This window comes from Dermacentor silvarum, chromosome 8 (genome assembly GCF_013339745.2).
Source record: "Dermacentor silvarum isolate Dsil-2018 chromosome 8, BIME_Dsil_1.4, whole genome shotgun sequence".
Taxonomy (NCBI): Eukaryota; Metazoa; Arthropoda; class Arachnida; order Ixodida; family Ixodidae; genus Dermacentor; species Dermacentor silvarum.
In genome coordinates this window covers 166293534-166365622 of record NC_051161.1, presented here as the reverse complement: position 1 = coordinate 166365622, position 72089 = coordinate 166293534, and the positions used below count along the sequence as shown (strand labels likewise).

General features: G+C 46.7%; 1 protein-coding gene and 1 pseudogene across 1 annotated transcript; both read left to right on the top strand.

Moving 5' to 3' along the window:
- Positions 1-29927: 29927 nt before the first annotated feature.
- Positions 29928-40972, top strand: LOC125947767 (uncharacterized; annotated as a pseudogene).
- A 23397-nt stretch (positions 40973-64369) lies between these two features.
- Positions 64370-66806, top strand: LOC119462559 (uncharacterized). The gene is made up of 6 exons (XM_049673040.1): positions 64370-64914; positions 64992-65155; positions 65495-65624; positions 65834-65980; positions 66070-66377; positions 66443-66806. The coding sequence occupies exons 1-6, from the start codon at positions 64762-64764 to the stop codon at positions 66804-66806; spliced, it is 1266 nt and encodes a 421-aa protein (XP_049528997.1). The 5' UTR covers positions 64370-64761.
- The last annotated feature ends 5283 nt before the right edge of the window (positions 66807-72089 follow it).

Here is a 72089-nt window from a genome sequence, read left to right as displayed (position 1 = left end):
GTAAGGGCCGACACGGAATGATTCCCCAAGATATTTCTTTCTCTAACATTGACTCAATTAACCAGAACTGTTTCAGTACTTGCATGCACATGTAGCTGTATTATGAAACATGGTTTTAAGGCGGAAATATAAACATGACGCAGCGAGATAACCCGCCGTGGTATCTTAGTGCATGGCCGTGGTGTTAAGCACGAGGTCGCGGGAAGGAATCCCGACCACGGCGGCCGCATTTCGGTGGGGGCGAAATGCGAAAACACCCGTCTACTTAGATTTAGGTGCACGTTAAAGAACTCGAGATGGTCCAAATTATTCCTGAGCCCCCCACTACGCGTGTCTCATAATAAAATCGTTGTTCTGGCACGTTAAACTCCAGAATTCATTTTAATTTAATTTAATTTAACAGCGAGATACATAATACTCGTAACCAACTAGCCCGCATTGGTTCGTTGAAAGCAGATAGAGCTAATGCGCAGCCGTAATATGTCGGCGATATGGCCATTCCCCTATCTAGTTGACAAAAAAGCGAGAACGTCTAACTACGTACCACTTCAAATAAACCTCGAGTTTCGACCGAGAAATGCCGTTGACAGCGCGCAAAGCTTTCAAACGTTGCACTTCATTTTCTAATTACGCTATAGCTGCGCCGTTACCGACGATATCGGTTGCAGCGACGATCACAGAGCAGCATTTACCAGACCGCTATATAGCCATCGCCTCAGCACCCGATTTTCTAATGTAATGCGCTAATGTAATCTAATACGCTTGATAAATTTTCGGATAAAGGTAATTTTTTCATCTGTCTGACTGAGCCGCAGGCAGAGCAGTCAGTGACGATGCGCCCAAGCAGCGGTAAATGTCGTAGATCTAAACCTGTCAGAAACAAAAAAGGCTGCCGAAACGAAAACCAAAGTTCGTTTATGAATATAAGCATATACTTACCGTTCTTGGCACGTCATCGTCGCGCCCAGAGTGAACTGAAACCTAGAAATCAGCTGGTACGACATTGTTGGTAAACAAAGCGTGCACGAAAGCCTCGCACGACTGACAGTTGAAACCGCGCAGAAAAACACGTGCGCCGAGCATGGCGCCGATGCCGCCGCGTCGTCCGTCGAACCGGAAGCTAGCAGACGACGCGCCCCACAATTCGCTGCGATTGCTCGTTTTACGGGTCAGCTATTATGAATTAGGGCCCACGACACCACCACTGTGATCCTGATGTTTGTACAGGACCTGTTGCTGATTTTCCTGGGCCGGCCATGGTCCGTTTCTTCGATGCGGCCGGTCCCGACGACACACATGCGTGAATGGCACAACGATACAAGCTCCGACTGGCTCGGCGCATGTTCGTCAGCGGACTGCGGACTATCATTAATGCCATTTTTGGCCAATTCGTGTCTCCTCGATGCTCCGCCACTTCTGGACGCCGTAGTTTTTTCCGTCTGGCAACGTGGGACCGAGTCAGCTGAGCGGGTAGTACAAAAGTACGCGCATTCCGACGCCACCCTGGGCCACGGCACCGCCACTGTGGTCCTACGCTCACCGCTGATGTTTGTACAGGTTAGCTACTATGATGCTTATTCCTATCGTGACGATGATGTCTGTCTTTTAGCGGTGTCGTGGCCACCTCATGTTTTGAAAAGTGTTCGCGCTTCTGTATTGTATCTGATGTGCCTGCTTGTTCTGGGAGGCGATGTCGAGCTTAACCCGGGACCCATGACCAAGGCTCAAGAGGAAAAGCTAGACCTTGTGGCTGGCTCTATCTTGCGTGTTGAAGCTAGCAATTCAGTACTTCAAGAATCTGTTAACAAGGTGCTTCAAATTCACTTAGAGTTAAAGAATGATTTAGAAAAACTGGCAAAGCGTGTCCTTGATAGAGCACTGCACGGGCCGATTTTTGCGGCCCGGGCCCGGCCCGGGCCCGTTTTCACATTGGGCGGCCCGCCCGAGCCCGATCAAAACTTTTATGGTGAGACCCGGGCCCGGCCCGGGCCCGGAAATAATCTACGTTACCCGCCCGGCCCGGCCCGCCACCCCTTTACCTTAAGCCCGAGCCCGGCCCGAGCCCGACTCGAACCCGGCCCGAACCCGGCCCGAGACCGAAAAATACATGTTTTTCAGAGTTGAGAAGCCCGAGAATAACTCGCAGAAAGCCCGAGCCCGGCCCGGGCCCGCGTCAAAAAACCCGAGCCCGGCCAGGGCCCGGGTCAAAAAGCACACGCCGTGCCCGAGCCCGGCCCGAACCCGTGAAAAAACTCCTCTACCCGGCCCGGCCCGGCCCACGGGCCGGGCCGGGCCCGGGCTTTCGGGTAAGCCCGAGCCCGTGCAGTGCTCTAGTCCTTGATCTAGAGCAGAAATTTGCTGCAGCCCCATGTGCTCAGTTCATCGCGTGCAGTGGCAACGGTCTCGTAGGTGTACAAGGAAAAATTGACGACCTGGAAAATCGCTCTAGGCGGTCTAACGTTCTGTTTTATGGCACAACAGATTCGGCGGAGTCTGAAACTTGGGAAGAGTAAGAACGACTTATAAATAATTTTTGTACCGAAAAACTTGGGCTTACCGTGACGTCAATCTCAAGAGCACATCGTGTGGGCCTCTTTTCGTCTGAGAAGACGCGGCCTATCATAGCCAAATTCTTCAATGAGAAGTAGGTTGAACTGGTTGTGAGCGGCGGCTGTAGGTAGAAAAACGCTAATTTGAGCATCTCGGGAGATTACTCGGAAGCAGTTCGTGAAAAGCGAAGGAAGCTTCTCCAGTTCTCGCGAATTATGAAGAAAGGCGGGGATCGAGTACGTCTTGTTTTCGACCAACTATATTTGAACAATGACGTTTACGAGTGGAACACCAATAAAGGCCAGGCTGTTCTTTTTTTCCCGGCGCAGGGATGAATGATATTCCTCTTTCGTTTCCCTGTGCTCAGGTTAATCTACCAGCTCGCCCGAAAAACTGCATTGTAGCACTTATAATAAATTCCCCTTTTTTATACACCAACGCTAGAAGTGTTGTCGATCATGGCATTGCACTCTCAGCGCTCATCGATTCATTCCAGGCTCCTTTAGGGTTACTTACTAAGACCTGGCTTAACGACACCATTCACGATAACATCTTTACGAGTGAGTACATTTTCAGGTTTTTTTCGCTGTCATATACAACAGCCTAGAGGGGCGGCGTGCTTATCGCGATAAAGGAAGAATTCATTGACGCACATATCATTATCGATTCGTTTCTTGAATGTACTTGAATTTCCTTGAAGGGTACTGCATTTAGTGTGACCATTGGCGTTTTTTACCGTCCACCCGACGTGGCTGGCGCGTTTTCCGATGAGAGAGAGATAAAACTTTATTTTGTCCATGATGGGGTCTGGGGGCGGCGGGGGTTGGGAGACTAACCCCCAGGCCTCCCCTTCCTCAGACGGCGGCCAGCCCTTGTTTTCTGGCGGCGTCTTCGGCCATCCGGACGGCCCAGAGCTGCTCTTCTGGGTCCAAGCTGAGCAGCAAAGTCTCCCACTGCTCGGCCGTAGTTATGATGTGTGTAGTGTTAGTGCGGTGAGTGTTGGTGGGTGTAGCTTTCGGGCATGCCCAGATGATGTGATCGAGGTGAGCGCGGGCCTCGCAGGCTTTGTAGAGTGGGGAGTATGCATCGGGGTAAATTCGGTGGTATAGCACGGGGTTTGGGAAAGTTCGCGTCTGAAGTAGTCGCCAAGTGGTGGATTGTGATTTATTCAGTGTTTTGTGTGCTGGTGGGTAGCGTAATCGCTCTCTGCAGTAGTGGAGGAGGATTTCTCTGAATGTGACCATGCGGTCGCGCGCGTGTCCGCGGTGCAGAACTAAGGGCTCATCAGGACAGGAAGACGCAGGAGACGGATGATGCGCCTGGTGTGCGAGAGCTCGGGCGGCATCGTGGGCGGCTTCGTTTCCAGCCAGACCCGAATGACCAGGGGCCCAGATGATCTGTACGCGGCGTTGCCTTGAGGCGGGAGTGTCGGAGAGTATTTTCTGTGCTTGGGGTGCTATGAGTCCTCTTGTGTAGTTGCGAATGGCCGTTTTTGAATCGCTGATGATGTAGTGTGCATTGGTAGAGGCATAAGCCAAGGCGATGGCAGTTTCCTCTCCTTCTTCGGGTTGAGTGGTGAGTATTGATATGGCCGCGGCGAGGCGGTACTGCGGGCCCGCGACTACGGCGACCGCCATGGCGTTCTGGTGGGGGTATTCCGCGGTGTCCACGTAGGCTACATCTGCGGCGTGGTCGTAGCGCTTTTGTAGATGTTTAGCTCTGTCTGCACGTCGCTCCTGATTGTGTTCTGGGTGCATATTACGAGGTATGGGCGATATAACTAACTGAGCGCGAATGTTTGGAGGGACTGGTACTTTTGGTTCGAATTGGGTGGTGTAGGTTATGCCTAGGGTGCGCAGAATGTGTCTGCCCGTGGTGGAGTTGGCGAGTCGTTCATATTGGCTTATACGCTGAGCTTCAATAAGCTCGTCTATGGTATTGTGAAGGCAGAGGGCATCCAGTTTCTCGTTAGATGTGGAAATTGGAAGCTGTAGGGCTTGCTTATAGGCCCTCTTAATCATGGTGTTGAGTTTGAGCTTGTCAGTCGCATTGAGGTGAAGGTACGGGGCGACGTAGGTGATCTTGCTAAGGGCGTAGGTGGTTACCAGACGAATGACGCTGTTTTCTTTCATGCCGTGATGTCGATGAGTATTATCGCATGCTGAGCGAAGTGTTCGCGCTTTTTCAGAGGTCGGTAATTATCATATTTGGCGATTTCAATTTTCCAAATATCAATTGGTCGTCACTCTCCGTATCGGCAACGGATGCGGCCCCCACATTCTTTTCTGAGCACTTGTCTTGACTTTTCATTAACCGAACTTATAAATTAGTCAGCCAACACGATCCACTGAAACTTCTGTCAATATACTAGACCTAGTTTTAACTAACAATCCTGATATATTTTCAGACATAACTCACGAAGAAGGCATCGCAGACCATGATGTTATAACTGGATGCATTAACGTTTGCGTGAGCAAAAGAACAATTACCAAAAAGAAAATAAGATTTTACGGTAAAGCCAATTTCGACGCAATTAACAATGAATTAACAACATTTTCAGAGATATTTCTGCATGATTTTCATTCACGCTCCATTGAACAGAACTGGGCCCTCTTTAAAGCCAACTTCAGTTATCTCACTGACACGTTCATTCCTATGTTATCCATTTCCTGCAAAAACAGTTCTCCTTGGTTTACCAACAAACTTCGGCGGCTTAATAACAAAAAGAAGAGACTGTACAGGCAGACAAAACTGACTGGTCTCGTGAGTGCCCATGATAAACACAAATCGTGCGATAAGGCTTATAAGGCATTGCTAAAATCTACTCGCCATAACTTTTTTTCTCATGATTTACCATCCATGCTAAAAAATAATACTCGTTGCATTTGGCGTGTTGTGAATCCTGTAACTCGCGCTGACATCAGTCTTACTGATTCTCATGGAGTTCCTATCCCCGATTCAGAGTGTGCTCAACTTCTTTATGATGCGTTTGTAACAATTTTCACTCATGAAAACGTTAACTCATTGCCAACTTTAAAGGCATTAGTAGGAATCACAATGCACGAGGTAGTCATCAATGAGTCTGGTGGGATTGCTCTACTAAGCAATCTTAAAACGTCATCTAGCGCCGACCATCTAGGCTTCAATAATAAATTTTTAAAGAATACATCACATAGTAGTTGTTCTATGTGAACCCCTCTATTTTCCCTGTCACTATCAACTGGCTGTATTCCTAATGACTGGCGCATTGCTAAAATAATACCCATTTTCAAATCAGGTGATCGTGCTTGTCCGCTCAATTTTCGTCCCATCTCCTTAACCAGTACTATTTGTAAATTACTCGAACATACTCGTATAATACACACTCAAGTCATCAACTTCCTTGAAGACCATTACATTATTTTCAAGTATCAGCATGGTTTTCGCAAGGGCTACTCGTGCGATACCCAACTAGCCGGTTTTATTAACGACATACACGCACTGATAGACGCTGGGTTTCAAGTTGACGCAATATTTTTAGATTTTTCCAAGGCATTTGATCGTGTTCCACACCATAGGTTGTTACTTAGACTTTCACAGCTTAACATTCATCCTACTATAATTGCATGGATCACCGATTTTCTCTCATCTAGAATTCAGTTTACATCAGTAACAACTCTAACTCATATTATGCTGATGTTACGTCTGGAGTTCCTTAAAGCAGCATACTTGGACCTTTACTCTTTCTAATCTACATTAATAATTTACCCAGTTACCCAAAATCAGACTATTTGCAGATGATTGTGTACTTTATCGATGTGTAACAAGTAACACTGATAATTACTTACTACAAACTGACCTGGAGGCAATAAGTGCATGGTGTTCTAATTGGTTAATGCCATTAAATATTTCCAAAACTTAACTCTTGTCTTTCACCAATAGGCCACGAATTCCAACCACCTACTTCCTTGATAACAACGCTGTGGAACTAACCACAACTTACAAGTACCTTGGCATCAATCTTCAGTCAAGCTTATCATGGAATAATCATATTAATCTTATCCTTGCCTCTTCAAACCGTACTCTCGGTCTTATTAAACATAACTTTAAAAAAGCCCCATTGCATGTTAAACAGACTAGCGTACACAACATTAATCCGTCGTAAACTAGAATACGCGTCTGCCATTTGGGATCCCGGACAAACTTATATCATCAGTAACATCGGAGCCTTGCAAAACCATGCTGCGCGATTCATTTTTTCAGATTATTCACGTCACACCAGCGTCACTTCGTTAAAGAATAAAGATGAGTTGGACACCTTAGCACTTCGCCGTAAAATTTCTCGCCTATCACTTTTCCATAAGCTTCATCACCATCCATCACTTCATGATGATTTCTTTCAGTCACCATCAGTTATCTTTCCACGTCGTGACCATCCATACAAAGTCAAACGCATTAACTGCCAGTCATTACATTATGTATATTCGTTCTTACCGCGCACAATAACTGAGTGGAACGCCTTACCATCAGACATTGCCATGGAACCTGACTTGACTAAGTTTCAAGATTTAATTCGCTCACTACTTGTCAACTATTCTTATTATTATTATCTTGGGTCTTTTGCAGTGTTTTCGATGTTTGTTTCTGTGTTGCTTTTCATTGCAGTTGCCTTATGTTCTCCTAATATGTACTAATGTTTTCTCTGAAATAATTGTGACTTATTTTGTATATTACCTGTTTCACTCTATATATTACTTCTGTTATATTGTCTTGTTTTTAATATGATGTATAATCTATGACCAGTGCCTGTGACCCCCTCCCCCCACATGTAATACCCTCATAATGCCTTTGGGGGTATTTGGGGGTATTTTGAATAAAATACATATCCCCTCCCCGGGCCGGCGCGGTGCGCACGGCACGCTGAACCCTCCAGTGGCTCGCTGCAGCCGCATTAGCATCAACGCGCGTGCTTGTTTATTCGGCCTTTTGAAGCGTTGTATGGGAATTTATCCCTTGTGAAACTGTCATGACGAAAGTGCGCTTCCGATAGAGCGTCATGACATTTTTTTGAGGATGCTTCGATAAATACAAGCGGAAGCGCTCCCCAAAAAATGAGTGCCAAGCAGAGGCTGAGCGGCTTGCCTCTGTCGCCACTTCGGCTGTCTGTAACGCGGAGGTGTATCGAGCGCATATAATGTAAGCAGCGTAGAATATACACGAGAATTTGTTTCATAATCGTGGTCCTTAAAAAGCTCAAACAGGATAACCAAGAAGACATGTCAGTTTGTTTAAAGTGAATTTTCCGGAAGTAGTGGGCCAAAAGCCTTTGTACCAATGCCACTGTGCAAAATACATGCTCTGTTTGCGATTATCTCGGGGCCCCCGCGTCCCGCACGATAACATGGACTCCCGCGCACACGGGTCTCGAGGGCAACGAAGCAGCTGACGCCGCTGCCCGCGCACTTATTCTCCGGTACACCGTGCTCTCCGCGCATCGCCCTCGCCTGCCCTCGATGCGGACTCCGAATCCAGCTTTTACCTTTAAGGAAATCACCCAACATTACCAATTCGGCCACGCAATCTTTCCTCAGCCCTGTAAGGGCCTCACGAAGGCGGAGGAGCGTTTACTCCTTCGCCTCTATATACTAAAACACTGCTGTGCCCGGCAGTCCTAAAACATTTCGACCCTGCTTGCACAGGGGAGTGTCCACACCGTGGGGAAAAGTCTTCGGACATTTTCCACATGGTGTGGGCAAGCCAATCCACCCCGCACCTTCCCCCTATACCCAAACCTATCCGGGAGGACTGGGAGGCGGCCCTGCTCGGCTACTCCGACCTGGCGAGCCAGAAGGCCCTGGTCGTGCGTGCCCAAGCCGCGGCTATAGCCAATGGGTTCCTGTAATGAGGAGCCCACCTAGTATTTATAAGGAACGTCCTTTAAGGATCGGTCCACACCCTCCTTTTCAATACTTCGGCCAATAAAGTTTTTCAGTCAGTCAGTCAGTGTTTGCGAAAGAGCCAATATAGAACTTAAAGCACGCGCCTGTATTCCGTCACGATGAAACGATGAGAAATTTAAAAAAAGAAAAGAAAACGTTTGCTCAACGGAAACTTCTAAGATAAGGCACTTGATAATTAACTGACAGAATTAAAGATGTAATGTTTATAAAGCGCGTGGCTTGTACTTTATGAGCATCCGCGAATAATAGACGCCCGATACGTAACTTCGCTTCCTATTTATTTAACGACTGCTGCTAAGATATCATTGAACGGTTGTTAATTAACTTTTTACTTTTGCTTAACCAACTCACGTTCATAAGCCTATATGCAGGAAAGAGGATAATTGTTTGGTTTAATTCAACAAAATAATTCTTCTTCGCACTTTTTTCACGAAGAAAATCGCTACCAGTGTTTCATAACTGACGGAACTGAACTACAGAACGATCTAGGCGGCGCCGAAGATCGCGTACCGGACCGGTAGGAGGTTCGAAAAAAAGTGCCACGTTAACTACGGCATATATGGCAAATAAGTTGTAATATTCTCCGTATTTCAGCGCTCTATGTGTTTATTTCTTCGTTAATCACTGTTCCATATTATGGTCTCATTTCGAACAACCGTATTTCGCCATCCATTGTGTTTCATTATACAGTTACGGAACGCGGACGAATGCTATAATTATTAAGTATAATATTAATGAAGATTGCCTTACGTTTTTTTTGAGCATTTCTTGCGAACTTCGCACCTCATTGCCGGGAAGTTTCTTTTCTTTGGCGCCGGCCGATCCGAGAACACATAAGGGACTGCGTTGGGCTTCACTTTTTTCTTTCCATAGGCTTGCAATGCTTTCAGCTAAAACTGATCGTTGTTAAATAGAGCTTAAACACGGCAGTGATCTCTGAGTATACGCATCGTAAGAAGAAAATTTCTTTCATTTGAATTTGTTTGCACTCTTGGTAAGGAAGACCGCACAAGCGTGCACATTTTTATTACACACGTAACTAAAAGGAAACGCCACTTATCTATTTATATATTGGGGATCATGCCTTCGCAAGTGTACGTAAACAAAAATAAACAAAAATGCTCGCCGTATTGAAAGTTTGTAAAGATAAACTTTTTGCAATAGAAGCAAAAGAGTTCCTTGGCTTCACAAGTATCAGGCACAAGGATCACATACACACGCGTGCTCGCGCACACACACACAATAACAAAATAGGAGTTACAGGCATTACCTTATAAATTACATACATTTCAAAACTAAAGCACACGCGAAAGCACAAAAAAAGCTTTGTCACGGCACGAAGAGTCAACAAAAAATTTCAGCGACACAGTTATAGGTGCTCCTTATTGTCCGGTCATGCAAAGAGCATGAAAATTTCCGTGCAACTTCACCCACAAATATAAGGAAAGCTGTAAGATTCACCTCGCAGAGAACGTCGTGCTTAGAAGGCGCGAAATCCTTTCTCCCGATGTTATGGAGCCACTGCTTCCGGTGCACGACTTTCCGTTCTCCTCGGGGGAAAGAAAATAATGCTAGACATTTCTCTGACCTGCGGCTGCATTGAAACGCGCAGCAGCAAGGCATTTCCACCCAGAACGAAGCTAAGATTTCTACGGAAAGACGGAAAACCCTAGGAATTAAACGTTCGGAGCGGCAGGGCGACCACCGCTTGGAAGGCGCATGGCGGGCGCGAGGAACTAAAAGCGCGCAAAAGCAAGTTTCGCGCCGTTTTTGTGACGTCAGAGTCACCTGACGGGGTAGTATTGCGCGCCGCAGCCATTCAGCGTGGCGGAAGCGCAAGCTCCGCGATAGAGGGGGAGAAAAAGTGGAGGTTGACGGCTCCGGCGAGGGCGTTGCGGCGTAGATCAAAGAGCGCTGTCGTTTCTGCAAGAAACCTAAAACCATTGACCATTTTTTATTAACCTGCCGCCGATTCGCAATCCAGAGAAAGGAATACTTGGAAATTCCGTTCCGAAAATTAGGCATCGCTATAAACACTGGAAATATTCTATCCTCTGGGGCAGGTACATTGGATTTTAGCCACAGGAACGTATGCAGGGCCGCATGCGAATACCTTGGTGACACAAGGAGAATACCTAGTTAATCTACTGATATATTGCTTACTATTTTATAAAATTACGATTTACGTTAATTTACTGATTTATTATTTATTAATTTAGAAAATTCCAATTCAACTGCTTGAAATTTATTACCTTCTACCTTGCTCTCCTTTCAAAAAGCGCAAGATTCCCTAAAAGATGAAATAAAAAACGGCTCTAACATCAGTTACTTTCATTGAATGATTTCAGCTCACAATACTTTTCCCCTAAAGCCCCCCGTCGCACCTGTTTAACCGCTGGCTTCTTTGCCAATACCCCGTGGTGGGTATGCGCCATGGTATAGGAAGCAAGCAAGCAAAGGGCGCCGCTACTTTCCAACATCAAGGGGCTTTACGTCCCCGTGACGTCAGAGGAGGGACTCGCCTTTGTCGTCTGTTACGCTCCGGTTAGAATAGCTTCATTTTCACGCGTTCGCTCGCGCTCAGTCTGTGTGCTCGCGTAGCACGGCGCTCTCCAATGAAAATCTGTACTTATTTCTAGTGTTAGTATTATTATTACTATTGCCAGCGTTATGACGACAAAAAAAGTTGTATATTAAATGTATCTTCCACCCAATGTGGCTCTGGCGTTGCGCTGCTCAGCTCGAGGTCTCTAGTTCGACCTCTTCCGTGGCGGTCCAATTTAAATGGGGGCGAATTGCAAGCACGCTCTTGTCTACTTGGATCATACTACCGCACGTTAAGGAACCCCGGGTAGTTAAAGTTAAACCGGAGTCCTACACTACGTCTCTGATAATCATATGGTAGTTTTGGCACGTCTCAGAACCTATTCTTTGCGTATGTTTTTATTTTTCATATGACCCCATCTCTGGCGGGCCGGGATACGATCTCGTCACTCAGTCATAAAACATCGCGTTGAGCCAGTTGCAAATGAAGCACGATCGCAGAGCTCATGTGCAAAATTTTGCGTTGACAAAGCGGCATTGTAGTTGAGTGCGAATTTGACATATCGCTCGTAATTCCAGTAACTTGGGGTTGCACATGTAAAACTTCTTCTGACAATAAAACTCTCGTTATTGTACTGAGAAGCGGTTTACCTCGAACATTAGTGGGGCACCCCGCGCTATCGTTCCCAATAGTCAAGCATGCTTAGCACTATTTTTTAAAATAAGTCTCATTATCACTTTTTAATGCGGAAAAAAATATGTTTGTTAAGGTTAGCATAGTACTATTTCTGTAACGCACTTTCCAACTACCGAAACCACTCGGAAAACATTATTTTATCAGCGTAATAATAATGTTGTTATGTTAAAAAAAACGCAGAAAAACTTGTAAACATTTGGCCTTTGTACGTCCCCCCCCCCCCCCCCTCCTCCCACTACATCTGTCGCCTTGTGCGTTTAGCACTCCAGCAACTTATTCGGTATAGTTCCCAGCTAACCTAAACGTATCCATTTTCCTGTTTTATTTTTGAATAGGTATGACCCGCTTACAGTTCAAAATATTAAAAAAAATGGGATCTAAGAAAACGTTGGCGTCTGTTTTTGTTGGGCAATAGCACTATCATCGTTGGACGAATCCAGCCCGGGGAATGTGCACGCTACCCACGGTAGCAGCAATGAAGCAAGGGTTACGCTGAGCCGACGAACTTGCAGTAGCGAGCTGTGTCACGGTCAAGTAAACCATTTTAATTAAAAATTATGCGAAGGTGAGTATTGCAGCACAAGATTACATATTTTTTTTGTCCGCCCTTTTAGCAGACGTTCCTGACCACATTTTGCTGCAATGCCGCTAAAGCAGTGCATGAATTAACATACCTCAGACACCACCTAGTTTCTTTAGAATGGCATCGAACTTCTTTCGTGATATGCTTAACGCGTTGGGCAGCAACAAAATCGGTCGGAACACGCAGCACGCGCTGAACAGACTAACACACTATTACAGCGCAGGCACCGTAGCTGAAGGCTGCAGTTCATTGTCAAAAAAGGGCCGACAAATCATTATGAATGCGCCACGAAAAGGGAACGGCAATGGCGAGAAGCCAACGCTGTACACGCACGTGTACGCGCTGACGACGCCTCGAGAAATGCACACTGAGCGTGGCGACGACTACTCGGTTCGAGTTCACAGGGAATAGTGTCCTGGAACATTCCGTACATACTGGAAGAAAAACCTGCAACCTCGCTCCGGACTCGAGCCGAGCTGCTCCGGACCCGTGGGCTTTTCGGGCTTGCGAAGCGCGCGGGAAGCGAGGGTCGTCTGCTACGCGCTGTAGTTTTTTGCGTTCATTTTCCACGCAAAGCACTTAAACTCTATTTAACTTCAACAGTGTGGTGTTGCAGGCAGCTTACCCATCTTTGAGCGTTTATTTGTGCTTGGGCAGCAAGATAATGCAAAAACTAACGTATCAAACTCATCAGCGCGGCCTAGCTCCGGTGCTAGAGTTCGGGAACGGTATTACGGTAACTGTGCGTGCGTAGAAACGCGCTAAATGAGCCCGCGCAAGGAAAGAACGTAAAAAAAGATGGGTACGCGGGCAATAGCACCATGCTTGCAAGAATAAGAGTAATGAAAAAAGTTAATAACTCGCGCAGTGAAGTGAAATACTTACGTGCGTGCAGTGACCGCTTCGCTCACCATTGCGCGCTTTTCGCTCACAGTCAGTAGTGGTTTACAGCTATATGCATATGTATTTATTCGAATATTTTTTAGCCACGACAATATTTATTTATGAACAGAGCAGAGTGAGAAGGTGTAAGGGAAGCAAGAGAAAGAGCAAAGACGGCCCTAACGCCGCAATATTGTTGGCTTATTTCGCTTCAGAGATTGCGTACACAAACAATTCTTGCTGTACGCTATCTCTTCAATACAAACTTCACGCATGATGTACCTTAAGGTTCACCGTGAGCGAAGCTTTTTTTCAAATTCAGACATTCGAAAGAAAAACCATTCGATAAAGCCAATATAGCTAAACAAATATTTTTTTCTACATTGAAATGAATAGATAGCTACTACTGGCCTAGCCATTTACTAATTTGTTATGTAAAAGTTATTACTGCAATAGCCTTGTTTTAATAATCCGTGAATCCTCTATGAAATTACCAACATGTAACTTCTCATTATATCGAGGGAGCGCGTGCTCCAACGAACGCTGACTGAGTGTGATTGCGCTCTGACAAAAACGCTTGTGGAAGCCGTTTTCTGGGACCAAACATGGAAGCTACGGACACGACCTGATTCGTCAACTTCCAAGGAACCAGGAGACACAAGACTTGTGAGTGTTCACCCAATATTTACTGTGAAATCGAACTCGAACTGTTCTGAACACAACGGGCAGGCAGCTGAGACGCCGGCACCGGCGGCGCACGTGCCGTGTGTCGCGATGTCGAGCGTGCGGGGCTCGAGCGACGCTGCAAATACAACGACGACGTTGAAAACATCATCGAAGGCGCCTGAGCCCAAAACGGACTCTGAGCGTGATGTAATGGATTATCAAGAAGAAGGGGATCCCAGTGCGGGCATTTTGGTGACCGCGGGTCCTTCGACTGCATCGAATGGCAGAGAACCGAACAAAACACAAGAAGACGGAGACTGGCAGACTGTATTAACACTTCGCCAAAGGAAAGAGCAAGCTAAACAGAAGAAGAATCAAACAAAGGGATCGGGTCAGGTCAGCGGAGAACTGCGAGCAGCGTATCAGACCGCAGGAACCAGTCCCTTCACTAAGAAGACACCAATCTACAAGAAGCTGCCGCCGCTACCCAAAGAAGATTTTAAAGTGATTGTCAGACCACACAAAGGACTCGCCATAAGGGATTTCACCAGCCCCCAACTAGCCGAAGCCGTTACCAAAGCGAGCGGAGGCCAGGTCAGTGGTGAAAAATTTCTCTTACGCCGAAAGCCAGGATCTAATATCTTTATAGTATCGACACCGGAACAAGAAATGGCGGAAAAGGTCCGAAAACTAACTTCGATCAGCCTTAACGGCAAGGTGCACGATATAAACGCTTATGTTGCAACCGGAGAAGGAACGCTCAAAGGTGTTATACATGGACTGCAACCAAAGACGGACCCCGTGGAGCTGAAAAACAACTTACGAATAAGAACTCAAGGAGTAGAAATCATCTACGCAAGAATGCTCGGGGAATCAAAGACAGCCGTTATTACATTTTATGGCAATATTCTTCCCAGGCAAGTGTATTATAAGGGGGGTGAGTTGACCTGCTTCCCTTACAAAAATACAATTCAAACATGTAAAATGTGTTGCCAAATAGGGCATAGGACCGACGTCTGCCCGAACCCCAGCCTTCCTGTATGCCACAGATGCGGGATACAAGAGCCCGACCCCAACCATGACTGTGCCCCAAAATGCGCATCATGCGGAGGAGATCATCTAACAGGAGCAAAAGAATGCGCTGAACGACTAAAACCAACGAAACCCATCCCAAACAAACAAAAACAAGGGCACTCAAAAACCTCGCGAAAACATAGATGGTTCGTGACGGATGACACCGAATCGGAGGACGACATGTGGCCAAGGCTACCAGGCAGAACATCACGAACAAGATCTCCATCGCCGGAGGGACACCAATCCAGATCAAGTTCCAGATCGAGATCAAGACAAAGACCTGACATAGACTATAAGAATCTACCCAAATCAAGATCCAACTCAAAATCAAGATCCAACTCAAGATCAAGACCAAGCATCAGTGCATCCGAACAAACTCTTTTCCCTTACCCAAACCACATTCCCAGGACCCAGAAGGCCGGTGCCGCAGGGAGACACACGCCCGGGCAGGGAGAGGAGGACAAGGGTACCAGGGTGAGTTGGGCGGAGGTGGCAAAACCGCAGGCTCCCATAACATCCAATATAGCATACCAAAGAGTGATAGCGGAAAACCGCGCACTCAAAGAGAGCTTGTCGGAGCTCAAAAAGGAGATCGCGTCTCTTAAACAACTATTAGACAAAACAGCAATCGCGAACTCTTCCACAACGGGTGGCGCGGAGAGTAACACAGCAGAGCCTAAAACAAATTCAACAGAGCAAATGTTGCAACAATTAGTTCAACAGCTGCAGGGAGTACAAAACTTCCAACAACAGATGTTTAATGAATTTCAAAATCTTAAAACTTACGTGGACGAATCCATCACCAATCTACGGCAAATTAAAAGGAAAAGAGCCGGGGATAACCCCGGGACTCCACAACCACGCAAAACGAAAAATGTAGTAGTCTCCGACTCCTCCGATAATGAATTATCGACCCCACATGGCCAATAGATCACGGGTATTGGAGGAAAACATCGAAATTTGGCACTGGAACTGCCGCACCTACCAAAAGAGGGCAGCAGCCCTACAACAATTCATTAATACATCGTTAACCCGGCCAGATATAATCTGTCTCCAAGAGGTAGGAAATAAGCCGGTAAAGCTACGGGATTACTATACATATCAGGACCCCAAGCATTCGAAAGTAGCGACGTGGGTGAGAAAGAACATCGCAACTAGTATTCATGAGCCCCTTGAAGGCTCAACTCATCACCAAATTATTGAAATTCACACGAAAAAGAGGGGGAAACCTAAATTTTTCATTGTTAATATATACAGCCCCCCCCCCCCCCAAAGAAAAAGGCACAGATTTTGAGAACATCATTGAATTAACAATTGGTAAAATGAATCACAAAGATAAATTAATTGTTGCCGGTGACTTCAATGCACCCCACTCGCACTGGGGATACGTAAGGGATTCGCCAAAGGGCACCAGGCTGGTGCAGGTCGCGGACAAGTTCGACCTAAAACTAGAAACGCTGCTGCTAGCGCCTACTAGACTGGGGAACAGTGTGAGTTTAGACACTTATCCCGATCTGACGTTTACCAAAAACATAGAGGCAGCGTCTTGGAAGAACCTAGATGAAACACTAGGCAGTGACCATTATATTGTCAGTCTATCAACCTCGTCACCAAAAATCCGTAGACAGCTTGGAACAGCCAACATAACCGATTGGGAAAAATTTAGAATGTATCGATTTGCAGAAGGGCAGATAGAAGATATCAACCAGTGGTCGGAAGAAGTGCGAACAGCACACTCGACTAACTCCAAGAGCATCACTCTGACGGTGGAACACCCCGCCGTAGACCCACATTTATTACACTTATGGGACTGCCGAAGAGGCCTCACAAAACGCTGGAAGCGTTAAAGGCTTAACAGAAAACTGAGAGCAAGAATAGAGGTAATTGCACAAGAAGCAAATGATTACGCAAAGAAACTAGAAACAGAAAATTGGCTGCAGCTCAGTGATTCCCTAAGGGGAAACCTCGCCACAAAGAAAACCTGGAACATACTTAGAAGTATGTTAGACCCAGCAGCAACAAAATCAGAATCGTCACGCGCCCTTGCAACCATAGTGGGAGAATTCCAGGGCACAGAAGGCGAACTCATAGCCAAACTGAAAGAAAGATACATAGGGGAACCAATTATTCAGTCATACTCAAAAGCATATGATGGGCCCCCGAACGAAATTTTGGACGCCCCCATAACGGAAGCAGAGCTCTTCGCAGCAACCCAGGCAGCTAAGAAAAATACAGCGCCTGGAAAGGATCGGTTAACTAATGCAATGTTACGGAACATAAATCATGAACAAATTAAGAAACTAACTGAATACTTTAACAGAGAGGTATGGCCAACCGGAAAAATTCCAGAGCAGTGGAAAGAGGCAGAAATAATTTTGATACCTAAACCCGGCAAGGCTCGTAACATACAAAACCTCAGGCCGATCTCACTCACGTCTTGCCTGGGAAAACTTTTTGAGCGAGTCATCCACACAAGACTTAGAAACTATATAGAAGACAATAACCTCTTGTCAAACTATATGTATGGCTTCAGGCCACACTTATCGACACAAGATGTATTCCTAAGACTGAAGGAAGAGGTACTGAGCAACATTCCAACAGGTAGTGAACATTTACTAGCGGCCCTAGACCTCAAAAGCGCATTCGATACCATCGCGCACAAATTAATATTGAAAGAACTTGAGAAAACTAGGTGCGGTAAAAAGACTTACAATTATATCAAATCTTTCTTGGGGAATAGAACTGCTACTATCGGCATAGGAGAAACCCGATCCGGCGCTTTCAATATGCCAAATAGGGGCACACCACAAGGTGCCATCCTCTCACCCCTACTGTTCAACTTGGGGATGAATAATCTAGCCCATAGGCTGGAAAAGTGTCCAAATCTGTATTTTGCCCTTTATGCGGATGACATTACTCTTTGGGCGACAAAAGGCTCAATCGGAACAAAAGAACAAGTTCTTCAAAACGCCATAAACATAGTGCACGATTTCGCCACTGAGAACGGAATGAAATGTGCTCCTGAAAAATCAGAATGCATTACGGTGCACGGAAAATATTACAACAAAACTGAAAAGGCTGAACTGAAGCTTGGAGACTCGACACTTAAAGAATCCCGAAAAGTGAGGATTTTAGGGCTGTGGATACAACACAATACTAGAGCAGACCATACCCTAAACACTCTAAAGAATTCAGTAAAACAAATCACACGAATGATAGGAAGAATTACGCGGAACGGGAGAGGACTAAGCGAATCAGACGCATTAAGACTAGTTCAAGCTTTTGCAATAAGCAGAATTACCTACAGCCTCCCGTATCACGAGCTTAACCGTAAAGAGACAGATCAGGCAGACATCCTAATACGCACGGCGTATAAGGCCGCCCTGGGTCTACCACTGGGGACATCCACGGAAAGACTCGAGGCTCTTGGTGTGTACAACACATTTGAAGAACTCAAAGCAATGGCAATGGTCACACAACGAGAACGCCTTAATATGTCACAGGCGGGCAGGAGGGTCCTAGAAGAGCTGGGATACCCGATCAACCCACAATACTGCAGCAGCGAACTAGTGGACATATCGAGGGAGATGCGAGAAAAACTAAACATCTCCCCCATCCCCAAAAAATGAACCCAAAATATCATTCAGGCAGGCGTAATGCCCGAGCCAAACAATTAGAAAAACGATTCGGCAATAACCCCGACACAATATACACAGACGCAGCACAGAACATTAAGGGACACGTTATCGTGGCTGCTTCGGGACCCTTCGGTATTCCAAGAACCATAACAACAGCTTCAGTCCGCACAGCCTGCACCAGCACAGCGGAGGCGGCTGCAGTGGCCCTGGCAATAAAGACACGGGAGGGAGAAGACAGGCCCGCCTACGTCCTTACGGACACTCAGGCGGCCTGCCGACTCTTCCTCCACGGAAGAATCCCTAGGATCGCCCTTAACATCTTGGGCGATCGACTAAGACAAGAACATCACATTGTATGGTGTCCGGGGCATGTTGGTGTCACTGGTAACACAGGGGCAGACGCTCTTGCTCGCGAGACTTCAATCCGAGCAAGGAAAGACACCCCAATCGGAAATAACAATCAAATACTAGCATGCGATGTCTTAGAACATCAACGTCGTTCTCGCCAAGAACTCGCCGCGCCAAACCCGCAATTAACAGTGGAGGAGGTTCGGCTATACAGAAAAATCCAGACAAACACCTACCCACATCTGGGGCGATGGCATGCCATCTGGCCAACCAGATATGCCAGTCAATGCCCCTGGTGTGGGGGGAGGCCATCCTTGCCCCATGTGACATGGGAGTGCCAATCACGACCCCAAAATTCAAATTCACCCCGTTTAGCACAAAATTCCTTTAGGGAGCCTTGGGCAGCCATCCTCGCCCGGACTGACCTGGAGACTCAATTGAGCCTCCTCGACCAGGCACGGCGTGTGGCGGTGGCCACTGGAGTCCTGGACTAAGGACCCACCCTCCGGCCCCCTTAACCCTATTTTTCCTAAATAAGGTTATTTCTCTCTCTCTCTCTCATTATATCATAGTTTACGTAAAAAATCACACGTTACGCAATAACTAACAAGAATTCATGGCGCGGGACGATGTTTGTGCTTGCATTATATTAGGTGGAAAATCGTCTTGAAAATTACTGTCTTTGATGCACTACAAATATCGCTATTGATTCTACATATACCTAAAATAGTTAACTTCAATAACAGCAAAAATGAAAAGTTTATGTTCTGGTGATTTATTACCTCTTTCATTACGTAGCTACAAAATCGTAGTTATCAGTAATTATATTTGCTGTTTACGAACCAGCGAGCATACGCAATAAATATTCCTAAAGTTACTTTCATGTTAAAATTCGCTTAGTGTTTGCGCTCTTGCAACACAAGAAGTCGAAAGACAAGTTGCACATCCGTAATGCATCATGTTCGTTTTCTGACGCTTGCTCGCAATTTTAAAATGACGCATACGTATACAATGTTGCACTGTTAGCGTTTTATTTATTTTGGTTTGTCTTGTTTTTTGCCGCGTATATTTCTCGCATATACCCTTTACACCCAATACCCTGACACGCCGTGCTATAGCTTAGTGGCTTTGGTAGGTTGTACTGCTAAGCTCGAGGACGCGGGTTCGATTCACGCCCACGGCGGCTTGCATTTCGATGGATGCGAAATGCATAAAACACCCGTGTACATAGATTTAGGTGCACGTTAAAGAACCCCAGGTGGTCGAAATTAACGGAGCCCTCCACTGTGGCGTCTCTCATAGCCATATTGTGATTTTTGGGTGCAAAACCCCAGAAATTATCACCCGCCGTGGTGGCTCCGTCAGCTAAGGCGTTGCGCTGCTGAGCACGAGATCGCGGGATCAAATCCCGGCCGCGGCGGCCGCATTTCGATGGAGGCGAAATGCAAAAACGCCCATGTGCTTGTGTTGTGTTGCACGTTAAAGAACCCCAGATGGTCAAAATTAGTCCGGAGCCCTCCACTACGGCGTGCCTCATAATCAGAAGTGGTTTTGGCACGTAAAACCACAGAAATAATAAGAATAAGAAATTATCATTACTGCTATTACCCTTTACCTATGCTCTCAGTTCTTCATGATATATGGGTAAGTTCAACACGTTGAGATCGAGATTGGCATTCAACACATTTTTGTCGTCACACCCACAGCATCAGAGGGATATCTGGCCGTCGTCATACGACCACACGTCATATTGTTATCGTTAATCGTGACGTGAGTGCAAGTACGTCAAGTTACTAATGCCGTGATCCATCAGTCATCTTAGTACACATTTGTGCCTTTCCACACTATACTTTGGTATATATATATATATATATATATATATATATATATATACCAAATGAATGAGCCACGAGAGTTACGCTCAAGTTACTAATGCCATGACCCATCAGTCATCTTAGTCACACTTTTGTGCCTTTCCACACTATACTTTGGTATATATACCAAGTGAACGAGCCGCGAGAGTTACGCGGTTTGTATTTATTTTTGGTACCGCGGCATCGGCCAACACTAACATTCCGCTTCCCAAGAGCCCAGTTAAGGATTTCGCCTTAATAAAAGAAACAACAGAGCGCGGGATGCAGTCTTGTAAAGCAAATCGTATGCATGAAATAAAAAAGGAAACGATAGGGTGTAAAAGCGTTAGCATGAGCTAGCCATATCTGCTACGTTGTCTTGGTTATTATCTTCTGCAGCACGTTCACGTTGCTCATTCCACGCACAACTAAATGAAGTAACCGCGCGGAATGCGTTACTCTAACAGCCGCGTAAGCGCGGACCAAGCGATCTAGAAGGAAATAGACAAAATATCCGTATTCACAGCCAGCAAACGCGTTCTGTGTGCGGTGAGTCACTGCGGTATTACCTTGCGGTGACGTGGTACTTAATATATCCCAAATAATCGCGATGTTGGCTAATAGCAACCAAAATATCAGGCTCGTAGCAGACGCCCGCCGCCTTGGCGCGGCTTTCGCAGCGGAGAAAGCCCATGGGTCTGGTACAGCAGCGCCGCGGCGCGGGAGTTCACACAAAAAGTTCCTCGCTCCTCCCGTGCATTCACGCGGCGCTTTGGACACTCCACCATATTCTAGGTCACTCTAGGCATGGAGGAAGGAAAAAAAACTAGGAGGGAGCGTCACGTGACAATCTTGAAGCCCAGTCATAAAAAATTTAGAGGAATGGGATGATGGGAAATAGGCCCTCACGTGATAGGCAAGCGGTAGATTTTACTCCGCTCGCTTCGGTGGCTTCGGTTTCGTCTGCTGCGGGGGTTTCGGAATATGCGCACATACTCGGCGTGGCAAACGCGCGCCGAGGTTAGTGAAGGAATTCGAGTGTGTGAAGCAGTTGAGTCTTGCCGCTTAATTAGCAGACAGGCGCCAAGGCTGTTGCGAACGAAGGCGTCGGTTAACCAGCATAGCACCCAACAACCCGGGAGGACCACCTCAAGGACGACTGGTTGCGTTTCGGTGTGGTTTCAGGGAAACGAGGGAACCTTTCGCCCTTCAAACGTGTGAAGGCAACTAAGCCGCCCTTCCGACGACGATTCGTTGCGTTTGACGACGTCTTCTGGGAAACAATGATATTTTTCGTCCCCGCAAAAATGTGCAGGCGATTAAGCGAGCGTACAGGGTCCGAAGCGACTGTCCCTACGGGAAAAAATGCGTCCCGTGTTGTGCCCAAGGATAGACTGGCGAGCCGGAGACTCCGAACATATTTAGGGCTGTGCCGGCCCGTAGTTAAGGTAGCGCAGTCGACACTGTTGCTCGAGATCTGCTCAAAGTCTTCGGTGTCTTAGCAGACCGGCGAGAACTCCCGTCAGCAGTAGGCGCACCTGCGTGATGAAGTGTTTTGTGCCAGGATGCCCTAATCGAACAGAAAATCGGCGCGATGACCTGTCCTTCCATAGGTAAGCACAATGAACGTTTCTTTTATTTATGAAAATGGAACTGCAATATTCGCGATCGTTAGTGACTACGTGCTCGTGTGAATTATAACTGACGAAATAGTGGTGCAATACTATTCAAGCCATTTTTTCCGAATTTGTCATAATTCCCACTAAGTGTTAAACATTTATTTCTCTTTAAAGTACTTTTATCAGCTAGCGTACACTCCTAAAAAGGTACGATGTGAAACTATTTATTGTCGAAGAATTACATTTCCTGCTATAAAAATTATTATTGACTGAACTTTGTATGTATTTCTTGTAGCTGAAAACAATCAAAATTGCAATAAAACTAATTAATTGAAGAAACCATGAAAGATTAGTCTTCACATAACATACCAAGTTTTGCAATAGTCGCCAAGAACAATGATTTTGTAGAGAATATTCTGCTCGTAGTAACTCGGCTTGTGAGTGCAAAGTTCAAACATCATGTTGCAAAGTTCAATCACTCCCCATGTTGAGGTTAATATCATTTTCTATTTTTTTTATCAGAAGATATGATGTTGGTTGACATATTTTAAACAACAGGTAAATGACAGTTGAGATGAAACAACACAACTTTACTTTAAATTACAGGAGTGAACATCATTTTCATTCATTTATTAGTAGTACCCTGAAGGCCTGGAGGCATTACACAGGGGGCATTGCATTACATTATGTATGTGTTACAGCTGTATCTTTGATATTTTTGTGTGAAACATGCACTGCAATGTTACTACAGCTCCATTTTCCCCGAGATTCAATTAGGTGTATGTGTATTTTACAAGCACACTTACATCAAAGATAGTTTTCTACACAAGGGGATGTGGTTTGTAGGGAAAGCATGCACAGATCATGGGAGGTCTTTTGCATGACTCTGCAAAGGTTGTGTAAATGCATTCCACAGAAGATGTTATTGTTGGACCTTAAAAATATCTGGTAGGTTATTCTTTAACTGCAGATGCTTGCAAAGGACGATGCCACAGCAATGAGTCAACCTTGAAGTGAAGCAGCTACATCCACGGGAACATAACAGCATCAAGTTGAGCCAGTAAGTTGATGCACAGCTGTATGCAGCCATAATGCATGTTTCCAGTTTGATAATACCTTTTTCATGACCGTGGTAGATGTCCCCCACCATTCCTGAAGTGAAATATGCTTTTCTTATATTCAGGCAGGTCTCTCTCAAGCCACAATGGATATGGACATCTCTGAGGGCTTGTCTGATTGATGTCCTAGCAGAAAGTACTGATACATCTGCTTGCGCGTCCTTGACTGATTCAGACATCGCTGATGAGCCTTCCGAAATTCAACATGTCCTGGCATGTTTGATTGTCGTAATGATCACAGAGCTTGCTTAAGACATTTTCTCACATGCGTGCCTTGGTGCATTCATGTTCTCATCTGCTTTGCAAAAATCTGGTGTTTCCCTGTAATATATATTTTGGATTTCACCTTTTAAGTAATTATTTAAGTTTCAAAAATGCATATGAGACTGTCATACAGCTTTTTGTAAGATGTTTTCGACAGATTTAAAAGACCTATTAGTAATCCTCAGAATGAAGAGGAAAATAGAATTGTTCAACCTATCATTGGCTACATTACAGCCCTTTTTTGACACAGGTGACAAGCATACTGCGTTCAAATTTCATTGTTAACACTGGCAAAAGCAAGTGCTAATGAATGAAAGCCATATATGCTACATCATAATCTCATTTTAGTCAATCTAGGATAAGTACAAGATAAGGAAAATAAAACAAACTGCAGCAAAGCAGTGTTATGTAAGATGAAAAGCCTTTTTTTCAGTAAAGTTGGAGTAAGGAAAACACACTCCTTCTCTGAATTATGCTTCAGCCGTGTCCTCTCATTACACACATAATTAACACCCTTGCTAGGCTCCGCCATTTACAACAGTAATAAAATTTATAACATGCCAACTGTGCTTGTAAGCTTTATCAACATTTTTTGGGACTGTAGATAAAAAATACAGTATATAGCCACAGCCACTGATCTCCCTAACAATGTCCTGCTTGCTGGTCATTATTGCGCTTAAATTTTAAATGAAGCCAATGGTGTCGCTATTAGTCCCGGGCTTTAGCTTCAACTGTGCATCTGGTGTTTCGCTTGCACGGTCAGAAATTTCAAGTGATGTTGCAGTAAGCAGTCCCTCCTCATTGCACTTGGTGTATTTTGTCCACTCTCCCAGTCCAAGGCCCTCCAGGACGCTCAAGGGTGAAGCTTCTGCAGCACTGCCTACACACAACCCAGTGACACCTCGAATAGCAAGGCATACTATGGTGAGGATAATACTCGACCACTACAATTTTTATATACTTGTTTCCTTAGGCAGCTGCAAGTAAAGTGGCATACATTTTCGTGGCAACTGTTTAATAGATCAAGCATAATAAATGTTACTCAGTGAACTGCACTTGGACACTAACATTAATGATCATGGCAACCATCTAATTAAATACTGAAACATTGATATTCGTCCACAGCAGTATGAGTTTCCTCAGGGTTTGCAATAAACACTAATTATTGGCCAATAATCCTTTTTCAATTTTTCTTTTCCATTCAAATGACGCGATAACTAGAAGACCAACAGGTTTTTCACAATTTTCTATGCTCTTTATATGTTTGATCGGTCACAATGAGCCGTGATATATGAGCTCAGTATATTTTGCCCACTCAAACTTAAAGGCTTCTGTAAAACATCTCTCATTAAACTATGCTACATTGGCCTCTTCTGTGTTAGTTGTTTTGTACTTCTACCTTTCCTGCCTGGGCCCAGATGGGCCTGCAGTATTTAGCAAATAAATAAACGAACAAAATTAAGTGGCACTAGCAAGCTCGTGTGGATGGCAGTTTTATGCCCCCACAGTTTTTAAGTTTATAAAAGTGTAAACGGAAACCGTCGTGAGCAATGTAATGACCTAAAACTAAGCATTATATTCTTCATAGCTTGCACAAGAGTGTATGCCACAACAATTAATTTGTTCGGCGTACGTGCTCTGTGTAATGTTGGTCGCTCACGCACCTGTTATAGCGCGTTATATTTTGCAGCCACAGCCAGCAGAAGACGCACCTGAAAAGGCCTTTCTGAGGCATGAAGTATGGCGTTACACAATTACAAACTGTGACCAAGAAGAAGATGAAGACTCTACGGCAATCCCATCAACAGCTTTTTCAAAAGGTTGCTCATCTCGAAAATTTCATAGAAGATTTATCTGACAATCGCATTCTAGGAAATGAGGATGTCGCCATATTTCAGAGTCTTGGTGGAGCAAAAAAACACTTGCTCATGCGTCAACTGTCACATAAGTCTGGTGCCAGCAATGTCACCCGCTTACTCGCTAGAGCTCAGGCCATTTGCACTGACTTTGCATTTTTATTCCCCTAGAGCATACAGATATGTACGAGCTGTTTTCAACACATGCCTCCCGCATCCAAAGACACTGTGTAAATGATATCTACCCATTGATAGGGGTGCTGACTTTTCAAAAGAGGCAATGACTGCATTGGCTATCAAGGTAAAGCACGGCTCTCCACATTATGCAATCTGGTTGTGGATGAGATGGCCATTCAGAGAAGTAGTGTGGGATGGGAAAAGCTTCCATGGATATGTTGACATGGGCATTGATGTCAATGATGACAGCTTTCCAGTTCCGAAAGATGCATTTGTTTTAATGCTTGTTGCAATCAATGGCAGATGGAAGCTGCCGATTGGCTACTTTCTAGTGCATGGCCTTGGTGGTGAGCAGAGGCGCAATTTGGTGCTGCAAGCTGCTAGCTTCACTCACGAAAAAGGTGCACACATTGTGAGTTTGACCTGCGATGGCGCTGCAGCGAATTTTTCATTGCTGCAGAGCCTTGGCTGCAAGATGGACTTGACTGAGCTGGATGCTTCTTTTCCACATCCAGTGACAAAAAAAGCTTTTATTTGCCATGTTGGATCCCTGTCACATGTTGAAGCTACTATGGCACACCCTGCTTGATAAAAAGGCTATTGTGATACGAATAAACAGTTCATATTGTTGAAACACATTGATGAGCTGCATGAAATCCAGTACACAGAGGGCCTACACTTGGCAAACAAACTTAGACAAGCACATATTACCTGGAAAAACCAGCCCATGAAAGTCTCATTGTTGGCTCAAACGTTTAGTCAATCGGTAGCAGATGCTCTAGCGACTGCAGAGCTCAAAAAAATTCAAAATTTTCAAATTCCTTGCCAACAGAAGAGTTTATCAGACATGTCCACAACGCATTTGACATTTTAAATTCAAGACATCCAAGGCAAGAAGACTAGAAAGGACCGCTGTGTCCTGACAATGTGGCTCCTGTCACTGCGCATGTCAAAGAACTTATGGCCTACTTTTGCTCGCTTAGGGAGTCTGCAGCTGGTAAACTAATGACAGGGCTTCATTCGCTTTGTGGTGTGCTTAGACAACCGTCTATATAACCACTTGGTTAAAGAAAATGACCTATTGGCATATCTTCCGTCTTCCAAGCTCAGTCAGGACCACCTTGAGTTACTTTTTTGCTGCAATAAAATCATTTGGGGGCTGCAATGACAACCCAACAGCAAAGCAGCTTGCAGCAGCATTGAAGCGTCTGATAGTTCGTAATGAGGTCAAGGACATTGATGCCGGAAATTGCTTTCTATTGGAACACATCGAAATTCTCCTTGTACGCTCCTCTGAAAAAACCATACTCCATCGTTGTAATTAACCTCACTGCAGCTCAGAGAAGCCCTGCAGCCAGTGAACCACTCACAGAAGCAATTTTACAGGATCATGGTTACTCTGCTGACCCAGGCAGGGTGTCTGAGCTTGAGTGCCTGCGGGTCGCAGTACTGGAAAAATTGCTACACAAGTTTTTTCTCGTGGGTGAATTATGTTCATGATGGCCCACACAATTAATTCCTTTAGCCATCAACTTCAGCTGTCCCACCAGGTTTTATGTTAAGGTATTTGTTTCTCGAGTTACTTTGTAAAGTGGAAATATTGTTCAAGAGCATTGTATGCAGATGTCAAACTTTTATAGATGGAAAATGTGATACCTTATTGTAAATTCTGCAAGTACATGTTTGTTGTCTTGCTGAATGCTGTAGCTTGAATCGCTTGCATGCAAATTCTGCTTAAACAATTGTTCTGTTCAGCCCAAGCTAAACAGTATGGACAATGACGGTAGGTTAGCTGGCCTACGTTTCACTAGAGCAAACTGTGTGATGACATGGACATGCTGTGAATGCTCTCAATAGATTACGTGTGAGCTAGGTATACGCTTGAGGATGACATTGTTTTTTTAATGTTTATCCTGTATGTCTTTTACCTGATCTTTGTGGAAATTTGCCACTGCCACCTGGAATACTGTTGGTGTTACTATTTAAATAATTTAATGTGATCACTCTGTTCATTTCCTTTACAATAGCCTTTTATGATGCCAGATTCACTGTAACCACAAAAACTTGGTGTATACCACTCAATGAGTGTTTTAAATACCGTAAAATATTCATTCATTTGAGGTTCACAACGTAATAGAGCCGTCGCGTCCTAATTTTGCGGTGTGCTGGCCCAGCTTCGACGGTGCTAACTTTATTGTAGGTATGTGATACAACATAAGCTTTGCTGTACATTTTACTTGCAGCAAAATGCATTGTATTTTAATGTTGACATACTTACTTTGTGGGTCTGACCTCGCATCAATTATTTCAAATTTGACTTTGTGAACTACCACTCTTTCTTAAATTTCTGCATATGTATTGCTTACTTTTCTGACAAGCACGATCACCGAAGCCTTTCGATATTTGTGAGGACAGCGCAGATATAAATATTATACAATTATAGCCCTGTATTGACGGCGTTGCATACAAGGCATTGTAAGCAAAACTGCAGCTACATTCAAAGACAGCTGATCCCATTGACCAGTTTTATTAAAGCTATCAATACTACGTGTGATATAGTTTACTTTGTATAACATTATTATACAAATGCCCTGTGGCATATAAGTATGCTAATACTGATACCGAAGAGCAGTGGCACAATAAGTTTTCCTACTTGCTGTTTATAATTTTTTTGTGTATTATCTTTGCAATGTACTTCATTTAAATTATAAATGTGGCTTCCTTCTGTATTTGTGTGAAATTTTCTGGCTTCTATAGGTGCGATAAACACTGAATAAAGAACGAAACAATTACTGTTGTCATAAAAATGTGCTTTCCATAGTACAAGTGCACCAGCAACACAATGAATCCGCAAGTGCAAATGAATACTGCCATTTTCCTCTTGCCGCTATGTATTCAGTTTTCATGCCGTTTCACACGAGCAGAGGAAGAAGGGTCCCCCTGGCAGTGTTTGATTCTAGGACATAATTATGCTGTGGGGCTATACTCGCATTCGGAAACAGCTGAATAAACTCTAGATAATGCACAAATTCCGTCCATTTGCTTTATTATATAACGAAAATGGATCCCCGAGGCGCCTCTCAACAGCGTCGTCGCACCACACAATCTTGCAAAATAGTACACGTAAATCTGAATAAACGGCGATCACTTCGGCGTTTAGAATGCAGGCTAATGCTATTTAGTTCTCTCAAAATGAAACACGCCCACCAGAGCCTTTTATTAGGCGAAAATGCGACAAAAAAGTGTCCTTCAAAATATCTGGTTTCTTCCTAGGTGCAAGACAGTGTGACAAAAATTATTTCTCAAAATAAAACACGCACACCAGCCTTTTATTAAGCGAAAATGCACAAAAAAAGTGTCCCTCAAAACATCGTTTCTTTCTAGGTGCAAGACAGCGGGACGAAAAAATAGCTAAATAATACGCACCACAGCTTAAGGTGCACAACGGCTGATTTGACGAAACTTGAGTACGTAGGAAAAATAGACCACACTCGGGCGTCTGGACGGGTTTCGAGCCGCGAGCGCTGGCAACTCCACTAACCGCGGTGGTAAGCGCAAGTGACGCCTTGAAAATTTTCTGTCTTCATGAGTCAGACGCCGCAGTCTTGCTCCACGTTTCAAGGCATCGCATTTGAAGCGAAGAACGACGCGCAGTAGCAGAAAACCGCCGCATGACCACCACTCGCATACGGGCCTCCAAGCCTGTGACGGCAGGCGCCACTAAAAGTTACCACGTACCAAACAATCACGAATGTTCCGGCAACCTTGTGGGCCTATTCCGCCCCAAAAGGCACCGCGCACGGGGCCCCTGAGAGAGGGAGGGGTGGCTTCAGAGGAGGTTGGCTTGCCGAGGCTAGTGGAATCACGTGACGCTCCCTCTTAGTATTTTTTACCTCCATGTTAATAGGGAACGTTCGCCTGCGTAGTACTGCGCGCGCGATCGCGAGAAATGCATCGACGACTGATGCATCGTCACTGGCACACCTCCTTGCCACTGCGCACGTTCTCTGCGCACACTTTCAGCGCCTATATAAAGCCTCGTTACCAATAAACGTTGTTCACTGTTGTACGCTCGTGTCTGCACGCTTCAGTGGCGACGAGGGCCGTCGCTCTGCGACCATGGCTGCGCACGCGGGACCACCAGCTTTTGATGAGGAGGCGGACAACTGGGAGGCTTACAAGCTGCGTTTGGAAGCATACTTCGAGGTTCACGACGTCACGGACGGGAAGAAGCGCAGGGCGATTTGATCACAGCTTTGAGCACGAGGACAGTGGATCTACTGGCTGCGCGCTGCGCGCCGGCAAAGATACAGGACCTGCAATACGACGAGGCCGTGAAGTTCCTCGGTGAGCGATTTGCTCCGACATGTGACGAAATCGCAGAATCGTACAAGTTCTTTACAAGGAATCAGCTTGCAGGAGAGTCGGCAAACGAATTCATAGTGGAGATACGAAAGATTGCAAGCAGGTGTAATTTTGGTGACGCCCTCGACAGGATGCTAAGAGACCGCATTGTCTGTGGGCTGCGCGACGCGTATGTGCGTCGGAAACTGTTGGCAAAAACGGAACTCACGCTGAGGGAGGCAGAAGAGGCAGCGCGTGCTGCAGAGATGGCGGCTGCAAACGTAGACGAGATGGCGAGCGCCCAAGATACTGGCAACGTGCACGCTATGCTTATGATGAAGAGCAAAGGCCAGCCAAGCAGATTTCCGTCACTGCGAGAAACTGCGAACAGGCAAGACCGGTGGCACGAAGGGGCGTGCACATGCTGCAGCACAAGCGGTGATACGGCGGGAAAATGCAAGTTCCGTCGTGCTAAATGTTTCAATTGTAAGAGGCAAGGGCACCTAGCTCGGGTGTGCCAGCAGCGCCAGTATCAGCAGCACAGAGTAGCCCACTGTGAAGGACAATGGTCAGACAATGACGACTATGAACAATTCCTGCTCAACTTGCAAGCGGCGTCTGTGAACATGGTTCAACCACTTTTTTGCACCCTGGAATGGAATGGCGTGGCTCTTCGAATGCAAGTAGACACAGGTTCTCCTGTAACGATCATCACATGGCCCACCTACACCAAGTACCGTCACCTCTGGCCTCTGCTCCAGAAGACTACCTTGCAACTGACCTGTTTCCTCGGACAACTCCCCCCCCCCCCCCGCCCCCGTGAAGGGCCAACTGAACGTCTCAGTAACATACGGCGGGACCACTCTGGAAGCTACCTTGGTAGTACTGGGATGCTCTGGGCCTGATTTGTGCGGACGGGATGTCATCAAGGCCTTCGAACAGCACGGGAAGCAGGTGCTCGCCGTCGGAATCAAGGCCGCCCCCGGTAAGCCGTCCTCTTCTAAGGACGCGTTACTGGTGCGGCAATTATTAGGCGAGTTTCAAGATTTATTCTCTGATGAGCTAGGTGTAATTAAAGGGCCACCCGTTGAGTTGCGCTTGCGCGAAGGGGCCGTACCTCGTTTTCTTAAGGCGCGTGCCGTGCCTTATGCAATGAGAGAAGCAGTTAGCCGAGAAATAGAACGTCTCGTTGAGACTGGAATTTTGACACCAGTTGCTTGCTCTGACTGGGCAACGCCCCTTGTGCCGGCGGTAAAGAAAAATGGGTCAATACAACTTTGCGGTGACTTTAAGGTCACAGCCAACGCTGCGTGCCACACGGAAAAATACCCTATGCCCAAAATTCAGGACATCTTTGCTAACTTAAGCGGAGGTGAAGTATTCTCCACGCTCGATCTAAAGGACGCTTACAGTAAGCTGCCCCTAGATGATAAAACAAGAAGGCTTCTAGTGGTTAAACGGGGCTATTCTGCTTCAACCGGCTTCCTTTCGGTGTGGCGTCCGCACCAGCCATTTTCCAGAGACGCATGGAAGCCATTCTTCAAGGAATACCAGGCGTTCAAGTTTACTTGGACGACGTTGTAGTGGTGGAGAAACAAGATAACTGCGATAAGTTGCGCGAAGTTTTCCAGAGGTTTCGTGACTACGGCGTGAAACTTCATCCAAGCAAATGCAAAATACGAGAGAAAGAAGTAGAGTTTCTTGGGCACCGGATATGCGCAGACGGACTTTTGCCTAAAGCGCAGAACATTGAAGCCGTATCGGGAATGCCAAGGCCGACGTGTGTGTCTGAGCTACGGTCATTCATCGGCTTTGTCACCTACTACAATGCATTCCTTGGAAACTTGGCAACGGTGCTTGCACCGCTCTATGAATTGTTAAAGAAAAACGCTCGTTGGCAGTGGGGAGCAAGGCAAGAAGCCTCGTTCGAAGCAACGAAACGCCTCATAAAAGACACCAAGTTCCTCACGCACTATGATCCAGGAAAGCCCCTCGTGTTAGAAACAGATGCGTCGTCTTACGGCATCGGCGCTGTGTTATACCACCGGGTCAACGGAGAGGCGAAGCAGTCGGGTTCCGCTCGCGCACTCTAACTGCCGCAGAGCGGAATTACGCACAAATTGAGCGTGAGGCGCTGGCAGTAGTCTTTGGCGTGACCAAATTTCGGGAATATCTACTGGGTAACACTTTCACGGTAATTACAGACCACAAGCCACTGCTGCGACTTTTCAGCCCAGAGAAGCCCGTACCTGCGCTGGAAGCTGCGCGAATTCAACGTTGGTCTTTACTGCTCAGCGGGTACACCTACAAGATCGAGTACAAGGCAGGAAACACTCTTCAGGTAGCAGATGCCCTGAGCCGCCTTCCGGCTCGCCGCCCGCACGATGCCAGTGCCGTGGAGTCCATCAACGACGACGCCCGTGAGTACGTACTTTTCGCTGACCAACTGGAGACCACGCTGATGTCGTCAAGTGATTTGGCCCGGATGACAAAAGCAGACAGCACCCTCAAACAAGTAGCTGGCTGTATTCGCGACGGCTGGCGTAGGAAATTACCGGGATTAAATCCAGACTGGCATCCATTCTTTTTCAAAAAACACGAACTTGTGTGCAGTAATGACATTGTCTACTGGGGCTATCGAGCAATAATTCCGGTCGCTGCGCGGAATGCCGTATTACGCATGCTGCACGACACACATCAAGGAATGACGTCAATGAAGAAGCTTGCGCGGTCAATCTGTTGGTATCCGGGGCTGGACAGGGACATTGAACGTGTTGTAAATACTTGCCCTGTATGTGTACAATGTTGCAGCATGCCACCGGCCAAGGAGTCTGTGCCATGGCCGGAAACTGGAGAAAAGTGGTCAAGGGTGCACATAGACTATGCCGGTCCGATTGACGGACAGAGGTTGCTCATCGCAGTTGACTCGCATACGAAATGGATAGAGGTGAGCCCCATGAAGATAGCCAACGCGGCACGTACTATCGAAGCATTACAATCAATGTTTAGTAGGTTTGGCCTGCCCCGAACCGTGGTTTCTGACAATGGACCACAGTTCACTAGTTCGCAGTTTCAGTCGTTCATGAAAGAGAACGGAATTTGCCACCTTCGCACCGCGCCTTATCATCCTCAATCAAACGGATTAGCAGAGAGGGCAGTGCGAACGGTTAAGCTGGGACTACGCAAGAATGCTAGTGGCACACTGCAAGGTCGATTGGACCGAATTCTCCTTCAATATCGACGCACCCCTCTGCCCAGTGGAAAAACACCAGCCTTCATGCTGCTTGGTTTCGAGCCTAGATGCAAGTTGGATAACATCGTGTCATGCCGCCCTTATTCTCACGCAGATACCGACCACCCCGGAACAATCCGCCAAGTGGGAGACTGTTTGGTACAGGAACTACGGGACTGGAGCCAGATGGAAGGCCGGTGTCGTGCAGGCCCCCGAAGGCCACCGCATGGCAACCATCAAATCAGGAGATGGCGAGCTTCATCGTCGGCACTACGACCAGCTAAGAGCGAGGAAAACTAACTCTGGGTTCGCCGCCTGTGAAACAAAAATCAAGCAAGAGCCCAGCGTTGACGCACAGCAGACCGAAGCTGGGGAACCCGGTGCACCAGTGATCGAAAGCGAACCACCCGAGAGCCCAGGTGGGACAGACGCGGATAGCAGACCAGATACGGAGGACAATCAAGTTACAAGTCACGTCAGCGGCGCAAATTGCGATACCAATAAAGATTCCGATCCTGGCGAGAACATGTTACGCAGGTCCACCAGAAACCGCCGCCCGCCAGATCGTTACCAGCCTTGAGGGGGAAGAAGGCTTATGCATCGTCACTGGCAAACCTCCTTGCCACTGCACACGGCAGGCTGATGCATCGTCACTGGCACACCTCCTTGCCACTGCGCACGTTCTCTGCGCACACTTTCAGCGCCTATATAAAGCCTCGTTACCAATAAACGTTGTTCACTGTTGTACGCTCGTGTCTGCACGCTTCAACGACGACGTCTCGGACGCGCGCGCTTCGAAGAAAAAAGGCGAGGGAAATGAGACTAGAATGTTTCCTAGTGGCGCGACCGCCTCTGCTGGAGAGGGCCTCGAGGGAAAGAAAGATGCGGCGGCGCTGTAGTCGGTCGTCCTTGAAAGCGCGTCAGCTTTCGGGCCGTCGCGCTGTTAGGAAACCACTTCGTCCGGCGTTTTCGGCGCGTGAAGTTTACCGACACGAAGTAATGCACGACTAGCAAGGGACAAATGTTTTTCTTTCTGGTTTTTATTCTTTGCGGCTTCGTTTTGCATATGGAAAATTCAAATACTGTCGCTTGGGCGTGTTGTATATAGTTGTGGAATCGTCTGGTATATAGAGACATAACCGCAATACTTCACATTTCGCAGTGGTATTCGTTGCAGTTTGCCTGGCTTATTGTCGACACTGTTTTTTATACGAACGTGCAAAGCGTAAAATGAGTATTTGCGAACGCTTACCGCCCTTTTCGAGAGCGGTTGAGCTGGATAGCCGACTGCAATATGCAGGGTGTCCGAACTATCATGCAGCAAGATTTTAAAATATGCAGATGCCACGTAGCGGTACAGAACCAATGTAATGTTGTTTGCCATCGCCTGGAGAAACCCAGATTATTTTTTTGGATTCCGCCTACTTACATAATTATTCGTAATTATACAACTTCTCAATTATTACAATGAATGAAAACTGTCAATGAGAAAATTGCAGAGCAACATGAAAAACTGCAGAGACAGGTTTTTGTTGCTCAATACGTGCTACATAACAGTGTTTTTTCGACCGTGATAGAAGCCCATGAACACACGCAAAATTGGCGCGCGACTGGCCGCTCGAGGCACTTCGCGTGTATTTGCTCTTAGAGTTATGAACAATTAATCAGCAAGAAAGTTGTGATATAGCAAACCAATGCACTTTTATTTACACAATATGTTAGCTTTTCAGTCGACCACTGTCCAACAGCTTAGTATAATTACCCTCATAAGCGACTAATTAAGCTTCAAGGGTTGGTGCGACTTTCTCCGCGCTGCATCACGAGACTTGTTCAATAATAATAGTATATGGGGTTATACGTGCCAAAACGACCATCTGATTATGAGACACGCCGTAGTGGGGGACTCCGAATTAATTTGGACCACGTGGGGTTCTTTAACGTGCACCTAAATGCAAGTACACGGGTGTTTTCTGCATTTCGCCCCCATCGAAATGCGGCCGCCGTGGCCGGGATTCGATCCCGCGACCTCGTGCTCAGCAGCCCAACACCGTAACCACTGAGGAACCACGGCGGGCGAGACTTGTTTACCATTTAATATAAAAGTGGTACAAGCGTTAGGAACTAGCGTTGGGGTCCCCCTCGGAATTGTAACTTCAGTTTCATTGATCATGTGGACATAATGCCTCAAGATAAAATGCGGCTCGAAGTGCAGTTCGCAAACAGCTCAATCAGGGTCCAGCGGCTTGTCAAGCCTGCGGAGATTTCGCCGCCAAACAAGCCTTTGGTTCAACAAGGCTGATTATTGGGCTAGTTGGTACGGTTCCCTCTTAATGGCCTTTGGCGCAATTCAAAAAAGACTGGGACGTGACAGATACACAGTACAGCGCTATCATGTGTCTCTGTCACGTCCCTGTCTTTTTTGATGGCGCTTTATGCTTTGCCAATATGAGGAAACCTTTGGTGTTCATCTTTCAAAGCCTTAAAAAGCAACAACTTGCGCTCCTGGGCTGTTCTTGCATAGCCAGTTGCGCAGCCTGGCGCGTAATGCCACGTACACACTAGCGGCAAAACGCGCGGGGCGCTCCGCCGGCGGCAAAACGCAGCAGCGGCAGGGCGGCCACACCAACCGGCGGCGCGCCGCTGCGGCAATCACGTGACAGACTAGACTCCTCTCCCCTTCTCGAACTATCCGGGAGCTGACGCGTGCAGATGATAGTGCGAAACTAGAAACAAGCGGTCGGGCGGGTCCGCATGGCACCAGTTTCCCGCGCGCACGTCACGGAAGCGGGCCGCTCTCATTAGTCTCCTTCATCCGCGGCACGCGGCAAACTGCAAAAAATCGGTCCAGGAGCGATCCATGCCGCGGCAAGAAAAACCCGTTTCGCGGCTGCTTTCTCGGCGCGCGTCTTGCCGCCGGCGGCGCGCCGCGCGCGTTTTGCCGCTAGTGTGTACGTGGCATAACAGTGGTTTAACCGCTGCTTGGGTGGCATCATAAACACTGACGCAGAAAAAGGCGCGAAAGAAGCGATGTTCCGCGACGACGACATCGAAAAACAACGTGCAGACACAGAAGTGGCGCACACTCGCTTCAAGTGCGGGCGACGACAGCGCCGCCGCTACTTTCTTCCAAAACGGGTACGCGACGCGCAATAGGATGCGCCTCCGCTCGACCCACTGTAAAACATTCGAGTACACTGTAGTTGCACGCTGTTTCGTGCGCTGTCTGCTAGCGCTATGCCGTGCTGCTGCGCATATAAGCAATATAACTCCAGCAAGAAGCGTGAAGACGGATATGCAGTTTTTATGATACCGCAAGGAAAGCGTGACGCCTTGCGCAAGAATCAGTAGCTGCACAACATTGGCCGAAATAACCTTGTTCCGACAAATAACAGTATTGTTTGCGAGGTACGGCGCTTTCTTCTTGTTTCTGGCGCCTTCTTCTTGCTTCTACCTTGTTTTGCTTTTCATGGCTAATATGGAAACTTCACTCCGACTAAAATCCTTCAAAAGTTTTTTTAACCAATTTGCTTCATCTTGTAAGCGTGAAAACCGCTTTTACATCTTCAATATGCAATATGTATGTACTATCGACCAAGAAAGTTTACGGACCACAGGATCTCAGAAAACGCTAAATATCCGAGCAGCCTTTACAAGTAGCCAGTAAAACCGTACATCACAATGTTGTTCGCATATACCAGTAGAGGCCGGAAATGGGAATACCAGGCTTGGTTTTGAGGCTGCGGCGATATTCAGCTTTTTGTCAGATCCCTTGGTCCGTAAAACTTCTTTGGATGAGTGGGCACGGAGGAGCAGCAGCTATGCAGCTGGTTTTCAATCCTTTCTGCTCCGTTGTGCAGGCCTTGTTATCAGCATGGCCGCCCTTGCCGCCCGATGGACCAGTCGCTGTCGTACCGCTATCTTCCAGGATACCGGTGCTGCCTTTTCCAAACGTTTCTTCGCCACTGAGGGAGCACACGGCAACATTGACGGGCTTCACCAGGACAGTGTCGTCGGCAACGGCATCAGTCACCACCACAGATTTAAACGCATCGCCGGCATCGTTTCCCTTTAGTGGGCACGGAGGAGCAGCAGCTATGCAGCCGGTTTTCAATCCTTTCTGCTTCGTTGTGCAGGTCAGCAAATATCCCTCTTTACATGCTAAACGCTCACATGATGTTTGCCTGCAGCTCCTCCCAAGCCCAATAGTTATTTTGGATATTGTTAGTGAATGTGCGCATGTTGTCATGTTGTTGTTGTTGGCTGGCGACGTTGAAACGAATCCAGGGCCTGCCAATGATAGTGACGTTCTGGCTGCGATTGTCAAAAGTAGATGCAGGTCATGCTGAGATGATGCAAATGCTAACCGAAGTAAGACGGAATCAAGAACAACTGGAACTAAAGGTGTCTGACATAACAACCAGACTTTCCGCGGTCGAATCCGTTGTTGAATCGTTTGATTCATTTCGGAATGACGAGAACCTACCTGGTATTGTGAACAGTGTTAAGAATGAAACTGTAATACTAAATTCACGACTTGATGAACTTGAGGATAGGTCGCGACGTGACAACTTGATCTTTTACGGGCTTGTCGATAGTCCTGCGGAAAACTGGGCGTAGTCCGAGTGCCATGTTCGTGAGTCGCTCACCCGTATTTTAAATCTTACGTTTCCTGATGACAGCATTTCACGCGCACACCGTCTGGGTACGCACGTCTTGGGCAAAACACGGACAATAATAGTAAAATTTGGTTCCTCAAAACTGAAGGACAACATACTTGCTCAGCGTTCAAAATTTCGTGTTACAGGTATATCTGTGGCTGAGGACTTTTGCCGAGCTACACGCCAATGTCGAAAGAAACTTATTGAATTCGGCAAGAATAGCAGCCAACAGTACACACTTCGTCTTAACAAACTGCATATAAATAGGAAAACCTACGTGTATTGTCCTACTACTGACCAGGTTTGCGAACTTCATTCAGGCGTGGCTCCTGTCACTAACAATAACAACCGTTCTTCCACGGGTACTAGCAGTGCACATGCAGCAACGTCATGGCTTATTACTAACCCGAATCGTAAACAGGTCTCTGTCTTCTATTCTAACGTGCGCAGCGTAGGTAACAAACTCGAATCTTTGTCCTCTGTTATGATCGGCTTGGAACTGCACCTCTCAAATGTGGGAAAGAAGCCCGAGCGCCTTTCCCGTGACGAGATAATCCTCTTTCATCCCCGAGAAAGCGTCGCACCTCTACGACCGGAGCAGACGCAAAGGGCGAGCTACCAAAGAAGAGGACCCGAAGGGGAGGAGGTCGTCAACTTGACCGCCCGACAGAGTACTTCCGCATTTGAGCGACAGTCCTGAACCGCCCAAAGGAGAGGAGACTGACATGGCGGCCAAGCAGTTTTGGGAACTTCTACAAGTTCCCCGAAGGAGTCATCGGCAGGTTATGATCTTCCTGGAAACTGTATCTCTGAAATGTGGGAAGCAAGCCCGAGCGCTTTTCCTGTGGCGAGATAATCCCCTTCATCCCCGAGAAAGCGTCTCACCTCTACGACAGGAGCAGACGAAAACGGCGAGCTACCAAGAAGGAGGACCCGAGGGAGAGGAGGTCGTCAACTTGACCACCGGAGAGAGGAGCTCCGAGGGGATTTAAGGCCGTCCTGGCCCCCGTGTTAAACAGAACCGCTCGACACTCGGATAGAGTCAAAATCATGTACCAATGAAGTGAATACAATCTTTTCTATTTTTCATCATCACGATGCCCGCCTTCATCGTCGTCGCCTGATTCCTGCGGTGACGACCCACCTCACCCGGTCGAGATTATATCAGCTGGTTGGCAGCAATGGCTCCACCCTTCGTCCTGGCTTCAGCAGAATGGTGAGCGCTTGACTTTCTTTGAGAATTTGCCAGGTTTTAGCTTGTGTGTTTTCTAAAACGGTGAATTAGTTTCTGTACGTGCAGGCTTCTGTTGAAAGCTTCCTCACGTCACAGTACAGTAAGAAAGTCCTCGTTCGGGATTGACCATGGATTTGAGCAAACGGAGAAAGCCAGAGTTGTTATTACTTTGTGAAGAGCTGGGAATTGAGGTCGGGAAAAGTCAGAGAAACCCGCAGCTTATTGAGGCGATTGAGAAGTGCGGAGCTCTTGAGGACGAAATTTTCTGAAGCATGGGAAGAAATAGAGAAACGAGCTGAGAAGGCTGAACAAAATGCTGCAAAGGAAAGGCAAAGAGCTGAGAAAGCTGAACAAAGTGCTGCAGAAGAAAGGCAGAGAGCTGATCAAAAAGAAGCTGCAGAAAGAAGGGAACGAGAGGAACAGAGAACTCACGAACTAAAGCTAAAAGAGCTAGACGTGCAGCGGGATCTGCCCAGGCAATCAGCAAACAACCTCTTCATAGATGAAAGGCGTTCAGGTGAAGCAAGAGTGAAAATAAGGGATCTCATGCCGTCGTACAAGGTGAACGATGACATGGGATTGTTTCTCATTATTTTTGAACGAACCTGCGAGAGAAACGGGTTGGCACTAGAGAGTTGGCCGCAACAGATTCTGACCGTTCTTCCTGGCGAAGCAACCGAAATAATTGCAAGGCTAACGAAGGACGAGTCAGAGGATTATCAGAAAGTAAAAGCTGCGTTGCTAAGGAAATATCGGCTCTCAGCGGAGGCTTTCCGCCGCTGTTTTCGGGAGGCATTTAGGACACCGGGCGAGTCTTTTCAGGATTTCAGTTATAAACTGAAAGTCAATCTAATTGAGTGGCTAAAAGGGGAAGACGCGTTCGGTTGTCACGACAAGGTTGTTGAGCTAATCGGCATGGAGCAATTCTATGGGTCCTTGAACGAAGAGATGCGCCTGTGGATTCAAAATAGGTCGGGCGAAAAGGACATAGAACGTGCTGCAGTGCTAGCGGATGAATTCGCCGTACGTCGCGAATCCGAGAAAACACGCGTCAGGCCCTTCACTAAATTCCGCAAAGAAGAAAACAAGCGCCCCTTTCACAACGAGAAAGCTGGAGGTGGGACCAATGACGCGCCGACCGATAATTCCGGAGAGAATAAAACCACAGTGAAAGACGAAAGAAAAACAAAAAAGCCGTTTGAGGCTAGAAAACCGGTCGTCTGTTTCCGTTGCCAGGAGCCTGGACACCTTGCGATCGGCTGTAGAAAGCCTAGAATTGTTTTTTTCTTTCGTGAATGACGACGACAACTTGGCGCTCTTAGAGCCCCACCTTCGCGACCTCGCAGTGAACGGAACGCCATGCAGGGTACTTAAAGACTCGGCTGCGACAATGGACATCGTCCACCCTGCGTATGTGCAACCTGAGGATTTCACCGGGGAATGTGCATGGATCCGGCAGGTAGTTGAGGAGCATAGTGTTTGCTTGCCCATAGCCAGCGTAAAGATCGAGGGGCCGTTCAGACTATAGGGGCGGCACGCGCGCACTTCCTTACGGCCTGCGCACCCAAGGAGGGAACAATAGGGCAAATTCTTGACAGCTCGTTGCAGCGTTCGCCGAGTGGGGGCACGTCGAACCAACCCTCTACTCTCCCAACCCTCCTCTTTCTCAGTCGACGCCTCGCCCCTGGCCGAGTGAACCGACCACGCTTGCCGCACGTGTTTTGGATCTGCCGTGGAATATCACCGATACCAATGAATACATTCACTGCTATATTTCACCAAGTAAGTATACTTGTTGTGCGCTTCAGCTGCATAATTTTAGCAATCGATTTCTGATTGCGTCGTTATAATATTTTCAGGGTGCATCGGGTTAAACTGGTACACGTGGACTGGCCGGCATCGAAATGGTGTACTGCTGCGTGCCCTTTTGCCGCTCGCGCCCTGGGAAAAGCCCAGGCGTTTCTTTTCACCAATTTCCGAGTGACGGAGATTTGTGCGCCAAATGGCAAAGGAACATTGCTAGAAAGGATTTAACTATCAACGATAATTCGCCGTCAACGGTCGTGTGTAGCCAGCACTTCCTTCCCACTGACTACGCTTCCGGGTGGCGCATAAAGAAACTTTTGCCTGGCGCTGTGCCCAAAGTTTTCCAAGGCTATCCGGCGTACATGATGCCTCCTGCAAAAAGGCCTCGCAAGGAACCTGCTCCTCGGGCTGTTGTGCCTCCTCCAAAACAAATCAAGCGGAAAGCCCAGCCGCTTGAATCGCTGCCTGTGGAAGACAGTGTGTCTGTGGAATGCCACGAAGACACCAAAAGCATGAGCACGCAAACCACGAACAACGATCACCAACGTGCAAGCCGGTACCTCTCCACTATCTCGAGGCTTCGCTCTCAAGTGTCATACCACCGTTCCAAGGGTCAGAAGTTACTAGAAAAACTCGTCAAGGTAGAGCAGCGCAGTGCATTCCATCGCGAAATCAAACATCTTGCTTCGGTGAGAAAAATCGAGGCGGACTCGCAGAATGGACACAAAAAGGCAGTGTTCCTGATTCACCAAATTGAACGATACGGGAAGCAGCATCTGACGTACCCTGAAGAGGTAATTCGAGAATGTGTCATATGGAGACTTCTCTCGCCGAAGGGATACGACCATGCTCGAACGTCAGGGCTCCTAAACTTACCAGCAAAATGCACCCTCCAAAAATACATGGGCCCCAGCCCAACCTCATCTGGAATGAGTGCTGCAATGCGAACAAGACTGGTTCACGAAGCGTCACTTCTGAGCAGCAGGCAGCATATGGCATCATTAATTGTTGATGAAGCAAGCATTAAGCCAAAATGCATCTATGACAGAAAAGGAGAGTCCGTGTTTGGTTTTTAGGGCAGATCCGACAACAGCGCGTCGACCACGCAGGGGATTTTGGCAAACAGGGTTTTGTGCTTTGTTCTGTGTGGCACAAACAGTCAATATAAGATACCTTGCTCATATTATTTCACCAAGCAGCTGAGTGGAAAAGACCTTTTCCAATGGACAAAAGAAGTGATCGCCGCAGTCGAGTCGTGTGGTTTCAACATCGTTCGTATTGTAACCGACAACTACTCGGCAAACACCACGATGTTCAAACACATGGGCAATGGCTCCTTGCGCACGGTTATCACGCACCCGCATGACCCTGACCGGGTAATCTTCCTTAGCTTTGACCCGTGCCATGTGATCAAAAATATCCGAAGCCAGTTCCTCGAAAGGCAGCTCACGGATGGCTGCGACATTATAAGTGGTACATACGTACAGCAATTGTACGAGTATCAGAAGTCGATGACTGTGAAACTTGCTCGCAACCTAACACGGAAACATGTGTATCCGACGAATCTTGAAAAGCAAAATGTGCTGCGTGCTGTCCAAGTGTTTTCGCCACAGGTGTGTGCGGCGGTACAACATCTGCAGGAGAATTACCGTGTAGATAGGGACCGGCACGATTTCATAGGCGCGGATGCCACCATTCGTTTTATGAAAACCATAAAGGAATAGTTTGATATCCATGATACTTCCTGTGCTGGAAGTGGTTACAAGGCACCGATTTCCAGTCCACACGATCATCGTTTGCTGTGGCTTGAAAACAAGTTCACTGTGTACATAATGAATGTACAGTCGTGTTCAGTTGCCTCAGGCAGCGGCGCTCTCACAGAAGAGACCTTTCAAGCGTTGCTATTCACCACGCAATCCACTGTGGAAACTACACGCTTCTTGCTTCAAGAAGGCGTCAGTTACGTGCTGACTAAGAAACTAAATAGCGATCCGATTGAGGCACTAATTGGGCGAATTCGACAAATGTGTGGTGGCAACGACCAATTGGACGCCAGAGCCGTTACGGCTGCCCTTGATCGGATTGTGAAGGCCAAGTCATTATGCCCAAAAGAAGCCGAAACGCCCGATGTTGATGCTGAGCAAGTGGCAGCCACACTGTCTGAAAGGTTTCACGACGAGCTGGAAGACCTAACGCACTGTCAAGCCCCTACACCAAGGTCGGTGGCTTACTCGGGCTTGTCATATGTTGGCGGCTACATTGCCAAGTTAATAACAGATTTTGGTTGCGGGTCCTGTGAAATCTTAGTCACAACATGCAACAAGGACAATCCTTTGTAGGTACTGTTGCAAGGCGAAGACAAGAGCGGGATATGCTATCCAAGGCCAGAGTTTTTTGCTCTTTTGAACAATTTAATTAATTTGTTTGACCGCGTGGCAACGCATCTGCCAAGAACGAATACGCTGGAAGTTCTTCAGCTACTCGTCGAGCGTCGGCTCGAACGCGCGCCAGTACTAAACTGTCCAGAGTGTGTTGACGACAGCCACGCAAAACGATCCGCAGCTCTAATTGCCGAAAAATTCATGAGAATACTTCTCATCAACCACACGAAGAAAATCACCGACTCACAAGAGAAGCCCTCCAATTATGCACACAAACCGTCCAGAAAATTAATCAGATTGTGACCAAATGAACTCTCCTTTCTCGACGAGAAAGCAAAAAAAAAAGAAAAAAAAAGTCCTTCTGCGAGTTGCTTGTTTACGAAGTAATGCCTATTCTGTGTTTTTATTTTTTTACCTTCGTACTGAAATTTGCTAAAGAGAATGTTTGAAGTGCAGCATGTATTATGCAATAAAAACTATTCGAAACAATAAATTCGCATATTTTTTCTTCGTGTGCCTCGCGTTAAAATGTTTCTGTCAAATGTTTATGATTCGGCGCTTCACGAATATAATATTACGCTGCTGGACCCTATTAGGTAGGAAATTCAGAAGGGGGAAGGAATCGCCTATTTTTGAAGACGCCCATGTAAATTAGCACGGAGAGGAAATCACCTGTAGCCAGGGCAGGGCTAGAGGAACGGCAAGTGAGCGCGCGCCGCTCCTCTGCCCCGGCCGTGCTGTAGCTCAACTGGCGAGGGTGGAGGGACCTTAGCTGAAGATGATGATGATGATGCAGATGATGATTTATTGGCATCCCCTTTGAAACGGGGCGGCGACTAATAGCCACCTAGCCTGTTTGAATTAATCAGGTATACTATACATGTTCTTTACCTAGCATTTTTGTATACCTCTCATTATATTATTTTTCTTTTTCAAAAATTTACCTTGTTCCGCCATGATTTTAAGAGATCAGGTCGTATCCATCTTTTCCCTGCTTTTTTTCCACCAGTACTCCAATCGTCTCTTGCTGATCTCTACGGCTGATCTGTTTATGTTTCCTTCCACTTTGAAACCAAGCGCTTCTGGGAGTTGCACGTTACCTACGGTTCTCGCTGGGTGGATCCCGTCGCATTCCATCAGGATGTGCTGAGTGGTTTCTGGATCTTTACTGCAGCATGCACATCTCTCATCTAGTTCCGAATATTTGTTCCGATATGTTTTCGTCCTTAGGCAACCGGCTCGAGCTTCAAATAGGGGATTTGTGTTATCGTACAGATTTTCCCTTCTAATTTCTTTCTTCTGATTCTTGTAAATCTCCATTGTCCTTTTTGTTTCCATTCTTTGCATCCAATTTACGGTCTCTATTTCTCTCACTTTCTTTCTGATGACTCCTGGTTGTCTATTTGCAGTTTCGATTATCCTGTACTTGGTTGCCAACTTCCTTGACCTCTTCCTCCATTCTGTGTCTACGCTTTTCATGTAGAGATACTTGTGCACTTTAGCCGCCCATTTATTTTCATCCATGTTCCTGAGCCTTTCTTCAAAACTAATTTTGCTCTGTGCTTCTCTGACTTCAAAAGAGGCCCAACCCATGTCACCCTGCACTGCCTCATTTGTGGTATTATCGTGGGCTCCCAAAGCCAACCGGCCTACTGATCTTTGGTTAACTTTCAAACCCGCCAATATATCCGATTTTAAGCATATAATGGCATTTGCGAATGTTAGCGCTGGCACCATTACTCCTTTCTAAATTCCACGCACCACCTAATACTTATTGTGGCCCCACAGGGCTCTGTGTTTCATTATTGCTGGATTCCGCTTCCCCTTTATTTTCAGCTTATCTTGGTGGTTGTTTGAGTAATTCTTTCCTTCGTTTATGTGTACGCCGAGGTACTTATATTGCTTCACTATGGGTATTACTTGCTGTTGAATTGACACCACGAAGTTACACGTGTGTTCATTAAAGATCATAATTCCTGATTTCTCTGTGCTAAACTTAAGGCCTAGATTTGTCGCTGCATTCCCACAGATATTCGCAAGTATCTGTAAATCTTTTTTATTGTCCGCTAGTAGCACAATGTCGTCTGCGTACATCAGTCCGGGGACCTTCTATTGTACCATTTGTCCATTACGCATGTAGGATAAATCGAAACCGAATTCGCTGTTTTCCAGTCGTCTTTCTATACCCTTGACGTAAAGCGTGAACAACAATGGTGACAGAGGGCATCCTTGCTTCAATCCTTGGTGATTTCCACCATTTCATTTCCTTTTCTACCTTCCCATACCACTTGTACTTGGTTGTCTCTATATATCTCCCTCAGCAGCTCCACGAAATCGTCATCTATGCCTTCGTATTGAAGAATATCCCACAACAATTCCCTGTCTACGTTTTCATAAGCTACTTTAATATCTAGAAATGCTATCCATAAAGGTCTTTTCTGAGCTACTGATCGATGAAATCTCTATGCACTGAGTTAGTACAAACATACTGTCTTCTAAGCATCTGCCTGGCCTGAACCCATTCTGTAGTTCCCCCAATACATCGTTTTTCTCCACCCACTTCGACAGTTCTAATTTTATGGCTTGCATTGCCATTCTATATATCCCCGACGTTACTGTAACTGGCCTGTACGAGCTCGTCTTATCCTTATCTCCTTTGCCTTTGTAGATGAGATTCATCTTGCTTTCACGCCATCTAACGGGAATTTTCTTTGTTCTAATCACTTGCTCTATGGCCTTAGTCAGCAGTGCCTTGCTTTTTGGACCGAGGTTTTTGATTAGCTGTATTGGGATTTCATCGGGTCCTGCTGCCATGTTGTTAGGGATATTTTCAGCTGCCTTTTTCCAATAAAAGCTTTCTATGCTAAATTTTAATCTCTCTGGCCTCTCTGCTGTTGCTGGATCTGTTGTCTGAACTGCGCTTTTTCTCCTGCCGAAGTTATCCCTAATAACGTCTGTGATGTACCGCATCGCATCATCTCCTTCGTAGATGTTCCCGTCTTCATCCCTTATAGCCGTTTGCGAGTTTTTAGTTTGAGCTCCGAGTGCTTTTATGAGGGTTGGGCCGCAGCGCCACAACTAGCGGCGGTGAAAGGTGGGAACTAGACCCGAAGAGCAGGCTGTAAGGGAGTGCGCGCGTGCCGCCCCTCTAGTCCGGCAGTGGCTTGAGCTATTAAATAGTTGCCACAAAAATATATGCCACTTCACTTGCAGCTACCTAAGGAAACAAGTATGTGAAAATTGTAGTGGTCGAGTATTATCCTCACCATAGCATGCCTTGCTATTCAAGGTGTCGCTGGGTTGTGTGTGGGCAGTGCTGCAGAAGTTTCATCCTTGAGCGTCCTGGAGCGCCTTGGACTGGGAGACTGGACAAAATACACCAAGTGCAATAAGGAGGGACTGCTTACTGCAACATAACTTGAAATTGCTGACCGTGCAAACGAAACACCAGATGCACAGTTGAAGCTAAAAGCCGGGACTAATAGCGACACCATTGGCTTCATTTAAAATTTAGGCACAATAATTACCAGCAAGCAGGACATTGTTAGGGAGATCAGTGGCTGTGGCTATATACTGTATTTTTTATCTACTGTCCCAAAAAATGTTGATAAAGCTTACCAGCACAGTTGGCATGTTATAAATTTTATTACTGTTGTAAATGTTGGAGCCCAGCAAGGGTGTTAATTATGTGTCGAATGAGAGGACATGGCTGAAATATAATTCAGAGAAGGAGTGTGGTTTCCTTATTCCAACTTTACTGAAATAAAAGGAGTTTTTCATCTTACATAACACTGCTTTGCTGCAGTTTGTTTTATTTTCCTTATCTTGTACTTATCCTAGATTGACTAAAATGAGATTATGATGTAGCATATATGGCTTTCATTCATTAGTACTTGCTTTTGCCAGTGTTAACAATAAAATTTGAACGCAGTATGCTTGTCACCTGTGTCAAGAAAGGGCTGTAATGTAGCCAATGATAGGTTGAACAGTTCTATCTTTCTCTTCATTCTGAGCATTACTAAAAGATCTTTTAAATCTGTCGAAAACATCTTACAAAAAGCTGTATGACAGCAGTGTTGCCAGGTTTGGCTATATATAGTCAAATTGGGCTACGGGAAAATTTTGTGGCGTCGACTTCGACGAGTTGGCTATGTGGCTATATTTGGGCTACTGAAAATCTGCGACTTGGCTGTGTTTGGGCTATAAGTGGCGCCCTAATCCACGCTCCAGAGGTGGCTCTGATCGGGTAGAAGCAAATGACCCCCTCCCCCCGCCTTTCCTTCCCTCTGCGCTGTTGTCTGAGCCGGTGGCTTTGACCTTTGATACACTTAAACTTACACCATGCTTGACCGTTAGGCACCCGATCCCCAGGCGTTCGGGATGAACATGGGAGTGGGTTTTTCGCAGTACGTTGTACTAACATGGCTATGCCCAGGAAGGGATAGCAATAACATAGGGTCGGGGCCGTCGGGGCGATCGTGGCGCCGACATGAAAGAAGGCAAGCACGGGTGGATGACACGCTCCAGTGTGTTCATGGCCATGTCTTCCGGATGATGAAGTATCACGCCGGGCACAGCTTTCGACCTACCCCACGTTTCTGGCGCGAAGCTTTACTGCCATTTTCCTTTTCCTGCTAGATTATTTTTTCTTCGTGCTTAGATTCGAGATTCATTTTGATAGGTTGGACGTAAGATCGGATCCTCCTCAGGGAGGAGAATCCAAACAAGGGGAAGTGAGCCAAGTATGCGAGAACGTATAAAAAATGCGAGCAAGACCCCGAGCCAAAGGTGCGTTCTGGTGCTTTTACTTCTAGATGGTTTGCCCATAACATCATGGATGCAGGTATACTCATTCTGCCAATATCGAAACATGTTTGCCACGATGACATCAGTGCACCACGTCGCATGAACTTCATCCACCGTGTTAGCTTAGCATGTGAGTTGTCGTGCTGCTGGCTCGATGACGCGGGTTTGATTCCCGGCCATGGCAGCCGCATTTCGATCAAGGCGAAATGCAGGAACACCCGTGTACTTAGGTGTACGTTAAAGAACCCGAGGTGGCCAAAAAAAAAAAAAAAACCCCGGAGTCCCCCACTGCGTCATGCCTCCCAATCATATCGTGGGTTTGGCACGTAAAACCCCAGCAATTATTACTTTTAGAATAGGCGCCGCAAACGTATTGGGGCCCCAAAGAAATAGCGCCGAAGCCACTGCGCATGCGCAAGACGGAAACTGTGTTTGCGTTTTGCGTCGGGCACGCTATTTCATAGGTTTAGTGGGATCCGCAAAAGCTTTCTTCAACGAACATGGCGGCGCCCATCGAAGCGACGGCTCTAACCGAGCACAAAACTGGGCTCGATTCGTGGTAACGCGGTAAGTTTGTAAGCTAGAAGTGATTGCGGTTATCGCTTTCTCTCAACTAACACGTGTAATGAAAATTGATTCATTATACGCCGCTGATTCCGAATTCAATTGTCAATTTCATGGCTCGTAGACCTATCACGGATTGACTTGGCTGGGTGAAGGTGCGTAAAGTTGGTTACTCAAAACTAAGCGCCACAAGCTGCTTGCTGTTAATAAAATAAGTTATAAATTGTAATTAAAGGCGAAAACACGAAAGTTTAATTTGGTTTTCTTATCATAAAATGGTGTATTTTCCTTTAGTATTTATAACAGTTTTTTTTTACGCCGTAGTGACTCTGCAAACGCAACACGGTATACGCAAACGCAAAATGCCTATTCGAAAACTCTTCATTCCTGCATGCCCCAATGGTAACACCCGCAAAGGTCTTTGGGGCCCCAAACATTAGGGGCCCATATTCTAAAACTTTATTAGCCATCAACATGGTTTGCTTTTTGACAGTAACCGGTTTTCACAGCATTACCACTGTTATCAATTTGTTGTTTACCATTGCTCTTTGTGCGCCGTCGCGGCTTTTACCATTTCGTGGGCGAGTTAGTTCGGGACATGCTCGTCACCGAAAACGACTACGCGCTTCTTACACTAGTGTGCCGGTTTGCGCAGTAATCTTTTAAAGCTCCGCTTACACAGATTCAAACAGTGAGTGGCATCTGTTGTCGGTCCCTTTTCTTCACGAATGTTCTTCTCGTGCTAGAGACCTAAGATGGCGGCCAGGCTGATGTAAATGGACACTATATAGGTAGTGTGTGTCCCAGCTAATCCGGGCCAAGCTAACTGAAAAAAAAAAACGAGAAAACGAGATTGGACGATGAGACAAATAACGCGAGATGTCATAGCGCGAAAGACTTGTTTTAGCTCATCAAAGAAGAAGCCATGAGCACGTCGATGACGCTGAACATTATTTTGTGTTCACGACAGCTAAAAAGCAGAGTTCGTAGTTAATATTACTGTAAATAACTAAAATAATAACTTAGTACCATCTGTCATAAAATAAAAGCACTGATTTGCCCTCTGCAGTGATTCGCTGGAACTTAAGTGCTTCCGGGCCCAACCAAAAAGTGTTCTGTGCAAGCATGATGGTCGCTGTTCTTGGTGTAAAGGGCCGACCGTCACGGCGGCTCGGACATTTTGTAACGACGGGTTCTGCACAAGGACTGCCGTAGTCGAATGTGAAAATGTATACACAAATAAAATTGCAAATAAAAATGGCTATACTTGGCTACGAAATATTTTGCACTTTTTTTCTGTTTGGCTACATTTGGGCTTCAACTTCTCTAGCTTTTGGCTACGCCGCCTCATCGGACCTGGCAACACTGTATGACAGTCTCATAGCCGCTATTCTGGACATTCCTCCATTTTCTTCGAGGCGTGACGTAGGCGCGACGCTTACAAAATGGCGCTAATAGCCCCGTTTTGCTTTCGTAACGTGACGCAAATTTGACGTTTCGCCTAAGAAACTGTAATGTAGGCATTTAACCTAGCATTCTTGATAAATCAAAACAGTTTTCCTCCCCAGTAAAAATAAAGCAGCTAGCTCAAAGCGTAGGATTATATCATCAAAATCGTTTCTCGCTTCCGTCGTCTGCATGCGCACAACCTGTTGTCTGCTTCATTAGCTAGGATGCGTGTCCTCGGGAAACGGAATGAGTCATCGCATATTGGCGCGCACGCGCTTGCTTTCTACCTTGAGACAACATACGCGACCTGCCAGTGATGATCAGCGCACGCTCTAGGCCGCGTTATCGCTATCTCGTGAACCGCAAGTGACTCAGCACAACTCGTCTGGTTGAGTAGCGGCCGAATATAATCGATAGCGTTGCGCGCGCCACAGCTATCCGCTTGCGCGACGCAAGCGCCGGCACTGCCATCTCTTGTTCACTTCGCTGCTTACTCGCAACGCAAGAGTAAACTTCAAGACGCCGCCTTGCGTACAATTATTTTTATAAATTAAAAAGTCGCCGTTGTAATAGCCTTTGATGACGCTAAAATACATTACTATTGATTACAATACAAACGCAGTAGCGAAAAGTGCAAAGAGTCGCAAGAAGTTTGCTAGTTTCAAGCAATATTATTTCAAATAGACGTGTTTTTAATAGAAACGATGGTTCAAAACACAAATGCCAACACCACCCGAGAGGGATGCAAATGCTATGAGCACGCGTTGTGAACAAAAGATTTTCATGGCCCCAAATGACAGGGAAAATGCGGCGATACGCATGCCTCTCGACTGACACTGCATATGGCCGCTCATTACCATAATTCGCGCGGCTCGTCGCACCACAAATTATGGCGGAAAATCTGTGCAATGGCAGCCCAGCGCAACGTCACGCAACGTCAAATTGACGTTTACGAAACGGCCGTTCCTGTGACGCTCTTCACGGGATATTCTTTCAGCCAATCAACAACTGACATGCCGGCTATCTTGAAACGCCACCACATATTCGCGAAATTGCAGATGCATTCCACGGGCTTCTGCACGCTACCGTACACTTTCTTTTTAAAGCGCTAAAGTCGCAATAGAGGTGCCAAGGACCACAAAAAAGTATTAGTCGATAAAGTTTGCAGCTCCACGTCACGTTTCATCATTCTGACGAAAACGCAAAATGTCATTTAGCAAAACTTCCGTTTCCCGGCACAAATTTCAAAACACGTGACCTCTGGACAGCCAATGAGACAGCCAAGATGGCGGATAATGGCGGCCGTGCGGCCGCCATGCGTGTCCAGAATAGAGCCCATTGACACGTATACATGTTTATCTTTCACCGGTGACCGCTTTCCACCGGCTAACAAATGTTAAACGTTAACGCTCGGCGCAGGACGCGCCTGTATCGGAAGTTTATAGAACGTTAATCGATGCTTCTTTTCGTTGCCTGTTTTCACCGACGCTTATGTTATCTGATTGTGTGACAGACGCGAATTGTCTAGAACTTCCTGGAAGACACGCGGGCATCAGGGATTAATCTGGAACCTTCGATGACTCAGGTATAAAAGCCGACGCGTCGCGCCGCTGATCAGATTTTCGACGATCGCCGACTGTGTTCGCCGCTATCGTTGTGCTTTGAGTGTAGCTTGCTTTTGGGGGCACAGGTTCGCCCAATAAAGAATCAGTTTCGTTATACAGTTTTACGACTGTTTTCTTGAGCGTCACTACTACGTGACATATGGTGGAGGTGCTAGTTCGTTCATGCACCGAACGCCCCCGTAAAGCCGCGACCCAAGCTCGAAACCGGAGGATGAGACCAACGTCGCCAAGGAACAGTGAGCTAGCCGTAGGCAGCTAAGACTTCTGCCGGAGTACGGACTTCTTCCCGAAAAGACCACTGCAATAAAGGCCAACTCAACAACCAGAATGGCAGCACCAGCGTCCCCCATCCTGCTGCAACAACCTCGGGAGCCACCGACCTTTCGTGGATCATCAGCTGAAGACCCTGAAACCTGGCTGGAGACATATGAGAGGACCGCGACGTTCAACAAATGGAGCGACGACGACAAGCTGCGCCATGTTTACTTCTCGCTTGAAGACGGCGCCAGAACCTGGTTCGAGAGTAGGGAGCGTGCACTAACAACCTGGGACCTCTTCCGAGCCGCATTCCTGGACACCTTCACGAGCGTCGTCCGTAAAGAAAGAGCTGCAGCCTTGTTGGAAAACCGTGTACAGCTCCTGAATGAGAGCATCGGTATGTACACTGAAGAAATGACTCGAATATTCCGGCACGCCGACCCCGCTATGCCAGAAGACAACAAAGTTCGCTTGCTCATGCGGGGAGTTAAGCAGGAGCTATTCGCCGGACTGGTGCAGAATCCACCAACGACAGTCCAAGACTTTCTCTCGGAGACTACGACGATCGAGAAAGCACTGGACATGCGCAATCGGCAATACAATCGCCGTTCGACGCCACATTACGCCGAAGTCCAAGGACTCTCCCGCGACCTACGAGACACCATCACCCTATTGCAAAAACCAGCGCCTTCCAGTGTGAAACCAGCGCGTTTTTTGACACTGGGTGGCACTGGGGACGCTGGTGCACGCTGGGAGTCACTGGGAGTCACTACGACACTGGTGAGATCGCTGGAGAAGTCCTGGGTCACACTGGACGAGACGCTGGTTTCACTGCTATGACGCTGGGGCGCACTGGTGTGCGCTGTATACACGCGCTGCAGTTCGCTGGCTCGTACTGGAGACTGCGCTGGTTTTGTTTGTGCCGCACTGCCGGAGTATAGGCGCTGTTGAATATTATATGCTTGATACAATTTTATGGGCATCTCCTGTTCAAAAACAGACTCCTGTCCTAAATATAGCGCTATAAGTTGGGATCATAAATGTCTATTTCGTGTCGGCGGTGTTGCAGCTTGGAATAAAGGTGCGCGATGCTAGCCCATGCATATGCGACACTTCAGGTCACTTTCGGTTTGTACATTTCCCTTTTGACGGTGCGGATAGCTGTATTCGTGAACGAAATTAGGCAAACGCAGATAACGCCTCGTTTTCTAGTAGTTTGTACGCAATCGATGACTGCGAGTTCTGACAGTGTTGTACAGTCGACACGAAACCGAGCAGCTGTTCAGACGCGTTCGAACGGACCTCAGAAAGCCTGCCGCTGATTGATATTATCGCACCGACAACAAAGCTGCGGTGATTCGTGCGCTGCCACTTTCTCTGCTGTATTAAAAATAATAGTTAAAATGTTCTGAAGCTCAAATACAAACATTTTCGCATTCGCCCGGTACCCACACCGAGATCGTTCGCTTCAACCGAAGGTTAAGCCTACCGTACGTACCCGCTGAGTTCTACACTCTATCGGCCCGTGTGGGCTGAGGAATCAACAAGTCTAACGAGGATAAATCACTCTTAGTTCACCTTTCCCATCGGTGTTTTTAAACAGACCATTCTTTAGTGTGTACAGTGTCAGCATAACAAGCGATGAGCGCCGATATGACGTGTTATCATCATCATCATCATCATCATCATCATCATCAGCCTATATTTATGTCCACTGCAGGACGAAGGCCTGTCCCTGCGATCTCCAATTACCCCTGTCTTGCGGTAGCGTATTCCAACTTGCGCCTGCAAATTTCCTAACTTCATCATCCAATCTGGCTTTCTGCCGACCTCGACTGCGCTTCCCTTCTCTTGGTATCCATTCTGTAACCCTAATGGTCCACCGGTTACCCATCCTACGCATTACATGGCCTGCCCAGCTCCATTTCTTCCGCTTAATGTCAACTAGAATATCGTCTACCCCCGTTTGTTCTCTGATCCACACCGCTCTCTTCCTGTCTCTTAACGTTACTCCTAAGATTTTTCGTTCCATTGCTTTTTGTGCGGCCCTTAACTTGTTCTCGAGCTTCTTTGTTAACCTCCAAGTTTCTGCCCCGTATGTTAGCACCGGTAGAATGCAATGATTGTACACTTTTCTTTTCAGCGACAGTGGTAAGGTCCCAGTCAGGATTTGGCAATGCCTGCCGTATGCACTCCAACCCAATTTTATTCTTCTGTAAATTTCTTTCTCATGATCAGGGTCCCCTGTGAGTAATTGACCTAGATAAACATATTCCTTTACAGACTCTAGAGGCTGACTGGCGATCCTGAATTCTTGTTCCCTTGCCAGGCTATTGAACATTATCTTTGTCTTCTGCATGTTCATCTTCAACCCAATTCTTGCACTTTCTCGATGAAGATCCTCAATCATTTGTTGTAATTCCTCACCATTGTTGCTCAATAGGACAATGTCATCTGCAAACCGAAGGTTGCTGAGATATTCGCCATCGATCCTCACTCCTAATCCTTCCCAGTCTAAGAGCTTGAATACTTCTTCTAAGCATGCAGTGAATAGCATTGGGGAGATTGTGTCTCCTTGCCTGACCCCTTTCTTGATAGGTATCTTTCTACTTTTCTTGTGGAGAACCAAGGTAGCTGTGGAATCCTTGTAGATATTTGCCAAGGTATTCACGCATGCCTCCCCCACTCCTTGATTACGCAATGCCTCTATGACTGCTGATATCTCTACTGAATCGAATGCCTTTTCATAATCTATGAAAGCAATATAGAGAGGTTGATTGTACTCCGCAGATTTCTTGATTACCTGATTGATGGCATGGATATGGTCCATTGTAGAATATCCCTTCCTGAAGCCAGCCTGTTCTCTTGGTTGACTGAAGTCAAGTGTTGTCCTGATTCTATTGGAAATTATCTTGGTGAATATTTATACAATACTGAAAGCAAGCTAATGGGTCTGTAATTCTTCAATTCTTTAATGTCTCCCTTCTTATGGATAAGTATAATGTTGGCGTTCTTCCAGCTCTCTGGTACACTTGCAGTTGTGAGGCATTGCGTATAAAGGGCAGCAAGCTTTTCAAGCATGATATCTCCTCCATCTTTGATTAAATCTACTGTTATAGATAGGCGCTTTTCCCCTGGTCATGTCTTTCAAGGCCCTTCTAACTTGATCGCTAGTTATAGAAGGAGCTTCTGTATCCGGTTCATCACTATTTCGAATTGAAGTAGCTTGGCTGTTTTGGCTACTGTACAGGTCAGTATAGAATTCTTCGGCTGCTTTTACTATGTCATCGAAATTGCTTATGATATTACCATGCGTATATTTCAGTGCATACATCTTGCCTTGTCCTATGCCTAGTTTTCTTCTTACTGATTTCATGCTGCGTCCATATTTTACGGCTTCCTCAATTTTTCCCACGTTATAATTTCGAATATCCCTTACTTTCTTCTTGTTTATCAGTTTTGACAGTTCAGCGAATTCTATCTCATCTCTTGAGTTGGACACTTTCATGTTTTGTCGTTTCTTTATTAGGACGTGTTATAAACATACCTATATGTGCTGTCGCCGATGGCTGCCAGCCGCATTAACCGACCGCTTCCCTTGTGGAGATAAGTGCCTAAACATTCGTGTCGATTGAAAAGCCTTGTCGAGCTATGGAAATGCTGCATTACCTTTGCGCGAAGAATAAGAAACGGCTGTCAAAATCGGCAGTAACGGCCCGTACAACATTCCGGGTCGGTGGTTCACTTAAGGCTTTTTTCGTAGTTTATAAACCAATCGCAAAAGCAAATCAGTATTGCAGCGCTTCCAGGCATACTATGCAATACGGAGAACTTTTTCTTTCTGATAGAGGCGTAAGCTTTAGTTGAAGGCGATATCGCATCTACTATGTCTGTGCGAGACGTCTGTGGAAAGCTACAACTGTGTCTGCGCGTTGACATGGCAAATTATCAACGAGTAATGGTGGATCGGCGTGGCGTAGCGGTAAGATACTGGGTTTGGGATCTGTAGGGCGGAGGTTCGAATACTCGCGTATTCTTTTTTGTTTTACTTTTTTCTTTTTTTATTGCATTACAACGTTCTCTGTTTCTTTCTGTATTTGACGAAATATATAAGGTAGCCAGGTACCACGTATTTCTCGCTCTAGAGCGGCATTTTGCACCAGTACCCCGCGCCCAGCGCCTCCCAGTATGCCGCGCCTTGCCAGCGTCCCATTATCCAGCCCGCGGCACTGGACCCATAATCAGGCATGGCACTGGGCACTGGATACTGGGTTTTGCAATAGGGCAGGGCGATAGTACGCGAAGAACTGCAGAAGTTGCTACCGTCGTCGCAGCCTCCAGTTGCTTCCATCGCCGATATCGTGCGGGAGGAAATCCAGCAATCGCTAGGACTTCCCGCATCGCCGCAACCCGAGCCGGAAGCCCGGACCTACGCCGCCGTCGCCCGTCGTCAAGGCCCCCCTCCGCGCTCGCGCCAGGGCCCCGTAACGCCGCAGTTCCGACGTCCACCACCGCCGCCGCCAGCACGCCCGTCCGTCGTCCAGCGCAGCTACCCGAGAAAGACGGACATTTGGCGCGCCCCCGACCACCGCCCGCTCTGCTATCACTGCGGGGAAGCTGGTCATATCTACCGCCGATACCCATACCGCGAGATGGGCCTACGAGGGTTCGCCGTCAACGCGCCGCGTACAGTGCGGGGTGAACGACCGCGCGACATTGCCGACTACCTCGCCGGAGCCCAGTGGCACCCGCTACGACCCTCACGCTCGCCGTCACCAGGCCGCTACATCTCGCCGCATCGCCGTCAGTACACCGGTCCCACCCGGGGCCGATCTCCCAGCCCTTACCCGGGAAACTAAAGGCAGCAACCGATGGAGGTGCGGTTGCTGTACGACGCAATGCCGAAGATCCTCCGCCGACGACGACGACGATTCGCGAATCATCACGACGAGATATCAGCCCGCCGCCTAGCAACAGCCTTGACAGCACTTCGCCGCCGCAAGAAGACCGGCCGACGCAACGTAGCAGCAGCGGAGCAAGCCGACGAAGCCGTGATCCGACGCCACGACTTAACCGTAATGCTAGACGACGGTCTACCGACTTAGACGTGCTCATCGATGGTCATAACGTCACCGCTCTCGTCGACACTGGCGCCGACTATTCCGTCTTCAGTGGCGCGTTCGCCGCCAAGTTAAAGAAGGTGAAGACGGCCTGGCAAGGACCAGATATCCGGACAGCGGGCGGCCACCTAACAACGCCGGTTGGAATCTGCACAGCCCGAGTCCACACTGACGCAAACAGCGTAGGACTCGGCGCCGTTCTTGCGCAGAGGACTGACGGACTAGAAAGGGTTGTAAGTTACGCTAGCCGGTCGCTATCGAAGGTGGAAGCAAATTATTCCACAACAGAAAAGGAGTGCCTCGTCATCATCTGGGCTACATCAAAGTTTCGTCCCTACCTCTATGGCAGGCCCTTTAAGTTGTGAGCGACCAACACGCCTTGTGTTGGCTAGCTAACTTGAAGGATCCTTCAGGTCGCCTCGCACGATGGAGTCTAAGACTTCAAGCATTCGACATCACCGTCGTTTACAAGTCCGGGCGAAAGCACTCTGACGCCGACTGCTTGTCTCGCGCCCCCGTCGAACCGCCGCCACAAGACGACCAGGATGACGACACTTTCTTGGGACCCATCAGTGCCGACGAATTCGCCGAACAACAGTGAGCCGACCCGGAACTAAGGAGCCTTGTAGACTACCTGGAAGGCAAGACCGTCATTGTGCCGAAGGTGTTCAGGCGAGGATTGGCGTCGTTTTTCTTGCAAAACGACATTCTCCTAAAGAAGAACTTCTCGCCTCTCCGAGCCAACTACCTCCTCGCGGTACCCGGAGCATTGCGTCCAGAGGTTCTGCAAGCTCTCCATGACGACCCAATGGCTGGACACCTCGGTTTTTCCCGCACGATCGCGAGGATACAAGAAAAATACTACTGGCCTCGCCTCTCTGCCAACGTCTCCCATTACGTAAGGACATGCCGAGACTGTCAGCGACGCAAAACACCGTTGACAAGGCCAGCCGGACCTCTACAGCCGATCGAGCCACCTCGCCGACCGTTCCAGCAGATCGGGATGGACTTACTGGGGCCTTTACCGACGTCGACGTCCGGCAATAAATGGATCGTCGTAGCTACGGACTACCTCACTCGCTACCCCGAAACAAAAGCCTTGCCCAAAGGCAGTGCCGCCGAGGTAGCCCGATTCTTCGTTGAGAACATCCTCCTGCGTCACGGTGCCCCAGAAGTCCTCATCACCGACAGAGGTACGGCCTTCACGGCTGAACTAACTCAAGCCATCCTGCGCTACAGCCAGACAAGCCATCGCCGGACCACCGCCTACCACCCGCAGACGAATGGCCTCACCGAGCGCCTAAATAAGACCATAGCCGACATGCTGGCAATGTACGTCGACGTCGAACAAAAGACTTGGGATGCCATCCTTCCGTACGTGACCTTCGCATACAACACGGCCATGCAAGAAACGACGCACATGGCGCCGTTCAACCTGGTCTACGGAAGGAAACCGGCAACGACGCTTGACGCCATGCTACCGGATGTCTCCGACCAAGAAAATCTCGACGTTGCCACCTATTTGCAGCGTGCCAAAGAAGGTCGACAGCTCGCCCGCCTGCGCATCAAGAACCAGCAGAAAACCGACAGCCGACACTACAATCTTCGACGACGCTACGTCGAGTACCAGCCCGGAGACCGTGTTTGGGTCTGGACTCCGATACGCCGACGAGGACTTAGCGAGAAACTCTTACGTCGCTATTTCGGACCATATAAGATCATCCGACGTATTGGCGCACTGGACTATGAGGTCGTGCCGGACGGTATTTCGCAATCACAGCGGCGCCGCGCACGACCTGAAGTCATCCACGTGGTGCGTCTTAAGCCTTTCTACGCCCGCTGAGGAACTTAGGTCCTTCGTTGCGTTGGTATTTTTGTCCCTTCTGTACGCGTGGTTTTCTTTTCGCTTTCGTGTTTGTAGCATCGGGACGATGCTTTTTAAGGGGAGGGTATTGACACGTATACATGTTTATCTTTCACCGGTGGCCGCTTTCCACCGGCTAACAAGTGTTAAACGTTATCGCTAGGCGCAGGACGCGCCTGTATCGGAAGTTTCTAGAACGTTAATCGATGCTTCTTTTCGTTGCCTGTTTTCACCGACGCTTATGTTATCTGATTGTGTGACCGACGCGAATTGTCTAGAACTTTCTGGAAGACACGTGGGCATCAGGAATTAATATAGAATCTTCGATAACTCAGGTATAAAAGCCGACGCGTCGCGCCACTGATCAGATTTTCGACGATCGCCGACTGTGTTCCCCGCTATCGTTGTGCTTTGAGTGTAGCTTGCTTTTGTGGGCACAGGTTCGCCCAATAAAGAATCAGTTACGTCATACACAGTTTTACGACTGTTTACTTCAGCGTCACTACTACGTGACAATATGCATTTTTGAAACCTCATAATTACTTTAAAGGTGAAATCCAAAATATATATTAAAGGGAAACACCAGATTTTTGCAAAACAGATGAGAACATCAATGCACCAAGGCACGCATGTGAGAAAATGTGTTAAGCAAGCTCTGTGATCATTACGACAATCAAACATGCCAGGACATGTTGGATTTCGGAAGGCTCATCAGCGATGTCTGAATCAGTCAAGGACGCGCTAGCAGATGTATCAGTACCCTCTGCTAGGACATCAATCAGACAAGCCCTCAGAGATGTCCATATCCATTGTGGCTTGAGAGAGACCTGCCTGAATGTAAGAAAAGCATATTTCACTTCAGGAATGGTGGGGGACATCTACCACAGTCATGAAAAAGGTATTATCAAACTGGAAACATGCATTATGGCTGCATACAGCTGTGCATCAACTTACTGGCTCAACTTGATGCTGTTATGTTCCCGTGGATGTGGCTGCTTCATTTAAGGTTGACTCATTGCTGTGGCATCGTCCTTTAGCAAGCGTCTGCAGTTAAAGAATAACCCACCAGATATTTTTAAGGTCCAACTATAACATTTGCTGTGGAATGGATTTACACAACCTTTGCAGAGTCATGCAAAAGACCTCGCATAATCTATGTATGCTTTCCCTACACACCGCATCCTTTTGTGTAGAAAACTATCTTTGATCTAAGTGTGCTTGCAAAATACACGTACAGCTAATTGAATATCGGGGAAAATGGAGCTGTTGTAACTTTGCAGTGCATGTTTCACACAAAAGTATCAAAGATATAGCTGTAACGCATACATAATGTAATGTAATGCCCCCTCTGTAATGCCTCCAGGCCTTCGGGGTACTACTAATAAATGAATGAAAATGATGTTCACTCCTGTAATTTAAAGTAAAACTGTGTTATTTCATCTCAACTTTCATTTACTTGTTTAAAATATGTCAACCAACATCATATCTTCTGAAAAAAAAATGAAAATGATATTTAGCCTCAACATGGGGAGTGATTGAACTTTGCAACATGATGCTTGAACTTTGCACTCACAAGCCGAGTTACTACGAGCAGAATATTCTCTACAAAATTATTGTTCTTGGTGACTATTGCAAAACTTGGTATGTTAGGTAAAGACTAATCTTTCGTGATTTCTTCAATTCATTAGTTTTATTGCAATTTTGATTGTTTGCAGCCACAAGAAATACATACAAATTTCAGTCAATAATAATTTTTATAGCAGGAAATGTAATTCTTCGACAATAAATAGTTTCACATCGTACCTTTTTAGGAGTGTACACTAGCTGATAAAAGTACTTTAAAGAGAAATAAACGTTTAACACTTAGTGGGAATTATGACAAAGTTGGAAAAATGGCTTGAATAGTATTGCACCACTATTTCGTCAGTTATAATTCACACGAGCACGTAGTCACTAACGATCGCGAATATTGCAGTTCCATTTTCATAAATAAGAGAAACGTTCATTGTGCTTACCTATGGAAGCACAGGCCATCGCGCCGATTTTCTGTTCGATTAGGGCATCTTGGCATAAAACAATTCATCACGCAGGTGCGCCTACTGCTGATCGGAGTTCTCGTCGGTCTGCTAAGAGGCCGAAGACTTTGAGCAGATCTCGAGCAACAGTGCCGACTGCGCTACCTTAACTACGGGCCGGCACGGTCCTAAATATGTTCGGAGTCTCCGGCTCGCCAGTCCATCCTTGGGCACAAGACGGGACGCATTTTTTTCCTGTAGGGAAACAGTCGCTTCGGACCCTCTACGCTCGCTTAATCGCGTGCACATTTTGCGGGGGCGAAAGGCATCATTGTTTCCCACAAGACGTCGTCAAATGCAACGAATCGTCGTCGGAAGGGCGGCTTGGTTGCCTTCACACGTTTGCAGGGCGAAAGGTTCCCTCGTTTCCCTGAAACCACACCGAAACGCAACCAATCGTCCTTGAGGTGGTCCTCCCGGGTTGTTGGGCGCAATGCCGGTTAACCGACGCCTTCGTTCGCCTGTCTGCTAATTAGGCGGCGAGACTCAACTGCTTCACACACTCGAATTCCCTCACTAACTTCGGCGCGCGTTTGCCACGCCGAGTATGTGCGCATATTCCGAAACCCCCGCAGCTGACGAAACTGAAGCCACCGAGGCGAGCCGAGTAGAATTTACCGCTTGCCTATCACGTGAGGGCCTATTTCCCATCATCCCATTCCTCTAAATGTTTTATGACTAGGCTTCAAGATTGTCACGTGACGCTCCCTCCTAGTTTTTTTCCTTCCTGCATGGTGGTGCCATCCTTTGACCGCCCCCACGCCGCCGCTTTCTCGCTGCGACGCCATCTTGAATCACAGCGAGCGGTTGCGATTGCTTGGTGCCGGTGCTTAGTTCGAGACACAGTGCGCGCGGATGCTTCGCTGACGCTTCTACTTGCTGGACAGTGTTCAGCCGCATGAATGACAAGCTTGTCAAGTGCGTCGAGTCGACATGACGGGCTGTTGTGTTCCCAAGTGCACCGGATCGACGCGTAAAGGGCTTCGTTGTTTACGCTTCCCCCGGGACCTAGAGCGAAGGAAGAGATGGGAAGCCCAAGTAAAGCAGTATCACTGGAAGGCAACGGATAGCTCCTACATTTGCGAGGTAAGCGTCAAGAAAGTTTAGACTATCGCACCGTGTTTTTAATTTAAATAAGAAAGTATTCTCTGATCATCGCTCACGTACTAAGCACTGCACCGATGCTGTCTGAGTAGCCTATTGTTTGCGAGCGCGCGTCGCATAGGCTTTTGCCGTTTTGATCGGCGCAGTCTATGCGAGTAGTACCCTTATTTTAAGGACTGACGAAAATGCTTCGCCGCGAAATAGTCCTACGTTAGCTACAAATCGTCATGTAAACCAACTATTTTACTTTTCACGGGAAGCACACATCGTGTGTCTCTTGTTTCTTTTATTTCCCTCAGTTTCCTTTTTCGCTACTGGTTATTTGGGACTAAAGAACGCAGTGCTTCTTCTGGGGAGAGCGGCTGTTGTGTACGTGGCAAGCGAAGCATTGCGATTTTCTCTGATTTCTCAGCAGATATCTTGCGGATCTCAGGTTGTTACGTTATATAGCTATTTTTTAGACGCATGTATTTGTAGCGTAGTGCTCGTAAGCCGATGGTCATTCGTGCTCTTTCCCGATCGTAGTGGGTACTGTGACGGTCTTTAAATGCCTGTCCATGGTATGCCCAGGTGTAGTAGAGTTAGGGGGCATCATGGGATGAAAATGTTTCGGCGCTTTCTGGCATAGAGTCTGTTGTAGCCGGTGCGTTTCTTCGAAACGTGTGAAGCGAGGTAATACAGCATTACTTCCGCGAAAATTTATTTTTAAGCACTGTAATGCCTTCTCTGTATTTACAAGGCAACTTTTCATATTAATAATCACTTTGGTTGTTTTACTTGTACTTAGAAACACTTTGAAGAGGACCAGTACGAGGGAAATCGACAGGAAGGGCGCCGTCTGTTAAAGTGAACAGCCCTACGTCATCATGGACTATATTTTCGAAGTGAAAAACATTGCTAATCTGTATTTGACTGTCTTAGTTTCATTTACGGTTTTTGTACGCGATATGTATGCAGTGTTGTTTATTTTTTCAATGTAGTTATCAGTGTTCTAATGGTTATTTACAACATGTTCTGTACCCGGATTCGATGTGTTTGACTGATACGACGTATTGGATGGTAGCTGTGGTATTCTGGCTGGATATCTTGATTAATATTACCCGCGGTTGCGTTTTCTTGCTTATATTCTTGTTTTCGATTTATATTGTGTGTTATAAGGTTGATGTACTCGCTTGAACCCCCCCCCCCTATGTAATGAATAAATTAAAAAAAAAAACTCTCCCTATCCCGAATTGTGTGGGTCGAGCCTACCTTGCGAATTTTTTTATCTCGTCTTTCAGCATAACCTTCAGGCGCCACACAGTACATATAATTTTTCATGTACATATCTCTTTCATGAGTGACTGCATGTACTAGACATTACTAAGTAAATGTATTTTGTGAATCGTTTGGCTTGTGGTGTGCACTACGCAAGATTGACACAGACAAGTTACGTTACATTTTTCTCTACAGCCCTAACTAAACCTTATTTTCACATCGCAGTTATTTTTACACCAGCTTAATCCTGTCAGCACACAGTTTTTGGGCAAAAAAAGCAAAATTGCGCGTAGATATCGTCAAATAATTGCAACGAATGCGAAGAGCACGTGCTACGCAAGGGAAACTAACCGCCGTGCGCGAGTGGCTGGCTATGGTAAAGGAGGCGTGACGTGTAAGCCAAAATACAACAGCGAAAAAGAAAAACTTCCACACACAGGGGGTCGCAAACCTTATATACCAAGCATCAAAGCGCAAAAAAATAGTGCGTATTTCAAACATACACACGGCATATTAAATGTGATTGAATTAGGCAACTTGGGGCATGATCCCGGCGCCATACATTTACGTCTTCGACGAGTTAACGGCTATTGGTTATAAAGATGTGCAGATGCGATACCGATAAAAAATCCTCATCAAGGCAAAACACTCGGAAGTGCACCGCGAGTAACACTATTTATGAACGCAAGTGTAGCCGAGTCTGAGCTCGTGTGATTCAATATGGCGGCGCCAGCGCGGTTGTCTCCACCCTGAACGGCGGCGCTGGCATCGAGGCACCCTAAAGCCCGTTTCACATGGTGCGATTTTTCCGTGCGTTTTTCGCAGCTGCGTTTTTCGCAGATGCGAAATTCGCAATCCCGTTTCACATGGATCCACGGCAGCTGCGTTTTTCGCATACTCGTAGCACAGGGTTTGCAAACTCGTATATTGTTCGGCATATGCTTTAGCAACTTTTTTGCTAAATTAACCACTCTGCAATGTTTCTAAACTATATATTTACACTACTGAAAGTATCATTACCATGTTTAATAATAAAAAAAGAAATAAGCAAAGTGATTCAGCTGTATTTAGCGGCATTCTGACTGGCACGAAGGTACGGGCAACATTGGCGAGTGCGCTTTTTGCGCGAGCGTATCGTCTGCTACGCGCCATTCGCGCCTGCAAGATCGTATCTAAATGGCGCCCGTCAATAAGAAGCTCCTGCTTCTTCAGAAAAAAAAACTTTACTTGCTGAAGAAGAAGGCACTCCTGCTACAACCAAACCCCCGTCGATGGTGGGTGAGGCCGAGCTGGCAGAACAGAAAGACGGAGTCCGAGTTCTACACAACGGTGAGCCGCATTCTTATTGAGTATTCTTCGTACAAGTGCGCAGGTGTAGTAATTGTGAAATCTTATTTCCTGCGCAGACCCTCTTTCTGATGACCCATGATCTGGAGGTGTTCCGAAAATATTATCGGATGACACCAGAGACATTCGAAAAACTGCATTCGTTGCTAGAAACAAGGATTTCAAAGCAGTGGGTTTTACGGGAGCCCGTGCCCTCACGATGCCGCCTTGCCATCACATTGAGGTAAGTTAACAGCTCTAAATGTGCGTACATGGTATTGTATTGAAAACAATTCTTGACCTGTGCTTCTGATATGCAAATACTAAAATGCTCTGCATCTTGCACGCTGTCTAGCGTGTGAACTCCTTTTTTTACAACTGGGGATTTTCGGAGTTTTGCGAAAAAGTAAACAATGTACATCTGCCATTGCCAGAGAACTAATAGCTACATGGCATTTTTGCTGCTAATTAGAAGATAAATAAATGTCTTTTTATTTCGCTGGAAGAAGGAAATGTTGCACAATGTTTTGGGAACTTCTCTCCACAAATTTGCCGAGCAATGCGTTTTCTATGTTTACTTTAGATACCTAGCATCGGGGATGCAAATTCAAGATGTTGCCATGGCATTTAAGGTAGGCATATCGACTACCAGTAACATTGTGAAGGAAGTATGTGCACTTCTGTGGGATGTCCTTCGACCCAAGTGTATGAAGGTAAGTTATCCTACAAATTTCTTAAATATGTAAGCTTGTTTAAGCAAGTTATGAGACATTCGTGGTGACCTACATGCATAAGTGTTATGCGAGTTATGAAACTTCATTTATTGAAGGTTTAACCAGAACTACTATCTTCTATGTTTAACCATTGCATTTTTTGTACGAGGGAAAACTGCAATATCTATGATTATTTACTACATTTTCAGTTCCCAGCAAACGTTGAGCAGTGGCAGGATATTGCCAAGGGCTTTGAGAGCAGGTGGGATTTCCCACACTGCATAGGTGATGTGGATGGGAAGCATGTCCAAATAGAAGCCCCTCCGCATTCGGGATCTCAATATTTTAATTATAAGGTAAGAGAGCGTTAGTTATGTATTATTCTTACAAGTACAAAGATTTAGTGAAACACTTCTCAATGAGATGTGATTCTGTGTCATTACAGGGCACCTACTCCATCGTTCTAATGGCTGTAGTGGACAGCCAGCTACGATTTGTCTGCATTGATGTGGGCGCATACGGATCGCAGAGTGATGGTGGTGTATTCAAGGCATCGAAGATTGGGAAACTTCTCAGCCAAGGTGCTTTAAACCTGCCTCCTCCTCAGCTGCTCCCACTGTCCACTGCCGTAGCCCCTTATGTCTTTGTCGGCGACGAGGCGTTCCAGTTGAGGCCTGACTTCCTGCGGCCGTACCCTGGCAGGTGCCTCGCAGAGGACCTGCGCCTCTTTAACTACCGCCTCAGCAGAGCAAGGTAACGCGTAACTTAAAATTTATTCGTAATAGGTTCTACTATAATGTTTGTCTTGAAAATTGCAGAAGATGTGCCGAGAATGCATTTGGGGTGCTGTCATCAAGGTTCAGGATTTTTCGTCGACCGATGAACCTTCTACCAGAAAATGCCAGAATGGTGACACTCGCAGCAAGTGCTCTGCACAATTTCCTTCGTGATGACGTGTCCTACATTCCAGAAAGATATGTGGACGAGGTAGACACCTTCGGCAACCTTGTGGAAGGGCAGTGGCGCCAGGAAGCTGAGGAGAATGCTTTCCTTAATCTGCAGCATCATGGTGCACACAATTACACAAAGTCTGCAGCCGAAACGCGGGATGTGTTTCGCAACTATTTTGTGCACGAAGGAGCTGTGCTGTGGCAACGTGAGCGCTGTGGCCTTCTACCATAGGTTTGCAATGACCTCTCGAAGGGCTCCTCAGTAGGACCCAATTAAATTTTTTGTTGTATACTACTAATTGGAAGGTGCCGGCTAGTAGGCGCTTTTTTGTTCAGATAACTCTACTTTTTTGTTCCATTTAATGTGTGAGACATAGCATACTATTTTGCAGCGAACATTGATTCTGCACACCTTCTTTGAAAATATATTACGCTTTCAGGATTTTCACATCTCGGTTGATTCCATTCTACACATGAATGTCTATATGTGGCTGCCAAAAAGTTTTTTGTTATGCCAAGCAAATGTGAAGTTGCAAATGCTGCCTTGACAGATACACACATTTGTTAATTGTTATGATAAATGTTACATTTTGTTACGTATTACAGAACACATTGTTTTGCCTAAATAGTCCTACACGAACTAATAATCTTCACTATTACTCTTCGAAAATGTTTTACGTTCTTAATGTCACACTTCAGTTAAAGGGACACTAATGCGATAAAATGAAGTTCAGCTGTGTTAACAAATTTGTCTGACGCAATGTAACCATATATGCATGTCACAATTGTTTGTTATGCGATGTTCATGTACCTGTAATTATATGTGCAGAAATACATATTCAGTACTTGTATATACGAATGCTGAATGAATGAATTTGATTGACTGATTCTTTATAGCTTTATCAAAGTATATTCGGTAGGAGGCGAAGGGAAAAGCCTGTGAAGGATGGTTTGAGGGAGTCCTTTGGCCCCCTACTGGCAAAGAAAGCAGCAGAGATGAAATAATGTTCTTTATGTTGTCATACACTTTGACAAAACCATCATAACAAATGCAACATTGTAATACGCTGTGACGAAACCATCATTCATCTTCTGGAATTCCTTGATACAGAAGCGCTGGTGGGTAAATGCCTCGGGCATAATGTGAGGCAACATGTATGAGCTCCATGTATAAGTGAGCTTTCATGTGCTCAGGCGTCGCAGCAACAAATGGCTCTATAGCCAACCTAAAGTGCGCACTTGGGCTCAATTCCTTGTACGCTGCAATTTGATTGCTCACTGTGTCGATCTGTTTGTCAATTTCTTTCAGCGCTTTTCTTCGACCCCCAGTCCTTTCTTTCGCACTCCTTTTGCGGCTTGAGCTGTCACTGCTCACCATGCTTGGACCTGGCGCCCTCTCTGAAATGCACTGATAAAGCTCATTCACAATCTCTGTTGGCTCTTGGGTCTGTTCTTCTGAGAGTGGAGCTGGCTCAACGAAGGCTATGTCTTCTTCGTTGTCGCTCACGTTGCTCACTGTTCTGCACAAAAAAGAAAACATAAAAAGAAACATTACCAAAGGGGCTCGCAACAAATCCTCCGTAAGTACTGGTTTATTACAAATATGCATGCCAAAAACAGTGTGAAGTGACACAGCTACAGAAGCTCTAACTGCTTTTTGACAAAAATAATGCCACGTTTTAAGCAGTCTGATTCGCAAAGAATTAATCACACTTCTCCGCCACTCAGCGCCATATGGCTGAGGGACTACCATTCATAAGGTGCTTTACAAGTGTACTGCTCTGACAGTGAAATATCAGTTAGAACTCTGCAAAAAGTTTACTTTATTTTGCTACCCCTATGGGTCCCTTTCATTCAGTTCTCCTTTTCTTTGGGCGGAACTTACACTGGCTTTGCTGCAAAGAAAACAAAGCAACAAGGGAAAATAAAGAAAGATAACAAGAACGAGATGCATAAATACAAGCAACTACAAGTACCATTCCCTTTTCATTTTACCCGTACGCGGGCTCCTTTCCAGCCTATCCGTCCGGTTACCGCCGTGCCACGGGGCAACAACGGTCAAAACCGGCGCCACCCGCGCAGAGCTTCGGGGGTGCAAAGGCTAGCTGTCAGCCTACACTGAACCATGTAATCAACACCGAACACATTTCACGAAGCTTACTGCCGCGTTGTGCCCAAGGTATTGAGGGCTTCAGAAAATACGTACACAGCTTCTTCCATGGTGTCATGTAGAAATGACATACTGCTGTAATACGGCCACTCTTTTTTTGTTCCATCTTGAGAAGCACTCCCGCTTCTTGATGCATCTTTCTTTTCTGTCTTCTTTTTTCGAAACGTGTCGCGGAGGCTACGCCAGCGGGTCTGCGCTTCGTCGGCTCTCACTGAAAATGGATAGACGAAAACATGCAGGTAGTCAAAAGCATATTCGCGTGAATATACAGACGTGCTTCACTTTTTTGAGGCAAGAATATCAACAACGTACAGCTGTACAAAACACTTACCATTTGGTTTCATTTCTTTCAGCAGTTGTGCAATTTCATCCCACAGACGATCACAAAGGTCGGAGTCGCGGTACTTCTCTAACCGCGTATTCCACAGAATTGGCCTCTTCTCGACTTCGGCAATAAGCTGCTCATTGAAAGCTGCCTTTGCCATTCTCGCGCGCGCGACACAAAAAGTACTTGTACACGACTAATCACTACAGCTCAGAAAAGGCTGCAGTGCTGATGCTGATTCGAGAGGGAAACCATCTGTGTGGTGGAGATCGTCTGCTGTGGATCGCGCCGTCCTGTTCCTCGCTGTTGATTGGATTGGATTGGATTATGAAAACATTTATTGAGCCTGCAGCGTCGCTTCCTCTAGCAGCAGCGGTGTACGCCCTGAGTTAGCTTCGCTTGGATGAAAAAACAAAAACAAAAAAAACAAACAACGTGCCCTGGAAGCCGCTTGTAAACATGGAGTTCAATGTTTGAAATGCGCGCCGCGCGATGACGTTTGAGCGAGCCGCCTCCTATTGGTCGTCTGAAAAAACGCAGATGCGTTTTTCGCAGAGAGGTTCAGCACGCCGAACATCGAAAAAACGCACGCACGAAGGGTCCGGCGGCCTATTTTCCGCAGCTGCGAATTCGCACGTGCGAATTCGCAGACAAAATCGCATCATGTGAAACGGGCTTAACGGGCCTGGAGCAGCAGCGGCGCGGCAGTTCACAGAAAAAAGTTGTCGCAGATTCACTTAACAGGCGAAGCATCAATTGCGATAGCAAATTTGTAGAGAGCTATACAGAGTAATGATATTAGCTTTATCAGCTGTATGAACTTGGACATGCAGCAGCACCGGCAACACGCAGAACTGTTGTCGACGCCGTCAGCGTTTTGCCCGCGTTCGCTCAAAATGCGTGCGGCGTTGGTGACTGTTGCCGGGGCCTCTGATATGAAAAGGCACTTGGTGCCGCAGCTAAACGTCGCCTCCCTTCCCTCCCTTCACAATATGTGTACATTAAACACAATTCGTATGTTATGCCAAAAGTGTGCTGCATTTGTACAAAACAAAAAGACGTGTTGCAACGATTCTGGATATGGGTAGAGTGCGCCGTCCGTTGTCCACGGCACAAAAAAACCCTTATTACTTAACCATGTTTTGACGGGTAAAACTTCGACATGTAGCTTAACAAAAAAATCCTTAATCGCTGTTTTTACAGGATATTTTGGAAGACGCTTAAAAACGTCAGACTCCAGCTGGTTTCCAAGTCGAGACCGATATAGTGGTGGTGGGAATAACATATCTATAGTGTTCCAGTACAGGCTCTTCCGTTTTACATTTTTAGGTACTCTTGAGAAAAACGTTGCTGAAAGAATCGAACCGCCTTCTCCACCACCCTGTAGAATTTTAGGGTGTGCACACGTGGGACGCTTTGGGCACCATCAATCCACTCACCCAAGTACCCACCGCCTAGTTGTTTGAAAGAATGACGTTTAATATGATTAGTTTGGTTTTTGAAAAAAATCACAGCATATCCACGGGGTGAATGATGATGAGTGGGCGAAGCTCCGGAGGGAATCATCGGATCTCCCGCTTAAGGGTACGCTAGCACAAACGCGTTAGAAACGTGCAGTACTCTCTAGTAAGGGGGAGCGGCCACAGCGTCTTACGCAGGCATTTACACATGCCGGAACATGCACCGCGTTTGCCGACGCCATCACATGACTGCTGAGAGAGTATACCCCCCGTATTCATAAACGCTCCTCGACTTGAACTTGACTTGCCACCGCCTTAGGCAGCGCCTTACGAGCCCCCCGCCTTAGGCAGGGGGGGGCTCGTCTTGCTCCGGCAGCGGCCGCGTGGGTGTCGTATATCGAAAGCGATCTGCGACGTGGAAAAAGGGTGCGCGCGCGAGCCTCCTCTTCAAAGCGATTTGCGACGTGAACAATGTTCAACTAGAGCCGGTTACTTCGTATGCGCCGTGTTTTCGACGTTTAGTTCTCTTTGAAGCGAGAGGCGGCACGAAGGTCAATATGCTCGCGGCTATAGCTGCGCCTCCTTACTCCAGCGTTCTGACAGCGAGTTTCCGCGGTCATCGAGCGAGATGCGTTCATGTTTACCTGTTCGCGCGTGACACCGTGCTTGTCTATTTAGTTAGTAGGCGAATGTGTACAAGTTTATACGGCCCGTTAAACTACTATCCTTGCTTCGTATAGCTCTCTACTAATTTGCTATCGCAATCGAAGCTTCGCCTTTCGGGCGAAACTGCCACATTTTCTTTAATACACCAGGGAATATGTATGGGCTGGAGCGCTGATGGCAGACATATCGAAATCATGACCGGCAAATTTTGCCATGACTTCCACTGAGTAAAGACGTTTAATGCCGTGTGATTCGCTACAGCTTCGCTGGTCATCCGCCTTCCGAGGGTGGAATGGCTCCTCATTTTCTTCCTGATTCCCTCTTAAACGTACACGTACAGGCTCCTTATATAAACTGACAGAGCGGAAGAGGGACTAGGCAAGTTAACACAGAGTAACAGACACGCACGCTCGCATACATGGAGAAAAAGCGAAGGTGCAATGATAGATACCGCTTTGTTCTCCCTTTTGTGTTTGTTTCGGCGTTAAGTGGTTGACTAAGTATACGGACAGTCAATCTCTCCCTCTGTTTCCCGATCTCTTGGCTCAGTCCGACTGAAGGGGAGCTTAGCGAGCATGGGCGGCAAGCATGCACACGTCTAATTTCAATGACAGAGAGATGGACAGAGCAGAGTTTGTGGTTGACGTCAATGTTTATGTCACCATGAATAAATTGAAACGAAAGCTTTAGTCGTGCTTGTTTTGCTCTACTTTGCAGTGTTAATAAACCAGCTCTCTTTAATAATTTAGTCAATGAATCCGTTAATTTGTATTTATTAAAACATAGCCTTAGTGCCTTCCTCTGCACCCCTTCCATTCTTGCAGTGAGTTATATTGTTTACGGAAACCAAACAATGTTGGCGTGCTTCAGCACTGTTCGAACAAGCATATTGTA

Excerpts from the sequence above, each read along its gene's own strand:
- LOC119462559 (XM_049673040.1), top strand. The coding sequence starts at position 64,762 with ATGGCGCCCGTCAATAAGAAGCTCCTGCTTCTTCAGAAAAAAAAACTT. Across the intron at positions 64,915-64,991 it reads AGTCCGAGTTCTACACAACG|ACCCTCTTTCTGATGACCCA; the intron begins GTGAGCCGCATT and ends TTTCCTGCGCAG. Across the intron at positions 65,156-65,494 it reads CGCCTTGCCATCACATTGAG|ATACCTAGCATCGGGGATGC; the intron begins GTAAGTTAACAG and ends TGTTTACTTTAG.